General features: G+C 43.2%; 1 long non-coding RNA gene across 4 annotated transcripts; it reads left to right on the forward strand.

The window, feature by feature from the left end:
• The first annotated feature begins 7,716 nt into the window (after positions 1-7,716).
• LOC119437673 (uncharacterized) lies at positions 7,717-50,428 on the forward strand. Of its 4 annotated transcripts, none has more exons than XR_007465227.1 (8): positions 7,717-7,836; positions 13,924-13,966; positions 18,173-18,333; positions 29,314-29,519; positions 40,515-40,720; positions 44,718-44,926; positions 46,822-47,027; positions 49,376-50,428. It is a non-coding gene; the product is annotated as an uncharacterized LOC119437673 (long non-coding RNA). The 4 variants fall into 4 exon arrangements; XR_007465226.1 differs by lacking the exon at positions 7,717-7,836 and adding an exon at positions 12,006-12,049; XR_007465229.1 differs by lacking the exons at positions 7,717-7,836; positions 46,822-47,027 and adding an exon at positions 12,006-12,049.
• The last annotated feature ends 21,661 nt before the right edge of the window (positions 50,429-72,089 follow it).

Raw genomic sequence — 72,089 nt, forward strand, 5'->3', positions numbered from 1 at the left:
ATTCCTTTGTCTCATCAACTACTCGACTGTGATAATTACAGCTCAAGGTAATGAAACCTTTAAAGAATATACTACCAAGTGGATCTTTTGAATGCATGTCCTTTATTGTCATAGGTTGCATGATTGTAAAAAATTGTTCCTTCTGCAGTGTGCACGTGCCAGCTGCCATGTCCACGCAAGATGACGACACCGCACTGGGATATAGGCACACCTCAACAATGCCATGAGCAAAGAGCCGTTACACTGTGGCATCCATTGTGCTCCGCTATGTAGCAAAGACGCGGAATACTGTGGCATCCATTGTGCTCCGCAATGTAGCAAAGAGGCGGATTACTGTGGCATCCATTGAGCTCTGCAATGTAGCAAAGAGCCGGATTATTGTGGCATCCATGCGATTCATCGGGGAAAACAGACACTTTGACCTGATAAAGTCTGGGTTCAAGTACGTGACATCGTCATAATAGACGCAGTGAGAAGCCCACCAGGCCACACAGCCACGTATCAGGCCACTCGTATAGAACTGTCAAGAAAAATGGCCCACACCAACAACCCTGCACCGAAGCAGGCAGCGTGCCAACCAGATAGTGGTGGCATGACCAGTGGATATCCTGGCACAATCCAAGCTGTGAATTCACGCCATGCATTGATTATTCGGTCAGACCAATAAAGATTGTGCCGTCTTTTCTATTGATAACGTCGACAAATCCCTGCTTCAGCCAGAGAAGAGCTAGGGTCGGGGACAAGGTCCACTTTGATGCCCTGCCAAATCCAAAGCCGACGAACTACGCACTGAAGTTGTGGGCCACCAGTGTCAAAAAAGTGCAGTGTGCTGAACTTGCCTAGGCCAATGACAGCGGAGACTAGGCTTTTCTTTCCGACAACGATATCTCCAAGATCCTACTTGACCCAAAGGAGTTGTCTGCGCGGAAGAAGCTATCTGGCATCAAAGGCACATTCTTCCCAAACTCTGAATACGGGTCTCCTATCCAGCTATGAGCAGAACGTCATGGTCCAAGTCGTACTGCAACGGAAAAAAGGCCAGATGGTTCGGTGAGCTGTGCAAGAACTGCACTCCAAGACACAGTGGACAACTTTGTAGATGCAATTGAAGCGTAACGCGACATGTAGGTAGCGATGCTCATGGACAGGTGAATGGCCTCAGCACTGCCTCGTGGAGCAGAGCGAAAGCGCGTTTAACAACGCCCTCACTCTCGTCATGAGTGATAAAACCTTCTCGCCAATAAAACAAATTATGGGCAAAAAATTTTGTGAGAACTCTTTTACGTCTAAATTTTATAATTTTACGACATGCAGAGTAAACCATATGCCCTGCGACATTCTTACACTTGTCTCATGTATTTTCCCCTAAAGAGGGTCGTGGCTGTGGTGACGCTGTCTCCTGGGTTCACAATGTTGCCTTGTAGCAAGAGCGATATGTCATCTTCGCATCACTTTGAATGAGAGTGTTTATTCATCTTGCAATGCTTGTTTGAAGGAGCAACATAGCTAATCCATGGCACATATGCCCTCACTGCAACAATACTGAATTGTTCACTGCATTACGAAGTAAGATTTCACCCAGAGCGGACAAGCCATTGTGTGGTAAGGGCGCATGTGCAGACGGCACCTACACTATCTCGAATGACATTTTTTTCATTTTGCGCCAAGTGGGCAGGGATAGAAGGGGGAAATGCAGAGCTAGTGTCGGTAGCTGGTTGTACTGAAGTGTTCATTTGCAACTACTACAATGTGTACTGCTTCAGTTTTTGGAGCGCATCCCTTAGGCGCCCGTTCCTGCATTGAACGTCAGCGTAACCGAGTGAACGAGCACAGCGAAAGAGGAAAGAGCGAACGCGGAGCGCAGCGGGGGATGAAAGACGGCTTGAGCGAAGACAGCCCAAAGAGGAAAGTGGGGGAAGAGAGTATGGCGAAAGGGTGAGGGAGAAAGTGGAGTGCCGCACGCAAACGAAGTGCTGGCGTGGGCTTCCGGCCCACTGCGCATGCGCTACTTGGCCTGCGCCACCGCCGCTAAAGAATGCGCTTCGCAGGAGCCACGCGTTCCCATGTTTCCGCTGTCTTTCTAAAACAGGGATGCAACCGGTGGAAATGCTTCGTCTGCCGCTGCTGCTATACGAGCTGCACGAGCAGAGGCTGCGAAACGGCTGCTACACAAACGTGCACCCTCTGTTGGCGACTTTAATCACGAGGGCCATGCTTCTGAAGTGGTGGTCAGTGGGACAGTGAACAAGGCGCATGCGCATTGTTCATAGAACTGATGCAGTTTTTTAAACCTTTTTGTGCCCTCCCGATACAAAGGGAAAGGCCACAATGATCATCAGAACGGCACCTTGTACAGGCGTGCCTTCATAAACAAAGTCAACATGATCATTGCGTAACTTAGATTAACGGCTGATATGGGTGTGTGTTCCCCCTTGGGGAAGTGGTTGGATTTTTGTTGTAGCAACAACAAAATATAGCTACATTGCCTAATGTCAATCCACTAAGGAATTCTGCTCATTTTCTGTTGTCTTCTAGATGAATTGCTGTAAAAGATTGGCATCTGGAGTTGCCAATCAAGGCACTTGCAGTGAAGTACTTAAATTGGTGGCTCAGTTTTTCTCAAGAGCTAAAAAGTAATAATAAATGCGTTAAAGAAATCGTGTGTGTGACGTGAACGCTTCTGTCAAGACTACAAGTACGTGGCACATCGATATATTTTCCAGCGAGTTGTTTTACAATGAATTGTCCCACAGTCTGGAGAGCAAATACATATGCCCGGACTTTTTTTGTGACTACGTATGTACAAAAAAAGTGCGGCATTAATGTGTCCTATACATGGCGTCTGTTTCAAATGAAAGCCTAAAGTTATAAGGGTAATGAATATTCGTATTACATTACTTAATTTAACCATAATTTAAGTTTCGGTTTTGAAAGCGAAACCTGATACGCGCCGCAAAACACAATCAGCGTCATCGCTTCGCCACGATTGCACGCGCTTCGGTCGGAGCCTTGGTCCACGCGTCCCGTGCCGTAATCGCCGTAGTGTTCGAACGCCATCATTTCAGAGCTGTTTGCACAGCCGAGAGCAACTGTCATCTCTTCATTGGTAAGCTGCCCTTTGATTTCACGCGACTCGGGTATTTACAAGTGGTGTAGCTGTTAGCGGTATTCGTTTTATTTTTACCCCTCCATGAGCGTCATCGTCCAGGACGTTGTGCTGTTTGCGCAAAACTTCATTTTATGGAAGCAGTGATCGATTGCCGACGCCACGATAAGTATGATACAGATGATCGCCTTTGTCCTAAATTTATATATCTAGATGACGTTAATTAGTGAGCGTAATTGTTCGCGATCGTATATAAACTACCGGCGAATATGCGTGACCTCGTGGTGTCTCGGACGCCGAGGCCTTAGTGTGCGTTCGCCGTTAAAGCGTAAAATGTCCGCGAAACGTTTTAGTCGCTATTAGACGTGGCATCAATGCTTGGAAGGGTATTCGAAGGAAGCCCAAGACGTGTGGCGCTAAATCGCCACCGCGTTGGGGAAAAATATCCCAATATTGCTTGGTTAGCTTGACACTCGAAGGCGTTCCTCTAAAGATGGCGTACGCGCTTTTGAGCCCGAGAGTGAATTCTTTCTCGTAGTTTCCCGACCCTTGCGCGCATGCGCGAGAGAAACCTGGAGACCAAAATAGTATATTTCTGTTTTTTTTCGAGCGCGATAGGTATTCACGATCTCCATCGGGGCCTTAGCGCAAACTCGAGTCATTGCTATCGAGAAATTGGACCGTGCTTTGCGCAGACGCAGAACAGTTATCGCATATATAGGCATCTTAATTAGCATTTAGATGTACATTTTCTGGGGAAATAAAAAACGCGCGTATACGCGTGCATTTTGTAGTAGGGCAACTGTAAATAATAAATAGGGTGTATTTACGTGCCAAAACCACGATCTGGTTGAGGCATGCTGTAGTGGAATAATTTGGACCACCTGAATTTCTTTAACCCTTTGTGGGACAGTGGTACAAATATGTACCACTTTTTTACCTCGATTCAACCGCCTGTAACAAATAAACAGTTTGAATTGGCGCCACTATTACTAGTTCTGCCATCTTCCGAAGTATTTTAGAAGCTTGTTCTGTCTTTTTTCTTCACTACGCCATGTGGCGCGCATGCGGAGTCTTTTTTACGGCGCCTCGATGCCCAGCGCCGCTTTCAGGGTGGGGACACCCACGCTTTTCGGCGCCATCTTGGTTCTTTCCAATACGGAGGCGCTGGGCGTGTGGCGGCTGCAGATTAACCATTAGGCAGAAAGAAAGGGCGGCGGGCGTGCTAAGGGCGATACCGACGCGATGTAAATGCAGATTTTCTGCTTTACGATCTGATAAACAGTTCGCTTGCATAGAGTGTTCGTTTCAAAAGAGGTTGTTCGACACTTTTCGCGTGTATCGCAACCTGAAGGTGGCACGTACGATTTGTTTGCGAGGCTACCTCCTTCTTTATTTACTCATTTAACTGGTCAACGTCGCACACATATTATTGGAATTGTATACTCGAATGAACTTTTATGTTTGAAACTCTTTTAATAGTAATCTTGTTCTTATGGTTCTCCCGTCATATTTATGAAACTAAGAGAAAAATTTGGAGACGTCGCGTGAATAGGTCTGCTGCAGTTTATGTGCCTACTGAAGAAGAAAAATGCACAGAGAACAGTTTTCAGCACCCACACAGAATTTATTTACAAAAGTAAGCACTAAATAATTCACTTTATAAGCTCTCAGCAAAGTTATCTGGTTAAAATGTGGTTGCTCTACTGCACGCTCGTACCTGCTACAGTCTTGCTAACATAACACTCAGCTGCCTTTTCAGGAGTGTTAAGCCATCGCAGATGCGGAGATGTGTGGACACAAATCGCTCAAGAATTTTCCAATCACATCTTGGTGCTGACAACATGAGTTTTCTGGCAAGGTTACATTCTTTCCGATAATTTCCTTCAGTGCTTTCAATGATGTTTCTCAGACAGCTCAGATCTTGAAATTCAGCAAAAGACTTCAGAACACTGTCACATTAAAAAACAAAGTGCAGAATTTGTTAAAAGTGCAGAATAAATTAAAAATTTCCACCTTGGACATATTCATTTACATGAGTAAGGTGGTGTTCCTGTCCCTTCAGCCGCTAGCATGCACATGCACACAGAGCAGTGTTCCACAGTGCGGATAATCGGCTTTAACAAAAAGCCTGTACAAGTGGGTGAGCACATCTTCCTCAAGAGAAGAAACTTCCTTTAAGCCATGAATGAAGTCGCTTGTCTCATCACTCTCTTCCAACTGAGTGATGCTTTGTGCTTGTTTAATTTTTGCTGAGAAAAAACCGACCAGGTAGGTACTGTCATCGATCGCGTATCCTAGAAACGAGTTTACAAGTGTCCCAATACTTTTAGCTACAGAAAAGGTCAATTCACAAACGTATAGAATAAACCTACGCCATTGCAACAAGTCAAACACGGCGATCACACCATACCGCAGCCTTATCACTAGAAAAGGTACGCCAACATATAGAATTGCAACTTCTGTTAAAATGAAAAGGATTACAAAGGGACATTATTCTTAACAAAATCATGATCCTCACTCGCATATCCTCGTTGTGTCCGTCGGTACCTAGCTGTCACGTTTTACTAGCGCTGCCCATTTCTCCCTTCGTTCAACGCGGGCGTAACGAAATACCCGTGGCTCTTTTGCGGTCCATCCAGTGCACAGAGCCACAAAGCAGCCCGCCATGTTTCGTTAACAAGCACGAACATAACAAGGGACTACACAAAACACGAGCTCTCGCACCACAACGCCACAAAGAAAGCAAATGGAGCGCGCGTCCGTTCAGCTCGACAGCCGGCGCGAAAGAACCAACCTGGCGCCGAAAAGCCATAGCGGCGGCGCGGGGTGGTTCAAAGGATGTCGCCACCCTGTAAAGCGGTGCTGGGCAGCGAGGCACCCTAGTCTTTTTCGAATTGTCTTGTTGAATATTCACTACCCGGTGTTGTGGCCTCAAGGAAACTCTCGAGAACGCTGCGTACACATTCCTGGTAACTGTTTTATTGTACCGGCTTACTAAGTGAACCCTCGTGATTCGTTTTCAACCACAAACATACATTTTTGTTCCCCTATTTAGTTTGTGTTTTCAACGAACCTTTCTCAGGCTTGATTTGTTAGGCCTCACCGGGCGGGTATCGCACAGATCATGTCGCCCAGGTTGAGTTTACATGCTTGCCAACTCTCCCCAATTCTCCGGGAGACTCCCGATTGCTTACACACCCTCCCGATCGCACGGGCCCGGTTCGGTGGGTTATCGTTATCTCGACGAGCAACTTGTGATAACATCACACTGCAGCGCACTCACTTAGCTTCTCCGTCGTACAGCTGTGTCATGCGCTAAAGCGTGTCAAGTGTCGGAAGGGGCCACTTGCGATCACGGGTTATAGAAATTTTTTTCCTGCGTGCATGTGGGGTCAATTCCACAAGTGCACTATAATAAGGAGTACCGGTATGATATTCCATGTCCAGAACCTTTACTTCCAATCATACAGTGCCCTGTATGACGTGACGGCAGCCCTGAAAAGCAAGAAATAAAAACGTGCGCGAGTTTTAATTTTTGTGCATCTTTTTTCGCGTTAAATGCTTCGGACCATTTCACAAGTAAAGAGTAGAATTGATTTGTAAATATTATGCCAGTTGCACCTTCTTTTTTTATTGATACCGCCAGAGGACAACGGTACAAATGTGTACCACTTTTCATACCCTATAATAAAGACAGTGGTACATATATGTACCACTTTTTTTACGAGAACTGTTGGGCAGAATTTATAAAAATTGTGTCAAGCCATTGATTAAGTCATCCGCAGTGTTGTTTTGCAGGTTTTAAGTTAAGAAGTGCAAAATGAAAAAAAGCGCCTCACAAAGGGGTAAAGCTACAAATTAAAGCTCCTCAGAAATTCAGCTCCGCAGGGAAAGAAAAATTGCCCCGGGAAGATTTTAGTAAGGCTATATTTTGTACACCATGCTGTTTATTACTGGTTGAACCGTCCAATAATGGTGGCATCGGCTATACAGAGTGTTTAAATATATGACTCCTGGTCCAGTGATAAATCCGAGCACCATCACCTTGTTGATTCAGTCAGTCTTCTAAGTGAGCTAACAGCATGTTGCGCGATGGTAAAGAAACGAGACCTATATTGACAACTCTAAACGTGCGAACGTTAAATCTGCAAAAGTTCTGCGTTAATTGCAACAATGTAAGTTTCATGCTACGTTAGGGCAAATATAAGCTTTTCCGAGAATGAATCACGTTCCTTGAACACAATGTTGTCTTTTCAATGCAATTAGTCTCATACATCGAAATTCCTCACCCCGTGTGTCAGATTCTAGATCGCACAACTTGAGCAGTTTTCTTGAACTTCGCCTTAAAGGAAATGTGAACATTTATCTCAAGCCCCACGTGTCTTTGTTTTTGTTAACCAATATCACGAGTGGTTAAAAACAGTGGTAACAAGACGATGACGATTATAATTGGTAAACAGTGCTTTAAAAAGAAATGATGCCAAAGTGCGGCGTGTTTGGTCTCTCTTGTCTTTAATGCAGGAAAAAGACAACAAAAGACATTTGTGAAATGGTCGCCACATAGGTCAAGAAGTTAACGGAACTCTGGGTAGAAATAGGGATAAGCCACGAGCGAATGATCTGCCGTCTAGACGCAACTCAGGCGCTCATCGCCAACTTATCGGACCAAAAGTTCTCGGGAGAAGGCCAAAGAGCTGTCAGTGGAGCTCTCAGTTCCCAGCCCTGCGGTAAGTTCCTTGATACTTTCCTGTTTCATAGAGGAACACTATATATGAATACAATATAGGCTAGTGAAGCATCCTGTTCGTATGTCGATTTTAGTTCGTTTGGCGTAAAGAGTCTTCATTGCTAGTGGGAAAAATGAAGGCCCGTCTTTTACTGTCTATGTGATGCCCGAACTGCAGCACCAGCCTCATAAGGGTAAGATCATGGATTTCACAACGCTTCTTTGTATGTGGGCTGTTTTTTTGCTGACAAAAGAGGGCAAGCTTCTTTGGTTGAGAGTTTGCTTCAGTGAGAATAAAATAAAAAATGAATGAATAAACTAGGAAATGCATGTTTAATTTCACAGGATCGCCCAAAGCGTTATTGTGGCAAGGGGAAGAAAGGGAACGTCCCATCAATAAAATAAATATCGACCTCGAATGCCAGCTTGTACGACAAAGAACCACATTGCCATACATCTAGAAAATATTTTGTTTTCTCAACCAAATGTGGGGGGCTTTGAGAACGTTGCACTTCTCTCTATGGTTGCCCATTCAAAACATTTGTATTTCTGCTGAATAATATTGGCAAAAAATGTGGGATATTTTCGAAGCATAAGAAATAGGAATCGTTGAATGTTTTCTTCCGTTATAACGCAGCAGAACATGTTTGTTGTCACTGAATTGGACAGAAACCTATAGAAACCACCTTGCGCAGGATTCCAGCATTGCCTGAGGCATGCGATGTCTTGTTTTTTCGAAGAATGCCACTTTCACCTGAAACGTTTACACGCTCCTATACGATTTTGCGCCGGTCCCTTTGCTAACCAAAGCAAATACTACTTTCTCGACCCTTTTAAAGGATGTACATCTATGTATTTCACTCGTATGTGAACATTGGAGCATTCAAGAACTGACTGCATTGCATTTCTCGTGAACCTCGCAATGGAGCATAGTGCCGCTTCCATGCGCTGAGGGCTGTGCACACAAATTAGAATGTAGGTAGTCGAACCAAATCAAGAAATATCCTTTTATGTGTAAATACAGGAGGTCAATATATGGGACTAGGATATTTACAACCACCTCATATTGGCACAATTCACAAATCAATACAGTGATCGCTGAAGAATGTCGTGCTGTTTCTTTCGAGAAATATTGTGGGTTGATCCTCTTTTGTGAGGAGTGTGCAACGCAGAGGAAGTGGGATGTAACGGTCCGTTGGTATTCGCCGAAAAGGTGCTTAAAGCTACAAATTAAAGCTCCTCAGAAATGCAGCTCCACAGGGACCAAAAATTGTACCGGGAAGATAAGGCTGTATTTTGTACAACGTGGTGTTTATTACTGGTTGAACCGTCCAATAATGGCGGCATCGGCCATACGGAGTGTTTAAATATATGGCTCCTGGTCCGGTGATAAATGCGAGCACCATCGCCTTGTTGATTCAGTCAGTCTACTAAGTGAGCTAACAGCCTGTTGCGCGATGGTAGAGAAGAAAGGAGACCTATATTGACACAACTCCAAACGTGGAAACGTTAAATCTGCAAATGAGTTTTGCGTTAATTGCAAGAATGGAAGTTTCATGCTACGTTAGGGGAAATATAAGCTTTGCTGTGAATGAATCACGTTCCTTGAACACAATGTTGTCTTTTCAATGCAATTAGTCTCTTACATCGAAATTCCTCACCCCATGTGTCAGGTTCTAGATCGCACAACTTGAGCAGTTTTCTTGAACTTCGCCATAAAGTAAATGTGAACATTTATCTCAAGTCCTTCGTGGCCTTGTTTTTCTTCACCAATATCACGAGTGGTGAAAAAATAGTGGTAACAAGACGATGACGATATTAATTGGTAAACAGTGCTTTAAAAAGAAATGATGCCAAAGTGCGGCGTGTTTGGTCTCTCTTGTCTCTTTCTTAATGCAGGAAAAAGACAACAAAAGACATTTGTGAAATGGTCGCCACATAGGTCAAGAAGTTAACGGAACTCTGAGAAGAAATAGGGATAAGCCACGAGTGAATGATCAGCCGTCTAGACGCAACTTAGGCACTCATCGCCAACTTATCGGACCAAAAGTTCTCGGGCGAACGCCCCAGAGCTGTCAGTGGAGCTCTCAGTTCCCAGCCCTGCGGTAAGTTCCTAGATACTTTCCTGTTTCATAGAGGAACACTATATATGAATACAATATAGGCTAGTGAAGCATCCGTTCGTATGTCGATTTTAATTCCTTCGGCGTAAAGAGTCTTCATTGCTAGTGGGAAAAATGAAGGCCAGTCTTTTACTGTCTATGTGATGCCCGAACTGCAGCACCAGCCTCATAAGGGTAACATCACGGATTTCACAACACTTTTTTGTACGCGTGCTGTTTCTTTGCTGTCAAAAGAGGGCAAGCTTCCTTGGTTGAGAGTTTGCTTCAGTTAGAATAAAATAATCTAATGAATGAATAAACTAGCAAATGAATGTTTATTTCACAGGATCGCTCGAAGCGTTATTGGGGCACAGGGAAGAAAGGGAAGGTCCCATGAATAGGACAAATATCGACCTCGCATGCCAGCTTCTACGACAAAGATCCACATTGCCATACATCTAGAAAATATTTCGTTTTCTTAACCGAATGTGGGACGCTTTGAGAATGTTACACTTCTCTCTATGGTTGCCCATTCAAAACATTTGTATTTCTGCTGAATAATTTTGGTAAAACATGTGGGATAATTTCGAAGCATGAGAAATAGGAATCGTGGAATGTTTTCTTCCATTATAATGCAGCAGAACGTGTTTGTTGTCACTGAATTGGACAGCAACCTATAGAAACCACCTTGCGCAGGATTCGAGCATCGCCTGAGGCATGCGATGTCTTGTTTTTTCGAAGAATGCCACTTTCACTGAAACGTTTACACGCTCCTATACGATTTTGCGCCGGTCCCTTTGCTAACCAAAGCAAATACTACTTTCTCGACCCTTTAAAGGATGTACATCTATGTATTTCACTCGTATGTGAACATTGGAGCATTCAAGAACTGACTGCATTGCATTTCTCGTGAACCTCGCAATGGAGCATAGTGCCGCTTCCATGCGCTGAGGGCTGTGCACACAATTTAGAATGTAAGTAGTCAAACCAAAATAAGAAATAATCATTTTATATGTAAATACAGGAGTTCAATATACGGCCTAGGATGTTTACAATCACTTCATATTGGCACAATTCACAAATCACTTACAGTGATGGCTGAAGAATGTCGTGCTGTTTCTTTCAAGAAATGTCGTGGGTTGATCCTCTTTTGTGAGGAGTGTGCAACGCAGAGGAAGTGGGATGTAATGGTCCGTTAGTATTCACCGAAAAGGTGCTTAAAGCTACAAATTAAAGCTCCTCAGAAATGCAGCTCCACAGGGAAAAAAATTGTACCGGGCAGATATTAGTAAGGCTGCATTTTCTACGCCATGCTGTTTATTAGTGGTTGAACTGTCCAATAATGGCGGCATCGGCTACACGGAGTGTTTACATATATGGCTCCTGGTCCAGTGATAAATCTGAGCACCATCGCCTTCTTGATTCAGTCAGTCTATTAAGTGAGCTAACAGCCTGTTGCGCGATGGTCGAGAAGAAAGAAGACCTATATTGACAACTCCAAACTTAGAAACGGTAAATCTGCAAACGAGTTTTGCGTTAATTGCAAGAATGGAAATTTCATGCTACGTGAGGGCAAATATAAGCTTTTCCGTGAATGAATCACGTTCCTTGAACACAATGTTGTCTTTTCAATGCAATTAGTCTCTTACATCGAAATTCCTCACCCCATGTGTCAGGTTCTAGATCGCACAACTTGAGGAGTTTTTTTTGAACTTCGCCATAAAGTAAATGTGAACATTTATCTCAAGTCCCACGTTGCTCTGTTTTTGTTCACCAATATCACGAGTGGTGAAAAATAGTGGTAACAAGACGATGACGATATTAATTGGTAAACACTGCTTTAAAAAGAAATGATGCCAAAGTTCGGCGTGTTTGGTCTCTCTTGTCTCTTTCTGAATGCAGGAAAAAGACAACAAAAGACATTTGTGAAATGGTCGCCACATAGGTCAAGAAGTTAACGGAACTCTGGGTAGAAATAGGGATAAGCCACGAGTGAATGATCAGCCGTCTAGACGCAACTCAGGCGCTCATCGCCAACTTATCGGACCAAAAGTTCTCGGGAGAAGGCCAAAGAGCTGTCAGTAGAGCTCTCAGTTCCCAGCGCTGCGGCAAGTTCCTAGATACTTTCCTGTTTCATAGAGGAACACTATATTTAAATACGATATAGGCTAGTGAAGCATCCGTTCGTATGCCAATTTTAATTCCTTCGGCGTAAAGAGTCTTCATTGCTAGTGGGAAAAATGAAGGCCCGTCTTTTACCGTCTATGTGATGCCCGAACTGCAGCACCAGCCTCATCAGGGTAAGATCATGGATTTCACAACACTTCTTTGTACGCGGGCTGTTTTTTTGCTGACAAAAGAGGGCAAGCTTCTTTGGTTGAGAGTTTGCTTCAGTGACAATAAAATAAAATAATGAATGAATAAACTAGTAAATGAATGTTTAATTTCACAGGAATGCCCGAAGCGCTATTGGGGTACAGGGAAGAAAGGGAACATCCCATCAATAGGATAAATATCGACCTCGCATGCCAGCTTCTACGACAAAGATCCACATTGCCATACATCTAGAAAATATTTTGTTTTCTTAACCGAATGTGGGGGGCTTTGAGAACGTTGCACATCTCTCTATGGTTGCCTATTCAAAACATTTGTATTTCTGCTGAATAATATTGGAAAAAAATGTGGGATATTTTCGAAGCATAAGAAATAGGAATCGTTGAATGTTTTCTTCCGTTATAACGCAGCAGAACATGTTTGTTGTCACTGAATTGGACAGCAACCTATAGAAACCACCTTGCGCAGGATTCCAGCATTGCCTGAGGCATGCGATGTCTTGTTTTTTCGAAGAATGCCACTTTCACTGAAACGTGTACACGCTCCTATAAGATTTTGCGCCGGTCCCTTTGCTAACCAAAGCAAATACTACTTTCTCGACCCTTTAAAAGGATGCAAATTTATATATTTCACTCGTGTGTGAACATTGGAGCATTCAAGAACTGACTGGATTGCATTTCTCGTGAACCTCACAATGGAGCATAGTGCCGCTTCCATGCGCTGAGGGCTGTGCACACAATTTAGAATGTAGGTAATCGAACCAAAATAAGAAATATTCATTTTATGTGTAAATACAGGAGTTCAAAATACGGCCTAGGATATTTACAATCACCTCATATTGGCACAATTCACAAATCAAAACAGTGATGGCTGAAGAATGCCGTGCTGTTACTTTCGAGAAATATTGTGGGTTGATCCTCTTTTGTGAGGAGTGTGCAACGCAGAGGAAGTGGGATGTAACGGTCCGTTGGTATTCGCCGAAAAGGTGCTTAAAGCTACAAATTAAAGCTCCTCAGAAATGCAGCTCCACAGGGACCAAAAATTGTCCCGGGAAGATAAGGCTGTATTTTGTACAACGTGCTGTTTATTACTGGTGGAACCGTCCAATAATGGTGGAATCGGCCATACAGAGTGTTTAAGTATATGGCTCCCGAGCACCATCGCCTTGTTGATTCAGTCAGTCTACTAAATGAGCTAACAGCCTGTTGCGCGATGGTAGAGAAGAAAGGAGACCTCTATTGACAACTCCAAATGTGGGAAGGTTAAATCTGCAAACGAGTTCTACGTTAATTGCAAGAATGGAAGTTTCATGCTACGTTAGGGCAAATATAAGCTTTTCCGTGAATGAATCACGTTCCTTGAACAAAATGTTGTCTTTTAAATGCAATTAGTCTCTTAATTCGAAATTCCTCACCCCATGTGTCAGGTTCTAGATCGCACAACTTGAGCAGTTTTCTTGAACTTCGCCATAAAGTAAATGTGAACATTTATCTCAAGTCCCACGTGGCTCTGTTTTTGTTCACCAATATCACGAGTGGTGAAAAAATTTTGGTAACAAGACGATGACGATATTAATTGGTAAACAGTGCTTTAAAAAGAAATGATGCCAAAGTGCGGCGTGTTTGGTCTCTCTTGTCTCTTTCTTAATGCAGGAAAAAGACAACAAAAGACATTTGTGAAATGGTCGCCACATAGGTCAAGAAGTTAACAGAACTCTGGGAAGAAATAGGGATAAGCCGCGAGCGAATGATCAGCCGTCTAGACACAACTCAGGCGCTCATTGCCAACTTATCAGACCAAAAGTTCTCGGGAGAAGGCCAAAGAGCTTTCAGTGGAGCTCTCAGTTCCCAGCCCTGCGGTAAGTTCCTGGATACTTTCCTGTTTCATAGAGAACACTATATATGAATACAATATAGGCTAGTGAAGCATCCATTTGTATGTCGATTTTAATTCGCTCGGCGTAAAGAGTCTTCATTGCTAGTGGGAAAAATGAAGGCCCGTCTTTTACTGTCTATGTGATGCCTGAACTGCAGCACCAGCCTCATAAGGGTAAGATGATGGATTTCACAACGCTTCTTTGTATGTGGGCTGTTTTTTTGCTGACAAAAGAGGGCAAGCTTCTTTGGTTGAGAGTTTGCTTCAGTGAGAATAAAATAAAATAATGAATGAATAAACTAGTAAATGAATGTTTAATTTCACAGGATCGCCCGAAGCGCTATTGGGCACAGGGAAGAAAGGGAACGTCCCATCAATAAAATAAATATCGACCTCGAATGCCAGCTTGTACGACAAAGAACCACATTGCCATACATCTAGAAAATATTTTGTTTTCTCAACCGAATGTGGGGGGCTTTGAGAACGTTGCACTTCTCTCTATGGTTGCCCATTCAAAACATTTGTATTTCTGCTGAATAATATTGCCAAAAAATGTGGGATATTTTCGAAGCATAAGAAATAAGAATTGTTGAATGTTTTCTTTCGTTATAACGCAGCAGAACATGTTTGTTGTCACTGAATTGGACAGAAACCTATAGAAACCACCTTGCGCAGGATTCCAGCGTTGCCTCAGGCATGCGATGTCTTGTTTTTTTGAAGAATGCCACTTTCACCTAAACGTTGAAACGCTCCTATACGATTTTGCACCGGTCCCTTTACTAACCAATACAAATACTACTTTCTCGACCCTTTTAAAGGATGTACATCAATGTATTTCACTCGTATGTGAACATTGGAGCATTCAAGAACTGACTGCATTGCATTTCTCGTGAACCTCGCAATGGAGCATAGTGCCGCTTCCATTCGCTGAGGGCTGTGCACACAATTTAGAATGTAAGTAGTCAAACCAAAATAAGAAATAATCATTTTATATGTAAATACAGGAGTTCAATATACGGCCTAGGATGTTTACAATCACTTAATATTGGCACAATTCACAAATCAATTACAGTGATGGCTGAAGAATGTCGTGCTGTTTCTTTCGAGAAATATCGTGGGTTGATCCTCTTTTGTGAGGAGTGTGCAACGCAGAGGAAGTGGGATGTAATGGTCCGTTAGTATTCACCGAAAAGGTTCTTAAAGCTACAAATTAAAGCTCCTCAGAAATGCAGCCCCACAGGGACCAAAAATTGTCCCGGGAAGATAAGGCTGTATTTTGTACAACATGGTGTTTATTACTGGTTGAACCGTCCAATAATGGCGGCATCGGCCATACGGAGTGTTTAAATATATGGCTCCTGGTCCGGTGATAAATCCGAGCACCATCGCCTTGTTGATTCAGTCAGTCTACTAAGTGAGCTAACAGCCTGTTGCGCGATGGTAGAGAAGAAAGGAGACCTATATTGACACAACTCCAAACGTGGAAACGTTAAATCTGCAAATGAGTTTTGCGTTAATTGCAAGAATGGAAGTTTCATGCTACGTTAGGGGAAATATAAGCTTTGCTGTGAATGTATCACGTTCCTTGAACACAATTTTGTCTTTTCAATGCAATTAGTCTCTTACATCGAAATTCCTCACCCCATGTGTCAGGTACTAGATCGCACAACTTGAGCAGTTTTCTTGAACTTCGCCATAAAGTAAATGTGAACATTTATCTCAAGTCCTTCGTGGCTTTGTTTTTCTTCACCAATATCACGAGTGGTGAAAAAATAGTGGTAACAAGATGATGACGATATTAATTGGTAAACAGTGCTTTACAAAGAAATGATGTCAAAGTGTGGCGTGTTTGGCCTCTCTTGTCTCTTTCTGAATGCAGGAAAAAGAGAACAAAAGACATTTGTGAAATGGTCGCCACATCGGTCAAGAAGTTGACGGAACTCTGGGTAGAAATAGGGATAAGCCACGAGCGAATTATCAGCCGTCTTAACGGAACTCAGGCGCTCATCGCCAACTTATCGGACCAAATGCTCTCGGGAGATGACCCAAGAGCTGTCAGTGGAGCTCTCAGTTCCCAGCCCTGCGGTAAGTTCCTAGATACTTTTCCTGTTTCATAGAGGAACACTACGTATGAATACAATATAGGCTAGTGAAGCATCCGTTCGTATGTCGATTTTAATTCCTTCGGCGTAAACAGTCTTCATTGCTAGTGGGAAAAATGAAGGCCAGTCTTTTACTGTCTATGTGATGCCCGAACTGCAGCACCAGCCTCATAAGGGTAACATCACGGATTTCACAACACTTTTTTGTACGCATGCTGTTTCTTTGCTGACAAAAGAGGGCAAGCTTCCTTGGTTGAGAGTTTGCTTCAGTTAGAATAAAATAATCTAATGAATGAATAAACTAGCAAATGAACGTTTATTTCACAGGATCGCTCGAAGCGTTATTGGGGCACAGGGAAGAAAGGGAAGGTCCCATGAATAGGACAAATATCGACCTCGCATGCCAGCTTCTACGACAAAGATCCACATTGCCATACATCTAGAAAATATTTTGTTTTCTTAACCGAATGTGGGACGCTTTGAGAATGTTACACTTCTCTCTATGGTTGCCCATTCAAAACATTTGTATTTCTGCTGAATAATTTTGGTAAAACATGTGGGATAATTTCGAAGCATGAGAAATAGGAATCGTGGAATGTTTTCTTCCATTATAATGCAGCAGAACGTGTTTGTTGTCACTGAATTGGACAACAACCTATAGAAACCACCTTGCGCAGGATTCGAGCATCGCCTGAGGCATGTGATATCTTGTTTTTTCGAAGAATGCCACTTTCACTGAAACGTTTACACGATCCTATACGATTTTGCGCCGGTCTCTTTCCTAACCAAAGCAAATACTACTTTCTCGACTTTTTTAAAGGATGCACATCAATGTATTCCATTCGTATGTGAACATTGGAGCATTCAAGAACTGACTGCATTGCATTTCTCGTGAACCTCGCAATGGAGCATAGTGCCGCTTCCATGCGCTGAGGGCTGTGCGCACAATTTAGAATCTAGGAAGTCGAACCAAATTAAGAAATATTCGTTTTATGTGTAAATACAGGAGTTCAATATATGGCCTAGGATATTTACAATCATCTCATATTGGCACAATTCACAAATCAAAACAGTGATGGCTGAAGAATTTCGTGCTGTTTCTTTCGAGAAATATTGTGGGTTGATCCTCTTTTGTGAGGAGTGTGCAACACAGAGGAAGTGGGATGTAACAGTCCGTTGGTATTCGCCGAAAAGGTGCTTAAAGCTACAAATTAAAGCTCCTCAGAAATGCATCTCCACAGGGACCAAAAGTTGTCCCGAGAAGATAAGGCTGTATTTTGTACAACGTGGTGTTTATTACTGGTTGAACCGTCCAATAATGGCAGCATCGGCCATACGGAGTGTTTAAATATATGGCTCCTGGTCAAGTGATAAATCCGAGCACCATCGCCTTATTGATTCTACTATTGAGGCTACTATGTGAGCTAACAGGCTGTTGCACGATGGTAGAGAAGAAAGGAGACCTATATTGACAACTCCAAACGTGGAATCGTTAAATCTACAAACGAGTTTTGCGTTAATTGCAAGAATGGAAGTTTCATGCTACGTTAGGGGAAATATAAGCTTTGCTGTGAATGAATCACGTTCCTTGAACACAATGTTGTCTTTTCAATGCAATTAGTCTCTTACATCGAAATTCCTCACCCCATGTGTCAGGTTCTAGATCGCACAACTTGAGCAGTTTTCTTGAACTTCGCCATAAAGTAAATGTGAACATTTATCTCAAGTCGTTCGTGGCTTTGATTTCTTCACCAATATCACGAGTGGTGAAAAAATAGTGGTAACAAGACGATGACGATATTAATTGGTAAACAGTGCTTTAAAAAGAAATGATGCCAAAGTGCGGCGTGTTGGGTCTCTCTTGTCTCTTTCTGAATGCAGGAAAAAGACAACCAAAGACATTTGTGAAATGGTCGCCACATAGGTCAAGAAGTTAACGGAACTCTGGGTAGAAATAGGGATAAGCCACGAGCGAATGATCAGCCGTCTAGACGCAACTCAGGCGCTCATCGCCAACTTATCGGACCAAAAGTTCTCGGGAGAAGGCCAAAGAGCTGTCAGTGGAGCTCAGTTCCCAGCCCTGCGGTAAGTTCCTAGATACTTTCCTGTTTCATAGAGGGCCACTATATATGAATGCAATATAGGGTAGTGAAGCATCCGTTCGTATGTCGATTTTAATTCCTTTGGCGTAAACAGTCTTCATTGCTAGTGGGAAAAATGAAGGCCAGTCTTTTACTGTCTATGTGATGCCCGAACTGCAGCACCAGCCTCATAAGAGTAACATCACGGATTTCACAACACTTCTTGGTACGGATGCTGTTTTTAAAGCGAAGCTTTGTACCTCTACCAGCCAAGGGTTCTGTCGTGTCCGTCGTTGTAATAAAAAAACGATCCCAACGAACCGCTAACAATTGCAGGTATAGCAGTATAGCTTACTTGAATTCAGGCATTCAGTGCATAACTAAGCACTCGTTTTCGCAAGAAAAACCACAAAAACAAGCTTCAAAGTGATGAGCCAACATGATGGATGATAAGGGCTGCGGGCAAACAACGAAAACAGGCTTGGCGCGGTCCGTAAGATTAGATTGCAGCTGTTGCAAAGTTTTTGCAGCTGCTTGAAAGAGGGTTGACGTCATTCGAAACCCTTCCAGCCTGGTAACTGCTTCGGTTCATTTTCTAGACTACCCCACTATGGGTAGACCACGGAAAGTAAAGACGGCAGAAGAAGAGCGTGAATATAAGGCTCGGCGGAAAGAACAAAATCGTCTCGCTCAACAGCGTCGTAGGCAAAACCCAGCAGCTCTCGCACAAGATGCCGAACGTATGCGTCATGCCAGGCAGCAGGACCCAGCATATGCCGCTAGAGAAGCGGAACGTGTGCGTCAGGCCAGGCAGCAGGACCCAACATACGTCGTCAGAGACGCTGCAGTCACCGTGAGGGGGGCGTAAAAAGCTTTGCTTTCCAACCACCTTCACAGGGTGGATTGGCGGGCAATTTTTTTTTCTGACAAAAGAGGGCAAGCTTCTTTGGTTGAGTTTGCTTCAGTTGGAATAAAATAAAATAATGAATGAATAAACTAGTAAATGAAAGTTTAATTTCACAGGATTGCCCGAAGCGCTATTGGGGCACAGGAAAGAAAGGGACCGTCCCATCAATAAGATAAATATCGACCTCGCATGTCAGCTTCTACGACAAAGATCCACATTGCCATACATCTAGAAAATATTTTGTTTTCTCAGCCGAATGTGGGGGGCTTTGAGAACGTTGCACTTTTCCCTATGGTTGCCTATTCAAAACATTTGTATTTCTGCTGAATAATATTGGCAAAAAATGTGCGATAATTTCTAAGCATAAGAAATAGCACTCGTGGAATGTTTTCTTCTGTTATAACGCAGCAGAACGTGTTTGTTGTCACTGAATTGGACAGCAACCTATAGAAACCACCTTGCGCAGGATTCCAGCATCGCCTGAGGCATGCGATATCTTGTTTTTTCGAAGAATGCCACTTTCACTGAAACGTTTACACGATCCCATACGATTTTGCGCCGGTCTCTTTCCTAACAAGAGCAAATACTACTTTCTCGACCCTTTTAAAGGATGTACATCTATGTATTTCACTCGTATGTGAACATTGGAGCATTCAAGAACTGACTGCATTGCATTTCTCGTGAATCTCGCAATGGAGCATAGTGCCACTTCCATGCTCTGAGGGCTCTGCACACAATTTAGAATGTAAGTAGTCAAACCAAAATAAGAAATAATCGTTTTATATGTAAATACAGGAGTTCAATATATGGCCTAGGATGTTTACAATCACCTCATATTGGCACAATTCATAAAACACTTACAGTGATGGCTGAAGAATGTCGTGCTGTTTCTTTCGAGAAATATCATGGGTTGATCCTCTTTTGTGAGGAGTGTGCAACGCAGAGGAAGTGGGATGTAATGGTCCATTTGTATTCACCGAAAATGTGCTTAAAGCTACAAATTAAAGCTCCTCAGAAATGCAGCTCCACAGGGAAAAAAATTGTACCAGGCAGATTTTAGTAAGGCTGAATTTTGTACACCATGCTGTTTATTATTGGTTGAACCGTCCAATAATGGCAGCATCGGCTGTACGGAGTGTTTAAATATATGGCTCCTGGTCCAGTGATAAATCTGAGCACCATCGCCTTCTTGATTCAGTCAGTCTACTAAGTGAGCTAACAGCCTGTTGCGCGATGGTAGATAAGAAAGGAGACCTATATTGACAACTCCAAACGTGGGAACGTTAAGTCTGCAAACGAGTTCTACGTTAATTGCAAGAATGGAAGTTTGATGCTACCTTATGCTAGGGCAAATATAAGCTTTTCCGTGATTGAATCACGTTCCTTGAACACAATGTTGTCTTTTCAATGCAATTAGTCTCTTACATCGAAATTCCTCACCCCATGTGTCAGGTTCTAGATCGCACAACTTGAGCAGTGTTGTTGAACTTCGGCATAAGTTAATGTGAACATTTCTCTCTAGTCCCATGTGGCTTTGTTTTTGTTCACCAATATCACGAGTGGTGAAAAAATAGTGGTAAAAGACGAAGACGATATTAATTGGTAAACAGTGCTTTAAAAAGAAATGATGCGAAAGTGCGGCGTGTTTGGCCTCTCTTGTCTCTTTCTGAATGCAGGAAAAAGACAACAAAAGACATTTGTGAAATGGTCGCCACATAGGTCAAGAAGTTAACAGGAACTCTGGGTAAGAAATAGGGATAAGCCGCGAGCGAATGATCAGCCAGTCTAGACACAACTCAGGCGCTCATCGCCAACTTATCGGACCAAAAGTTCTCGGGAGAAGGTCAAAGAGCTGTCAGTGGAGCTCTCAGTTCCCAGCCCTGCGGTAAGTTCCTAGATACTTTCCTGTTTCATAGAGGAACACTATATATGAATACAATATAGGCTAGTGAAGCATCCGTTCGTATGTCGATTTTAGTTCGTTCGGCGTAAAGAGTCTTCATTGCTAGTGGGAAAAATGAAGGCCCGTCTTTTACTGTCTATGTGATGCCCTAACTGCAGCACCAGCCTCATAAGAGTAAGATCATGAATTTCACAACACTTCTTTGTACGTGGGCTGTTTTTTTGCTGACAAAAGAGGGCAAGCTTCTTTGGTTGAGCGTTTGCTTCAGTGAGAATAAAATAAAAAATGAATGAATAAACTAGGAAATGAATGTTTAATTTCACAGGATCGCCCGAAGCGCTATTGGGGCACAGGGAAGAAAGGGAATGTCCCATCAATAAAATAAATATCGACCTCGCATGCCAGCTTCTACGACAAAGATCCACATTGCCATACATCTAGAAAATATTTTGTTTTCTCAACCGAATGTGGGGGGCTTTGAGAACGTTGCACTTCTCTCTATGGTTGCCCATTCAAAACATTTGTATTTCTGCTGAATAATATTGGCAAAAAATGTGGGATATTTTCGAAGCATAAGAAATAAGAATCGTTGAATGTTTTCTTTCGTTATAACGCAGCAGAACATGTTTGTTGTCACTGAATTGGACAGCAACCTATAGAAACCACCTTGCGCAGGATTCCAGCATTGCCTGAGGCATGCGATGTCTTGTTTTTTCGAAGAATGCCACTTTCACTGAAACGTGTACACGCTCCTATAAGATTTTGCGCCGGTCCCTTTGCTAACCAAAGCAAATACTACTTTCTCGACCCTTTAAAAGGATGCAAATTTATATATTTCACTCGTGTGTGAACATTGGAGCATTCAAGAACTGACTGGATTGCATTTCTCGTGAACCTCACAATGGAGCATAGTGCCGCTTCCATGCGCTGAGGGCTGTGCACACAATTTAGAATGTAGGTAATCGAACCAAAATAAGAAATATTCATTTTATGTGTAAATACAGGAGTTCAAAATACGGCCTAGGATATTTACAATCACCTCATATTGGCACAATTCACAAATCAAAACAGTGATGGCTGAAGAATGCCGTGCTGTTACTTTCGAGAAATATTGTGGGTTGATCCTCTTTTGTGAGGAGTGTGCAACGCAGAGGAAGTGGGATGTAACGGTCCGTTGGTATTCGCCGAAAAGGTGCTTAAAGCTACAAATTAAAGCTCCTCAGAAATGCAGCTCCACAGGGACCAAAAATTGTCCCGGGAAGATAAGGCTGTATTTTGTACAACGTGCTATTTATTACTGGTGGAACCGTCCAATAATGGTGGAATCGGCCATACAGAGTGTTTAAGTATATGGCTCCCGAGCACCATCGCCTTGTTGATTCAGTCAGTCTACTAAATGAGCTAACAGCCTGTTGCGCGATGGTAGAGAAGAAAGGAGACCTCTATTGACAACTCCAAATGTGGGAACGTTAAATCTGCAAACGAGTTCTACGTTAATTGCAAGAATGGAAGTTTCATGCTACGTTAGGGCAAATATAAGCTTTTCCGTGAATGAATCACGTTCCTTGAACAAAATGTTGTCTTTTAAATGCAATTAGTCTCTTAATTCGAAATTCCTCACCCCATGTGTCAGGTTCTAGATCGCACAACTTGAGCAGTTTTCTTGAACTTCGCCATAAAGTAAATGTGAACATTTATCTCAAGTCCCACGTGGCTCTGTTTTTGTTCACCAATATCACGAGTGGTGAAAAAATAGTGGTAACAAGACGATGACGATATTAATTGGTAAACAGTGCTTTAAAAAGAAATGATGCCAAAGTGCGGCATGTTTGGCCTCTCTTGTCGCTTTTTGAATGCAGGAAAAAGACAACAAAAGACATTTGTGAAATGGTCGCCACATAGGTGAAGAAGTTAACGGAACTCTGGGTAGAAATAGGGATAAGCCTTGAGCGAATGATCAGCCGTCTAGACGCAACTCAGGCGCTCATCGCCAACTTATCGGACCAAAAGTTCTCGGGAGAAGGCCAAAGAGCTTTCAGTGGAGCTCTCAGTTCCCAGCCCTGCGGTGAGTTCCGAGATACTTTCCTGTTTCATAGAGGAACACTATATATGAATAAAATATAGGCTAGTGAAGCATCCTTTCTTATGTCGATTTTAATTCCTTCGGCGTAAAGAGTCTTCATTGCTAGTGGGAAAAATGAAGGCCCGTCTTTTACTGTCTATGTGATGCCCGAACTGCAGCACCAGCCTCATAAGGGTAAGATCATGGATTTCACAACACTTCTTTGTACGTGGGCTGTTTTTTTGCTTACAAAAGAGGGCAAGCTTCTTTGGTTGAGAGTTTGCTTCAGTTTTGAATAAAATAAAATAATGAATGAATAAACTAGTAAATGAATGTTTAATTTCATAGGATCGCGCGAAGCGCTATTGGGCACAGGGAAGAAAGGGAACGTCCCATCAATAAGATAAATATCGACCTCGCATGCCAGATTCTATGACAAAGATCCACATTGGCATACAACTAGAAAATATTTTGTTTTCTCAACCGAATGTGGGGGGCTTTGAGAACGTTGCACTTCTCTCTATGGTTGCCCATTCAAAACATTTGTATTTCTGCTGAATAATATTGGCAAAAAATGTGGGATATTTTCGAAGCATAAGAAATAGGAATCGTTGAATGTTTTCTTTCGTTATAACGCAGCAGAACATGTTTGTTGTCACTGAATTGGACAGAAACCTATAGAAACCACCTTGCGCAGGATTCCAGCGTTGCCTCAGGCATGCGATGTCTTGTTTTTTTGAAGAATGCCACTTTCACCTAAACGTTGAAACGCTCCTATACGATTTTGCACCGGTCCCTTTACTAACCAAAGCAAATACTACTTTCTCGACCCTTTTAAAGGATGTACATCAATGTATTTCACTCGTATGTGAACATTGGAGCATTCAAGAACTGACTGCATTGCATTTCTCGTGAACCTCGCAATGGAGCATAGTGCCGCTTCCATTCGCTGAGGGCTGTGCACACAATTTAGAATGTAGTAGTCTAACCAAAATAAGAAATAATCATTTTATATGTAAATACAGGAGTTCAATATACGGCCTAGGATATTTACAATCATCTCATATTGGCACAATTCACAAATCAAAACAGTGATGGCTGAAGAATGTCGTGCTGTTTCTTTCGAGAAATATCGTGGGTTGATCCTCTTTTGTGAGGAGTGTGCAACGCAGAGGAAGTGGGATGTAACGGTCTGTTAGTATTCACCGAAAAGGTTCTTAAAGCTACAAATTAAAGCTCCTCAGAAATGCAGCCCCACAGGGACCAAAAATTGTCCCGGGAAGATAAGGCTGTATTTTGTACAACATGGTGTTTATTACTGGTTGAACCGTCCAATAATGGCGGCATCGGCCATACGGAGTGTTTAAATATATGGCTCCTGGTCCGGTGATAAATCCGAGCACCATCGCCTTGTTGATTCAGTCAGTCTACTAAGTGAGCTAACAGCCTGTTGCGCGATGGTAGAGAAGAAAGGAGACCTATATTGACACAACTCCAAACGTGGAACCGTTAAATCTGCAAATGAGTTTTGCGTTAATTGCAAGAATGGAAGTTTCATGCTACGTTAGGGGAAATATAAGCTTTGCTGTGAATGAATAACGTTCCTTGAACACAATTTTGTCTTTTCAATGCAATTAGTCTCTTACATCGAAATTCCTCACCCCATGTGTCAGGTTCTAGATCGCACAACTTGAGCAGTTTTCTTGAACTTCGCCATAAAGTAAATGTGAACATTTATCTCAAGTCGTTCGTGGCTTTGTTTTTCTTCACCAATATTACGAGTGGTGAAAAAATAGTGGTAACAAGACGATGACGATATTAATTGGTAAACAGTGCTTTAAAAAGAAATGATGCCAAAGTCCGGCGTGTTTGGCCTCTCTTGTCTCTTTCTGAATGCAGGAAAAAGACAACAAAAGACATTTGTGAAATGGTCGCCACATAGGTCAAGAAGTTAACGGAACTCTGGGTAGAAATAGGGATAAGCCACGAGCGAATGATCAGCCGTCTAGACGCAACTCAGGCGCTCATCGCCAACTTATCGGACCAAAAGTTCTCGGGAGAAGGCCAAAGAGCTGTCAGTGGAGCTCTCAGTTCCCAGCCCTGCGGTAAGTTCCTAGATACTTTTCCTGTTTCATAGAGGAACACTACATATGAATATAATATAGGCTAGTGAAGCATCCGTTCTTATGTCGATTTTAATTCCTTCGGCGTAAAGAGTCTTCATTGCTAGTGGGAAAAATGAAGGCCCGTCTTTTACTGTCTATGTGATGCCCGAACTGCAGCACCAGCCTCATAAGAGTAAGATCATGAATTTCACAACACTTTTTTGTACGCATGCTGTTTTTTTGCTGACAAAAGAGGGCAAGCTTCTTGGTTGAGAGTTTGCTTCAGTTAGAATAAAATAAATAATGAATGAATAAACTAGTAAATGAATGTTTATTTCACAGGATCGCTCGAAGCGCTATTGGGGCACAGGGAAGAAAGGGAACGGTCCCATGAATAAGATAAATATCGACCTCGCATGCCAGCTTCTACGACAAAGATCCACATTGCCATACATCTAGAAAATATTTTGTTTTCTCAACCGAATGTGGGGACGCTTTGAGAACTGTTGCACTTCTCTCTATGGTTGCCCATTCAAAACATTTGTATTTCTGCTGAATAATATTGGTAAAACATGTGGGATAATTTCGAAGCATGAGAAATAGGAATCGTGGAATGTTTTCTTCCAGTTATAATGCAGCAGAACGTGTTTGTTGTCACTGAATTGGACAGCAACCTATAGAAACCACCTTGCGCAGGATTCCGAGCATCGCCTGAGGCATGCGATAGTCTTGTTTTTTCGAAGAATGCCACTTTCACTGAAACGTTTACACGATCCTATACGATTTTGCGCCGGTCCCTTTGCTAACCAAAGCATATACTACTTTCTCGACCCTTTTAAAGGATGCACATCAATGTATTTCATTCGTATGTGAACATTGGAGCATTCAAGAACTGACTGCATTGCATTTCTCGTGAACCTCGCAATGGAGCATAGTGCCGCTTCCATGCGCTGAGGGCTGTGCACACAATTTAGAATCTAGGTAGCCGAACCAAAATAAGAAATATTCGTTTTATGTGTAAATACAGGAGTTCAATATACGGCCTAGGATATTTACAATCATCTCATATATGCACAATTCACAAATCAAAACAGTGATCGCTGAAGAATGTCGTGCTGTTTCTTTCGAGAAATATCGTGGGTTGATCCTCTTTTGTGAGGAGTGTGCAACGCAGAGGAAGTGGGATGTAACAGGTCCGTTGGTATTCGCCGAAAAGGTGCTTAAAGCTACAAATTAAAGCTCCTCAGAAATGCAGCTCCACAGGGACCAAAAGTTGTCCCGGGAAGATAAGGCTGTATTTTGTACAACGTGGTGTTTATTACTGGTTGAACCGTCCAATAATGGCAGCATCGGCCATACGGAGTGTTTAAATATATGGCTCCTGGTCAGTGATAAATCCGAGCACCATCGCCTTATTGATTCTAGTCAGTCTACTAAGTGAGCTAACAGCCTGTTGCGCGATGGTAGAGAAGAAAGGAGACCTATATTGACAACTCCAAACGTGGAATCGTTAAATCTGCAAATGAGTTTTGCGTTAATTGCAAGAATGGAAGTTTCATGCTACGTTAGGGGAAATATAAGCTTTGCTGTGAATGAATCACGTTCCTTGAACACAATGTTGTCTTTTCAATGCAATTAGTCTCTTACATCGAAATTCCTCACCCCATGTGTCAGGTTCTAGATCGCACAACTTGAGCAGTTTTCTTGAACTTCGCCATAAAGTAAATGTGAACATTTATCTCAAGTCCTTCGTGGCTTTGTTTTCTTCACCAATATTACGAGTGGTGAAAAAATAGTGGTAACAAGACGATGACGATATTAATTGGTAAACAGTGCTTTAAAAAGAAATGATGCCAAAGTGCGGCGTGTTTGGTCTCTCTTGTCTCTTTCTGAATGCAGGAAAAAGACAACAAAAGACATTTGTGAAATGGTCGCCACATAGGTGAAGAAGTTAACGGAACTCTGGGTAGAAATATGGATAAGCCTTGAGCGAATGATCAGCCATCTAGACGCAACTCAGGCGCTCATCGCCAACTTATCGGACCAAAAGTTCTCGGGAGAAGGCCAAAGAGCTGTCAGTGGAGCTCTCAGTTCCCAGCCCTGCGGTAAGTTCCTAGATACTTTTCCTGTTTCATAGAGGAACACTACGTATGAATACAATATAGGCTAGTGAAGCATCTGTTCGTATGTCGATTTTAATTCCTTCGGCGTAAACAGTCTTCATTGCTAGTGGGAAAAATGAAGGCCAGTCTTTTACTGTCTATGTGATGCCCGAACTGCAGCACCAGCCTCATAAGGGTAACATCACGGATTTCACAACACTTTTTTGTATGCGTGCTGTTTCTTTGCTGACAAAAGAGGGCAAGCTTCCTTGGTTGAGAGTTTGCTTCAGTTAGAATAAAATAATCTAATGAATGAATAAACTAGCAAATGAATGTTTATTTCACAGGATCGCTCGAAGCGTTATTGGGGCACAGGGAAGAAAGGGAATGTCCCATCAATAAAATAAATATCGACCTCGCATGCCAGCTTCTACGACAAAGATCCACATTGCCATACATCTAGAAAATATTTTGTTTTCTTAACCGAATGTGGGACGCTTTGAGAACGTTGCACTTCTCTCTATGGTTGCCCTATTCAAAACATTTGTATTTCTGCTGAATAATATTGGCAAAAAATGTGGGATAATTTCGAAGCATAAGAAATAGGAATCGTGGAATGTTTTCTTCCGTTATAACGCAGCAGAACGTGTTTGTTGTCACTGAATTGGACAGCAACCTATAGAAACCACCTTGCGCAGGATTCGAGCATCGCCTGATGCATGCGATATCTTGTTTTTTCGAAGAATGCCACTTTCACTGAAACGTTTACACGATCCTATACGATTTTGCGCCGGTCTCTTTCCTAACCAAAGCAAATACTACTTTCTCGACCCTCTTAAAGGATGTACATCTATGTATTTCACTGGTATGTGAACATTGGAGCATTCAAGAACTGACTGCATTGCATTTCTCGTGAATCCTCGCAATGGAGCATAGTGCCGCTTCCATGCGCTGAGGGCTGTGCACACAATTTAGAATGTAAGGTAGTCAAACCAAAATAAGAAATAATCGTTTTATATGTAAATACAGGAGTTCAATATACGGCCTAGGATGTTTACAATCACCTCATATTGGCACAATTCATAAAACACTTACAGTGATGGCTGAAGAATGTCGTGCTGTTTCTTTCGAGAAATATCATGGGTTGATCCTCTTTTGTGAGGAGTGTGCAACGCAGAGGAAGTGGGATGTAATGGTCCATTTGTATTCACCGAAAATGTGCTTAAAGCTACAAATTAAAGCTCCTCAGAAATGCAGCTCCACAGGGAAAAAAATTGTACCGGGCAGATTTAGTAGGCTGAATTTTGTACACCATGCTGTTTATTATTGGTTGAACCGTCCAATAATGGCAGCATCGGCTGTACGGAGTGTTTAAATATATGGCTCCTGGTCCAGTGATAAATCTGAGCACCATCGCCTTCTTGATTCAGTCAGTCTACTAAGTGAGCTAACAGCCTGTTGCGCGATGGTAGATAAGAAAGGAGACCTATATTGACAACTCCAAACGTGGGAACGTTAAGTCTGCAAACGAGTTCTACGTTAATTGCAAGAATGGAAGTTTCATGCTACGTTAGGGCAAATATAAGCTTTTCCGTGAATGAATCACGTTCCTTGAACACAATGTTGTCTTTTCAATGCAATTAGTCTCTTACATCGAAATTCCTCACCCCATGTGTCAGGTTCTAGATCGCACAACTTGAGCAGTTTTCTTGAACTTCGCCATAAAGTAAATGTGAACATTTATCTCAAGTCCCACGTGGCTCTGTTTTTGTTCACCAATATCACGAGTGGTGAAAAAATAGTGGTAACAAGACGATGACGATATTAATTGGTAAACAGTGCTTTAAAAAGAAATGATGCCAAAGTGCGGCGTGTTTGGTCTCTCTTGTCTCTTTCTTAATGCAGGAAAAAGACAACAAAAGACATTTGTGAAATGGTCGCCACATAGGTCAAGAAGTTAACGGAACTCTGGGTAGAAATAGGGATAAGCCACGAGCGAATGATCAGCCGTCTAGACGCAACTCAGGCGCTCATCGCCAACTTATCGGACCAAAAGTTCTCGGGAGAAGGCCAAAGAGCTTTCAGTGGAGCTCTCAGTTCCCAGCCCTGCGGTAAGTTCCTAGATACTTTCCTGTTTCATAGAGGAACACTATATATGAATAAAATATAGGCTAGTGAAGCATCCGTTCTTATGTCGATTTTAATTCCTTCGGCGTAAAGAGTCTTCATTGCTAGTGGGAAAAATGAAGGCCCGTCTTTTAATGTCTATGTGATGCCCGAACTGCAGCACCAGCCTCATAAGGGTAAGATAATGGATTTCACAACACTTCTTTGTATGTGGGCTGTTTTTTTGCTGACAAAAGAGGGCAAGCTTCTTTGGTTGAGAGTTTGCTTCAGTGAGAATAAAATAAAATAATGAATGAATAAACTAGTAAATGAATGTTTAATTTCACAGGATCGCCCGAAGCGCTATTGGGGCACAGGGAAGAAAGGGAACGTCCCATGAATAAGATAAATATCGACCTCGCATGCCAGCTTCTACGACAATGATCCACATTGCCATACATCTATAAAATATTTTGTTTTCTCAACCGAATGTGGGGGCTTTGAGAACGTTGCACTTCTCTCTATGGTTGCCCATTCAAAACATTTGTATTTCTGCTGAATAATATTGGCAAAAAATGTGGGATATTTTCGAAGCATAAGAAATAGGAATCGTTGAATGTTTTCTTCAGTTATAATGCAGCAGAACATGTTTGTTGTCACTGAATTGGGCAGCAACCTATAGAAACCACCTTGCGCAGGATTCCACCATTGCCTGAGGCATGCGATGTCTTGTTTTTTTCGAAGAATGCCACTTTCACTGAAACGTTTACACGCTCCTAAACGATTTTGCGCCGGTCCCTTTGCTAACCAAAGCATATACTACTTTCTCGACCCTTTAAAAGATGTACATCTATGTATTTCACTCGTATGTGAACATTGGAGCATTCAAGAACTGACTGCATTGCATTACTCGTGAACCTCGCAATGGAGCATAGTGCCGCTTCCATGCGCTGAGGGCTGTGCACACAAATTAGAATGTAGGTAGTCGAACCAAAATAAGAAATATTTGTTTTATGTGTAAATACAGGAGTTCAATATACAGCCTAGGATATTTACAATCACCTCATATTGGCACAATTCACAAATCAAAACAGTGATGGCTGAAGAATGTCGTGCTGTTTCTTTCGAGAAATATTGTGGGTTGATCCTCTTTTGTGAGGAGTGTGCAACGCAGAGGAAGTGGGATGTAACGGTCTGTTGGTATTCGCCGAAAAGGTGCTTAAAGCTACAAATTAAAGCTCCTCAGAAATGCAGCCCCACAGGGACCAAAAATTGTCCCGGGAAGATAAGGCTGTATTTTGTATAACATGGTGTTTATTACTGGTTGAACCGTCCAATAATGGCGGCATCGGCCATACGGAGTGTTTAAATATATGGCTCCTGGTCCGGTGATAAATCCGAGCACCATCGCCTTGTTGATTCAGGCAGTCTACTAAGTGAGCTAACAGGCTGTTGCGCGATGGTAGAGAAGAAAGGAGACCTATATTGATAACTCCAAACCTGGGGAACGTTAAATTTGCAATTGAGTTCTACGTTAATTGCAAGAATGGAAGTTTCATGCTACGTTAGGGCAAATATAAGCTTTTCCGTGAATGAATCACGTTCCTTGAACACAATGTTGTCTTTTCAATGCAATTAGTCTCTTACATCGAAATTCCTCACCCCATGTGTCAGGTTCTAGATCGCACAACTTGAGCAGTTTTCTTGAACTTCGCCATAAAGTAAATGTGAACATTTATCTCAAGTCGTTCGTGGCTTTGTTTTTCTTCACCAATATCACGAGTGGTGAAAAAATAGTGGTAACAAGACGATGACGATATTAATTGGTAAACAGTGCTTTAAAAAGAAATGATGCCAAAGTGCGGCGTGTTTGGCCTCTCTTGTCTCTTTCTGAATGCAGGAAAAAGACAACAAAAGACATTTGTGAAATGGTCGCCACATAGGTCAAGAAGTTAACGGAACTCTGGGTAGAAATAGGGATAAGCCACGAGCGAATGATCAGCCATCTAGACGCAACTCAGGCGCTCATCGCCAACTTATCGGACCAAAAGTTCTCGGGAGAAGGTCAAAGAGCTGTCAGTGGAGCTCTCAGTTCCCAGCCCTGCGGTAAGTTCCTAGATACTTTCCTGTTTCATAGAGGAACACTATATATGAATACAATATAGGCTAGTGAAGCATCCGTTCGTATGTCGATTTTAGTTCCTTCGGCGTAAAGAGTCTTCATTGCTAGTGGGAAAAATGAAGGCCCGTCTTTTACTGTCTATGTGATGCCCGAACTGCAGCACCAGCCTCATAAGGGTAAGATCATGGATTTCACAACACTTCTTTGTACGTGGGCTGTTTTTTTGCTTACAAAAGAGGGCAAGCTTCTTTGGTTGAGAGTTTGCTTCAGTTTTGAATAAAATAAAATAATGAATGAATAAACTAGTAAATGAATGTTTAATTTCATAGGATCGCGCGAAGCGCTATTGGGCACAGGGAAGAAAGGGAACGTCCCATCAATAAGAGAAATATCGACGTCGCATGCCAGCTTCTACGACAATGATCCACATTGCCATACATCTATAAAATATTTTGTTTTCTCAACCGAATGTGGGGGGCTTTGAGAACGTTGCACTTCTTTTATGGTTGCCCATTCAAAACATTTGTATGTCTGCTGAATAATATTGGCAAAAAATGTGGGATATTTTCGAAGCATAAGAAATAGGAATCGTTGAATGTTTCCTTTCGTTATAATGCAGCAGAACATGTTTGTCACTGAATTGGACAGCAACCTGTAGAAACCACCTTTCGCAGGATTCCAGCATTGCCTGAGGCATGCAATGTCTTGTTTTTTTGAAGAATGCCACTTTCACCTAAATGTTGAAAAGCTCCTAAACGATTTTGCACCGGTCCCTTTGCTAACCAAAGCAAATACTACTTTCTCGACCTTTTTAAAGGATGCACGACAATGTATTTCATTCGTATGTGAACATTGGAGCATTCAAGAACTGACTGCATTGCATTTCTCGTGAACCTCGCAATGGAGCATAGTGCCGCTTCCATGCGCTGAGGGCTGTGCACACAATTTAGAATGTAGGTAGTCGAACCAAAATAAGAAATATTCGTTTTATGTGTAAATACAGGAGTTCAATATACGGCCTAGGATATTTACAATCACTCATATTGGCACAATTCACAAATCAAAACAGTGATGGCTGAAGAATGTCGTGCTGCGTTCTTTCGAGAAATATTGTGGGTTGATTCCTCTTTTGTGAGGAGTGTGCAACGCAGAGGAAGTGGGATGTAACGGTCTGTTGGTATTCGCCGAAAAGGTGCTTAAAGCTACAAATTAAAGCTCCTCAGAAATGCAGCCCCACAGGGACCAAAAATTGTCCCGGGAAGATAAGGCTGTACTTTGTACAACGTGGTGTTTATTACTGGTTGAACCGTCCAATAATGGCGGCATCGGCCATACGGAGTGTTTAAATATATGGCTCCTGGTCCGGTGATAAATCCGAGCACCATCGCCTTGTTGATTCAGTCAGTCTACTAAGTGAGCTAACAGCCTGTTGCGCGATGGTAGAGAAGAAAGGAGACCTATATTGACACAACTCCAAACGTGGAACCGTTAAATCTGCAAATGAGTTTTGCGTTAATTGCAAGAATGGAAGTTTCATGCTACGTTAGGGGAAATATAAGCTTTTCTGTGAATGAATCACGTTCCTTGAACACAATTTTGTCTTTTCAATGCAATTAGTCTCTTACATCGAAATTCCTCACCCCATGTGTCAGGTTCTAGATCGCACAACTTGAGCAGTTTTCTTGAACTTCGCCATAAAGTAAATGTGAACATTTATCTCAAGTCCTTCGTGGCTTTGTTTTTCTTCACCGATATCACGAGTGGTGAAAAAATAGTGGTAACAGGATGATGACGATATTAATTGGTAAACAGTGCTTTACAAAGAAATGATGTCAAAGTGCAGCGTGTTTGGCCTCTCTTGTCTCTTTCTGAATGCAGGAAAAAGACAACAAAAGACATTTGTGAAATGGTCGCCACATAGGTGAAGAAGTTAACGGAACTCTGGGTAGAAATATGGATAAGCCTTGAGCGAATGATCAGCCATCTAGACGCAACTCAGGCGCTCATCGCCAACTTATCGGACCAAAAGTTCTCGGGAGAAGGCCAAAGAGCTGTCAGTGGAGCTCTCAGTTCCCAGCCCTGCGGTAAGTTCCTAGATACTTTTCCTGTTTCATAGAGGAACACTACGTATGAATACAATATAGGCTAGTGAAGCATCTGTTCGTATGTCGATTTTAATTCCTTCGGCGTAAACAGTCTTCATTGCTAGTGGGAAAAATGAAGGCCCATTTTTTAATGTCTATGTGATGCCCGAACTGCAGCACCAGCCTCATAAGGGTAAGATCATGGATTTCACAACACTTCTTTGTACGCGGGCTGTTTCTTTGCTGACAAAAGAGGGCAAGCTTCCTTGGTTGAGAGTTTGCTTCAGTTAGAATAAAATAAAATAATGAATGAATAAACTAGTAAATGAATGTTTAATTTCATAGGATCGCGCGAAGCGTTATTGGGGCACAGGGAAGAAAGGGAAGGTCCCATGAATAGGACAAATATCGACCTCGCATGCCAGCTTCTACGACAAAGATCCACATTGCCATACATCTAGAAAATATTTTGTTTTCTTAACCGAATGTGGGACGCTTTGAGAATGTTACACTTCTCTCTATGGTTGCCCATTCAAAACATTTGTATTTCTGCTGAATAATTTTGGTAAAACATGTGGGATAATTTCGAAGCATGAGAAATAGGAATCGTGGAATGTTTTCTTCCATTATAATGCAGCAGAACGTGTTTGTTGTCACTGAATTGGACAGCAACCTATAGAAACCACCTTGCGCAGGATTCGAGCATCGCCTGAGGCATGCGATATCTTGTTTTTTCGAAGAATGCCACTTTCACTGAAACGTTTACACGATCCTATACGATTTTGCGCCGGTCTCTTTCCTAACCAAAGCAAATACTACTTTCTCGACCCTTTTAAAGGATGCACATCAATGTATTTCATTCGTATGTGAACATTGGAGCATTCAAGAACTGACTGCATTGCATTTCTCGTGAACCTCGCAATGGAGCATAGTGCCGCTTCCATGCGCTGAGGGCTGTGCACACAATTTAGAATCTAGGAAGTCGAACCAAATTAAGAAATATTCGTTTTATGTGTAAATACAGGAGTTCAATATACGGCCTAGGATATTTACAATCATCTCATATTGGCACAATTCACAAATCAAAACAGTGATGGCTGAAGAATGTCGTGCTGTTTCTTTCGAGAAATATTGTGGGTTGATCCTCTTTTGTGAGGAGTGTGCAACGCAGAGGAAGTGGGATGTAACGGTCCGTTGGTATTCGCCGAAAAGGTGCTTAAAGCTACAAATTAAAGCTCCTCAGAAATGCAGCTCCACAGGGACCAAAAGTTGTCCCGGGAAGATAAGGCTGTATTTTGTACAACGTGGTGTTTATTACTGGTTGAACCGTCCAATAATGGCAGCATCGGCCATACGGAGTGTTTAAATATATGGCTCCTGGTCCAGTGATAAATCCGAGCACCATCGCCTTATTGATTCTACTATTGAGTCTACTAAGTGAGCTAACAGCCTGTTGCGCGATGGTAGAGAAGAAAGGAGACCTATATTGATAACTCCAAACCTGGGAACGTTAAATTTGCAAACTGAGTTCTACGTTAATTGCAAGAATGGAAGTTTCATGCTACGTTAGGGCAAATATAAGCTTTTCCGTGAATGAATCACGTTCCTTGAACACAATGTTGTCTTTTCAATGCAATTAGTCTCTTACATCGAAATTCCTCACCCCATGTGTCAGGTTCTAGATCGCACAACTTGAGCAGTTTTCTTGAACTTCGCCATAAAGTAAATGTGAACATTTATCTCAAGTCGTTCGTGGCTTTGTTTTTCTTCACCAATATCACGAGTGGTGAAAAAATAGTGGTAACAAGACGATGACGATATTAATTGGTAAACAGTGCTTTAAAAAGAAATGATGCCAAAGTGCGGCGTGTTGGGTCTCTCTTGTCTCTTTCTGAATGCAGGAAAAAGACAACAAAAGACATTTGTGAAATGGTCGCCACATAGGTCAAGAAGTTAACGGAACTCTGGGTAGAAATAGGGATAAGCCACGAGCGAATGATCAGCCGTCTAGACGCAACTCAGGCGCTCATCGCCAACTTATCGGACCAAAAGTTCTCGGGAGAAGGCCAAAGAGCTGTCAGTGGAGCTCAGTTCCCAGCCCTGCGGTAAGTTCCTAGATACTTTCCTGTTTCATAGAGGGCCACTATATATGAATGCAATATAGGGTAGTGAAGCATCCGTTCGTATGTCGATTTTAATTCCTTTGGCGTAAACAGTCTTCATTGCTAGTGGGAAAAATGAAGGCCAGTCTTTTACTGTCTATGTGATGCCCGAACTGCAGCACCAGCCTCATAAGAGTAACATCACGGATTTCACAACACTTCTTGGTACGCATGCTGTTTTTAAAGCGAAGCTTTGTACCTCTACCAGCCAAGGGTTCTGTCGTGTCCGTCGTTGTAATCAAAAAACGATCCCAACGAACCGCTAACAATTGCAGGTATAGCAGTATAGCTTACTTGAATTCAGGCATTCAGTGCATAACTAAGCACTCGTTTTCGCAAGAAAAACCACAAAAACAAGCTTCAAAGTGATGAGCCAACATGATGGATGATAAGGGCTGCGGGCAAACAACGAAAACAGGCTTGGCGCGGTCCGTAAGATTAGATTGCAGCTGTTGCAAAGTTTTTGCAGCTGCTTGAAAGAGGGTTGACGTCATTCGAAACCCTTCCAGCCTGGTAACTGCTTCGGTTCATTTTCTAGACTACCCCACTATGGGTAGACCACGGAAAGTAAAGACGGCAGAAGAAGAGCGTGAATATAAGGCTCGGCGGAAAGAACAAAATCGTCTCGCTCAACAGCGTCGTAGGCAAAACCCAGCAGCTCTCGCACAAGATGCCGAATGTATGCGTCATGCCAGGCAGCAGGACCCAGCATATGCCGCTAGAGAAGCGGAACGTGTGCGTCAGGCCAGGCAGCTGGACCCAACATACGTCGTCAGAGACGCTGCAGTCACCGTGAGGGTGGCGTAAAAAGCTTCGCTTTCCAACCACCTTCACAGGGTGGATTGGCGGGCAATTTTTTTTTCTGACAAAAGAGGACAAGCTTCTTTGGTTGAGTTTGCTTCAGTTGGAATAAAATAAAATAATGAATGAATAAACTAGTAAATGAAAGTTTAATTTCACAGGATTGCCCGAAGCGCTATTGGGGCACAGGGAAGAAAGGGACCGTCCCATCAATAAGATAAATATCGACCTCGCATGTCAGCTTCTACGACAAAGATCCACATTGCCATACATCTAGAAAATATTTTGTTTTCTCAGCCGAATGTGGGGGGCTTTGAGAACGTTGCACTTTTCCCTATGGTTGCCTATTCAAAACATTTGTATTTCTGCTGAATAATATTGGCAAAAAATGTGCGATAATTTCTAAGCATAAGAAATAGCACTCGTGGAATGTTTTCTTCTGTTATAACGCAGCAGAACGTGTTTGTTGTCACTGAATTGGACAGCAACCTATAGAAACCACCTTGCGCAGGATTCCAGCATCGCCTGAGGCATGCGATATCTTGTTTTTTCGAAGAATGCCACTTTCACTGAAACGTTTACACGATCCCATACGATTTTGCGCCGGTCTCTTTCCTAACAAAAGCAAATACTACTTTCTCGACCCTTTTAAAGGATGTACATCTATGTATTTCACTCGTATGTGAACAAAATTGGAGCATTCAAGAACTGACTGCATTGCATTTCTCGTGAATCTCGCAATGGAGCATAGTGCCACTTTCATGCTCTGAGGGCTCTGCACACAATTTAGAATGTAAGTAGTCAAACCAAAATAAGAAATAATCGTTTTATATGTAAATACAGGAGTTCAATATATGGCCTAGGATGTTTACAATCACCTCATATTGGCACAATTCATAAAACACTTACAGTGATGGCTGAAGAATGTCGTGCTGTTTCTTTCGAGAAATATCATGGGTTGATCCTCTTTTGTGAGGAGTGTGCAACGCAGAGGAAGTGGGATGTAATGGTCCATTTGTATTCACCGAAAATGTGCTTAAAGCTACAAATTAAAGCTCCTCAGAAATGCAGCTCCACAGGGAAAAAAATTGTACCGGGCAGATTTTAGTAAGGCTGAATTTTGTACACCATGCTGTTTATTATTGGTTGAACCGTCCAATAATGGCAGCATCGGCTGTACGGAGTGTTTAAATATATGGCTCCTGGTCCAGTGATAAATCTGAGCACCATCGCCTTCTTGATTCAGTCAGTCTACTAAGTGAGCTAACAGCCTGTTGCGCGATGGTAGATAAGAAAGGAGACCTATATTGACAACTCCAAACGTGGGAACGTTAAGTCTGCAAACGAGTTCTACGTTAATTGCAAGAATGGAAGTTTCATGCTACTTCATGCTAGGGCAAATATAAGCTTTTCCGTGATTGAATCACGTTCCTTGAACACAATGTTGTCTTTTCAATGCAATTAGTCTCTTACATCGAAATTCCTCACCCCATGTGTCAGGTTCTAGATCGCACAACTTGAGCAGTGTTGTTGAACTTCGGCATAAGTTAATGTGAACATTTATCTCAAGTCCCACGTTGCTCTGTTTTTGTTCACCAATATCACGAGTGGTGAAAAATAGTGGTAACAAGACGATGACGATATTAATTGGTAAACAGTGCTTTAAAAAGAAATGATGCCAAAGTGCGGCGTGTTTGGTCTCTCTTGTCTCTTTCTGAATGCAGCAAAAAGACAACAAAAGACGTTTGTGAAATGGTCGCCACATAGGTCAAGAAGTTAACGGAACTCTGGGTAGAAATAGGGATAAGCCACGAGTGAATGATCAGCCGTCTAGACGCAACTCAGGCGCTCATTGCCAACTTATCGGACCAAAAGTTCTCGGGAGAAGGCTAAAGAGCTGTCAGTGGAGCTCTCAGTTCCCAGCCCTGCGGTAAGTTCCTAGATACTTTCCTGTTTCATAGAGGACCACTATATATGAATACAATATAGGCTAGTGAAGCATCCGTTCGTATGTCGATTTTAATTCCTTCAGCGTAAAGAGTCTTCATTGCTAGTGGGAAAAATGAAGGCCCGTCTTTTACTGTCTATGTGATGCCTGAACTGCAGCACCAGCCTCATAAGGGTAAGATCATGGATTTCACAATACTTCTTTGTACGCGGGCTGTTTTCTTGCTGACAAAAGAGGGCAAGCTTCCTTGGTTGAGAGTTTGCTTCAGTGAGAATAAAATAATCTAATGAATGAATAAACTAGCAAATGAATGTTTATTTCACAGGATCGCCCGAAGCATTATTGGGGCAAAGGGAAGAAAGGGAATGTCCCATCAATAAAATAAGTATCGACCTCGCATGCCAGCTTCTACGACAATGATCCACATTGCCATACATCTATAAAATATTTTGTTTTCTCAACCGAATGTGGGGGCTTTGAGAAAGTTGCACTTCTCTCTATGGTTGCCCATTCAGAACATTTGTATTTCTGCTAAATAATTGTGGCAAAAAATGTGCGATAATTTCGAAGCATAAGAAATAGAAATCGTTGAATGTTTTCTTCCATTATAACGCAGCAGAACGTGTTTGTTGTCACTGAATTGGACAGCAACCTATAGAAACCACCTTGCGCAGGATTCCAGCATTGCCTGAGGCATGCAATGTCTTCTTTTTTTGAAGAATGCCACTTTCACCTAAATGTTGAAAAGCTCCTAAACGATTTTGCACCGGTCCCTTTGCTAACCAAAGCAAATACTACTTTCTCGACCCTTTTAAAGGATGCACATCACTGTATTTCATTCGTATGTGAACATTGGAGCATTCAAGAACTGACTGCATTGTATTTCTCATGAACCTCGCAATGGAGCATAGTGCCGCTTCCATGCGCTGATGGCTGTGCACACAATTTAGAATCTAGGTAGTCGAACCAAAATAAGAAATATTCGTTTTATGTGTAAATACAGGAGTTCAATATACGGCCTAGGATATTTACAATCATCTCATATTGGCACAATTCACAAATCAAAACAGTGATGGCTGAAGAATGTCGTGCTGTTTCTTTCGAGAAATATTGTGGGTTGATCCTCTTTTGTGAGGAGTGTGCAACGCAGAGGAAGTGGGATGTAACGGTCCGTTGGTATTCGCCGAAAAGGTGCTTAAAGCTACAAATTAAAGCTCCTCAGAAATGCAGCTCCACAGGGACCAAAAGTTGTCCCGGGAAGATAAGGCTGTATTTTGTACAACGTGGTGTTTATTACTGGTTGAACCGTCCAATAATGGCAGCATCGGCCATACGGAGTGTTTAAATATATGGCTCCTGGTCCGGTGATAAATCCGAGCACCATCGCCTTATTGATTCTACTATTGAGTCTACTATGTGAGCTAACAGGCTGTTGCGCGATGGTAGAGAAGAAAGGAGACCTATATTGATAACTCCAAACGTGGAATCGTTAAATCTACAAACGAGTTTTGCGTTAATTGCAAGAATGGAAGTTTCATGCTACTTCATGCTAGGGCAAATATAAGCTTTTCCGTGATTGAATCACGTTCCTTGAACACAATGTTGTCTTTTCAATGCAATTAGTCTCTTACATCGAAATTCCTCACCCCATGTGTCAGGTTCTAGATCGCACAACTTGAGCAGTTTTTTTGAACTTCGCCATAAAGTAAATGTGAAAATTTATCTCAAGTCCCACGTGGCTCTGTTTTTGTTCACCAATATCACGAGTGGTGAAAAATAGCGGTAACAAGACGATGACGATAATAATTGGCAAACAGTGCTTTAAAAAGAAATGATGCCAATGTGCGGCGTGTTTGGTCTCTCTTGTCTCTTTCTGAATGCAGGAAAAAGACAACAAAAGACATTTGTGAAATGGTCGCCACATAGGTCAAGAAGTTAACGGAACTCTGGGTAGAAATAGGGATAAGCCACGAGTGAATGATCAGCCGTCTAGACGCAACTCAGGCGCTCATTGCCAACTTATCGGACCAAAAGTTCTCGGGAGAAGGCCAAAGAGCTGTCAGTGGAGCTCTCAGTTCCCAGCCCTGCGGTAAGTTCCTAGATACTTTCCTGTTTCATAGAGGACCACTATATATGAATACAATATAGGCTAGTGAAGCATCCGTTCTTATGTCGATTTTAATACCTTCGGCGTAAAGAGTCTTCATTGCTAGTGGGAAAAATGAAGGCCTGTCCTTTAGTGTCTGTGATGCCCGAACTGCAGCACCAGCCTCATAAGGGTAAGATCATGGATTTCACAACACTTCTTTGTACGCGGGCTGTTTTTTTGCCGACAAAAGAGGGCAAGCTTCTTTGGTTGAAAGTTTGCATCAGTTGGAATAAAATAAAATAATGAATGAATAAACTAGTAAATGAATGTTTAATTTCACAGGATCGCCCGAAGCGCATTATTGGGGCACAGGGAAGAAAGGGAACGTCCCATGAATAAGATAAATATCGACCTCGCATGCCAGCTTCTACGACAAAGATCCACATTGCCATACATCTAGAAAATATTTTGTTTTCTCAACTGAATATCGGGTGCTTTGAGAACGTTGCACTTCTCTCTATGGTTGCCCATTCAAAACATTTGTATTTCTGCTGAATAATATTGCCAAAAAATGTGGGATATTTTCGAAGCATATTAGGAATCGTTGAATGTTTTCTTCCGTTATAACGCAGAAGAACATGTTTGTTGTCACTGAATTGGACAGCAACCTATAGAAACCACCTTGCGCAGGATTCCAGCATTGTCTGAGGCATGCAATGTCTTGTTTTTTTGAAGAATGCCACTTTCACCTAAATGTTGAAAAGCTCCTAAACGATTTTGCACCGGTCCCTTTGCTAACCAAAGCAAATACTACTTTCTCGACCCTTTTAAAGGATGCACATCACTGTATTTCGTTCGTATGTGAACATTGGAGCATTCAAGAACTGACTGCATTGCATTTCTCGTGAACCTTGCAATGGAGCATAGTGCCGCTTCCATGCGCTGAGGGCTGTGCACACAATTTAGAATCTAGGTAGTCGAACCAAAATAAGAAATATTCGTTTTATGTGTAAATACAGGAGTTCAATATACGGCCTAGGATATTTACAATCATCTCATATTGGCACAATTCACAAATCAAAACAGTGATGGCTGAAGAATGTCGTGCTGTTTCTTTCGAGAAATATTGTGGGTTGATCCTCTTTTGTGAGGAGTGTGCAACGCAGAGGAAGTGGGATGTAACGGTCCGTTGGTATTCGCCGAAAAGGTGCTTAAAGCTACAAATTAAAGCTCCTCAGAAATGCAGCTCCACAGGGACCAAAAGTTGTCCCGGGAAGATAAGGCTGTATTTTGTACAACGTGGTGTTTATTACTGGTTGAACCGTCCAATAATGGCAGCATCGGCCATACGGAGTGTTTAAATATATGGCTGCTGGTCCGGTGATAAATCCGAGCACCATCGCCTTATTGATTCTACTATTGAGTCTACTATGTGAGCTAACAGGCTGTTGCGCGATGGTAGAGAAGAAAGGAGACCTATATTGACAACTCCAAACGTGGAATCGTTAAATCTACAAACGAGTTTTGCGTTAATTGCAAGAATGGAAGTTTCATGCTACGTTAGGGGAAATATAAGCTTTGCTGTGAATGAATCACGTTCCTTGAACACAATGTTGTCTTTTCAATGCAATTAGTGTCTTACATCGAAATTCCTCACCCCATGTGTCAGGTTCTAGATCGCACAACTTGAGCAGTTTTTTTGAACTTCGCCATAAAGTAAATGTGAACATTTATCTCAAGTCCCACGTGGCTCTATTTTTGTTCACCAATATCACGAGTGGTGAAAAATAGTGGTAACAAGACGATGACGATAATAATTGGTAAACAGTGCTTTAAAAAGAAATGATGCCAAAGTGCGGCGTGTTTGGTCTCTCTTGTCTCTTTCTGAATGCAGGAAAAAGACAACAAAAGACATTTGTGAAATGGTCGCCACATAGGTCAAGAAGTTAACGGAACTCTGGGTAGAAATAGGGATAAGCCACGAGTGAATGATCAGCCGTCTAGACGCAACTCAGGCGCTCATTGCCAACTTATCGGACCAAAAGTTCTCGGGAGAAGGCCAAAGAGCTGTCAGTGGAGCTCTCAGTTCCCAGCCCTGTGGTAAGTTCCTAGATACTTTCCTGTTTCATAGAGGACCACTATATATGAATACAATATAGGCTAGTGAAGCATCCGTTCGTATGTCGATTTTAATTCCTTCAGCGTAAAGAGTCTTCATTGCTAGTGGGAAAAATGAAGGCCCGTCTTTTACTGTCTATGTGATGCCTGAACTGCAGCACCAGCCTCATAAGGATAAGATCATGGATTTCACAACACTTCTTTGTACGCGGGCTGTTTTCTTGCTGACAAAAGAGGGCAAGCTTCCTTGGTTGAGAGTTTGCTTCAGTTAGAATAAAATAATCTAATGAATGAATAAACTAGCAAATGAATGTTTATTTCACAGGATCGCCCGAAGCATTATTGGGGCAAAGGGAAGAAAGGGAATGTCCCATCAATAAAATAAATATCGACCTCGCATGCCAGCTTCTACGACAATGATCCACATTGCCATACATCTATAAAATATTTTGTTTTCTCAACCGAATGTGGGGGCTTTGAGAAAGTTGCACTTCTCTATATGGTTGCCCATTCAGAACATTTGTATTTCTGCTAAATAATTGTGGCAAAAAATGTGCGATAATTTCGAAGCATAAGAAATAGGAATCGTTGAATGTTTTCTTCCGTTATAACGCAGCAGAACATGTTTGTTGTCACTGAATTGGACAGAAACCTATAGAAACCACCTTGCGCAGGATTCCAGCATTGCCTGAGGCATGCAATGTCTTGTTTTTTTGAAGAATGCCACTTTCACCTAAACGTTGAAAAGCTCCTATACGATTTTGCACCGATCCCTTTGGTAACCAAAGCAAATACTACTTTCTTGACCCTTTTAAAGGATGCACATCAATGTATTTCATTCGTATGTGAACATTGGAGCATTCAAGAACTGACTGCATTGCATTTCTCGTGAACCTCGCAATGGAGCATAGTGCTGCTTCCATGCGCTGAGGGCTGTGCACACAATTTAGAATCTAGGTAGTCGAACCAAAATAAGAAATATTAGTTTTATGTGTAAATACAGGAGTTCAATATATGGCCTAGGATATTTACAATCATCTCATATTGGCACAATTCACAAATCAAAACAGTGATGGCTGAAGAATGTCGTGCTGTTTCTTTCGAGAAATATTGTGGGTTGATCCTCTTTTGTGAGGAGTGTGCAACGCAGAGGAAGTGGGATGTAACGGTCCGTTGGTATTCGCCGAAAAGGTGCTTAAAGCTACAAATTAAAGCTCCTCAGAAATGCAGCTCCACAGGGACCAAAAGTTGTCCCGGGAAGATAAGGCTGTACTTTGTACAACGTGGTGTTTATTACTGGTTGAACCGTCCAATAATGGCAGCATCGGCCATACGGAGTGTTTAAATATATGGCTCATGGTCCGGTGATAAATCCGAGCACCATCGCCTTATTGATTCTACTATTGAGTCTACTATGTGAGCTAACAGGCTGTTGCGCGATGGTAGAGAAGAAAGGAGACCTATATTGACAACTCCAAACGTGGAATCGTTAAATCTACAAACGAGTTTTGCGTTAATTGCAAGAATGGAAGTTTCATGCTATGTTAGGGCAAATATAAGCTTTTCCGTGAATGAATCACGTTCCTTGAACAAAATGTTCTCTTTTCAATGCAATTAGTCTCTTACATCGAAATTCCTCACCCCTTGTGTCAGGTTCTAGATCGCACAACTTGAGCAGTTTTCTTGAACTTCGCCATAAAGTAAATGTGAACATTTATCTCAAGTCGTTCGTGGCTGTGTTTTTCTTCACCAATATTACGAGTGGTGAAAAAATAGTGGTAACAAGACGATGACGATATGAATTGGTAAACAGTGCTTTAAAAACAAATGATGCCAAAGTGCGGCATGTTTGGTCTCTCTTGTCTCTTTCTGAATGCAGGAAAAAGACAACAAAAGACATTTGTGAAATGGTCGCCACATAGGTCATTCAGTTAACGGAACTCTGGGTAGAAATAGGGATAAGCCACGAGTGAAGAATGATCAGCCATCTAGACGCAACTCAGGCGCTCATCGCCAACTTATCGGACCAAAAGTTCTCGGGAGAAGGCCAAAGAGCTGTCAGTGGAGCTCTCAGTTCCCAGCCCTGCGGTAAGTTCCTAGATACCTTTCCTGTTTCATAGAGGAACACTACGTATGAATACAATATAGGCTAGTGAAGCATCCGTTCTTATGTCGATTTTAATTCCTTCGGCGTAAAGAGTCTTCATTGCTAGTGGGAAAAATGAAGGCCCGTCCTTTAGTGTCTATGTGATGCCCGAACTGCAGCACCAGCCTCATAAGGGTAAGATTTATGGATTTCACAACACTTCTTTGTACGCAGGCTGTTTTTTTGCTGACAAAAGAGGGCAAGCTTCTTTGGTTGAGAGTTTGCATCAGTTGGAATAAAATAAAATAATGAATGAATAAACTAGTAAATGAATGTTTAATTTCACAGGATCGCCCGAAGCGCAATTGGGGCACAGGGAAGAAAGGGAACGTGTCATGAATAAGATAAATATCGACCTCGCATGCCAGCTTCTACGACAAAGATCCACATTGGCATACGTCTAGAAAATATTTTGTTTTCTCAACTGAATATGGGGTGCTTTGAGAACGTTGCACTTCTCTCTATGGTTGCCCATTCAAAACATTTGTATTTCTGCTGAATAATATTGGCAAAAACTGTGGGATATTTTCGAAGCATAATAGGAATCGTTGAATGTTTTCTTCCGTTATAACGCAGCAGAACATGTTTGTTGTCACTGAATTGGACAGAAACCTATAGAAACCACCTTGCGCAGGATTCCAGCATTGCCTGAGGCATGCAATGTCTTGTTTTTTTGAAGAATGCCACTTTCACCTAAATGTTGAAAAGCTCCTAAACGATTTTGCACCGGTCCCTTTGCTAACCAAAGCAAATACTACTTTCTCGACCCTTTTAAAAGATGTAGATCTATGTATTTCACTCGTATGTGAACATTGGAGCATTCAAGAACTGACTGCATTGCATTACTCGTGAACCTCGCAATGGAGCATAGTGCCGCTTCCATGCGCTGAGGGCTGTGCACACAAATTAGAATGTAGGTAGTCGAACCAAAATAAGAAATATTTGTTTTATGTGTAAATACAGGAGTTCAATATACAGCCTAGGATATTTACAATCACCTCATATTGGCACCATTCACAAATCAAAACAGTGATGGCTGAAGAATGTCGTGCTGCGTCTTTCGAGAAATATTGTGGGTTGATTCTCTTTTGTGAGGAGTGTGCAACGCAGAGGAAGTGGGTCGTAACGGTCTGTTGGTATTCGCCGAAAAGGTGCTTAAAGCTACAAATTAAAGCTCCTCAGAAATGCAGCCCCACAGGGACCAAAAATTATCCCGGGAAGATAAGGCTGTATTTTGTACAACGTGGTGTTTATTACTGGTTGAACCGTCCAATAATGGCGGCATCGGCCATACGGAGTGTTTAAATATATGGCTCCTGGTCCGGTGATAAATCCAAGCACCATCGCCTTGTTGATTCAGTCAGTCTACTAAGTGAGCTAACAGCCTGTTGCGCGATGGTAGAGAAGAAAGGAGACCTATATTGACACAACTCCAAACGTGGAAACGTTAAATCTGCAAATGAGTTTTGCGTTAATTGCAAGAATGGAAGTTTCATGCTACGTTAGGGGAAATATAAGCTTTGCTGTGAATGAATCACGTTCCTTGAAGACAATGTTGTCTTTTCAATGCAATTAGTCTCTTACATCAAAATTCCTCACCCCATGTGTCAGGTTCTAGATCGCACAACTTGAGCAGTTTTCTTGAACTTCGCCATAAAGTAAATGTGAACATTTATCTCAAGTCCTTTGTGGCTTTGTTTTTCTTCACCAATATCACGAGTGGTGAAAAAATAGTGGTAACAAGACGATGACGATATTAATTGGTAAACAGTGCTTTACAAAGAAATGATGTCAAAGTGCGGCGTGTTTGGCTTCTCTTGTCTCTTTCTGAATGCAGGAAAAAGAGAACAAAAGACATTTGTGAAATGGTCGCCACATCGGTCAAGAAGTTGACGGAACTCTGGGTAGAAATAGGGATAAGCCACGAGCGAATGATCAGCCGTCTAGATGCAACTCAGGAGCTCATCGCCAACTTATCGGACCAAATGTTCTTGGGAGAAGGCCAAAGAGCTGTCAGTGGAGCTCTCAATTCCCAGCCCTGCGGTAAGTTCCTAGATACTTTTCCTGTGTCATAGAGGAACATTACATATGAATATAATATAGGCTAGTGAAGCATCCATTCTTATGTCGATTTTAATTCCTGCGGCGTAAAGAGTCTTCATTGCTAGTGGGAAAAATGAAGGCCCGTCTTTTACTGTCTATGTGATGCCCGAACTGCAGCACCAGCCTCATAAGGGTAAGATCATGGATTTCACAACACTTCTTTGTACGCGGCCTGTTTTTTTGCTGACAAAAGAGGGCAAGCTTTTTTGGTTGAGAGTTTGCATCAGTTGGAATAAAATAAAATAATGAATGAATAAACTAGTAAAGGAATGTTTAATTTCACAGGATCGCCCGAAGCGCTATTGGGGCACAGGGAAGAAAGGCAACGTCCCATGAATAAGATAAATATCGACCTCGCATGCCAGCTTCTACGACAAAGAACCACATTGCCATACATCTAGAAAATATTTTGTTTTCTCAACCGAATGTGGGGGGCTTTGAGAACGTTGCACTTCTCTCAAGGGTGCCCATTCAAAACATTTGTATGTCTGCTGAATAATTTTGGTAAAAAATGTGGGATAATTTCGAAGCATAAGAATGGGATCGTGGAATGTTTTCTTCCATTATAACACAGCAGAACGTGTTTGTTGTCACTCAATTGAACAGGAACTTATAGAAACCACCTTGCGCAGGATTCCAGCATTGCCTGAGGCATGCGATGTCTTGTTTTTTCGAAGAATGCCTCTTTCACTGAAACGTTTACACGCTCCTATACGATTTTCCGCCGGTCCCTTTGCTAACCAAAGCAAATACTACTTTCTCGACTCTTTTAAAGCATGTGCATCTATCTATTTCACTCATATGTGAACATTGGAGCACTCAAGAACTGACTGCATTGCATTTCTCGTGAACCTCGTAATGGAGCATAGTGCCACTTCGATGCGCTGAGGGCTGTGCGCACAATTTAGAATGTAGGTAGTTGAACCAAAATAAGAAATATTCGTTTTATGTGTAAATACAGGAGTTAAATATACGGCCTCGGATATTTACAATCACCTCATATTGGCACAATTCACAAATCAATTACAGTGATGGCTGAAGAATGTCGTGCTGTTTCTTTCGAAAAATATCGTGGGGTGATCCTCTTTTGTGAGGAATGTGCAACACAGAGAAATTGGAATGTAACGATCCGTTCGTATTCGCCGAAAAGGTGCCGAATAAAGTGCACCTAAAATCCAAGTACGCGGGTGTTTTCGCATTTCGCGCCCATAGAAATGAGGCTGCCGAGGCCGGGATTTAAGTGATCCCGCGAGTTTGGGCAACTGTAGTTGAAGCCTAAATTGGTTCTCTAAAATTACCTTACCTAAACCCCATTGGATTCGTTTATGATCATAGGAAGTGCTTGGTTCAGAATTATTAATCTGTGTTATGTATAATTTCTCCGTGTGAACGCCTCCCACTCCCAGCAGTCGGCCTTTGGCACAGTAGCAGAAGCAATTTGTAGCATAAGGTTATGAATGCCGACTCATCTAATTTGCTATCAGGTCCTACATGATTATTTCATATTTAACCACCCTGGGGCTCCCATATGTGTGTAATATGGCTGTGCGTTTAATGGATGTATTTCTTGTGAAGTTACTTGGATCATTTGTTGCTATAAGCACACCTCTTTGGTTGTCACGTGTAGAGTTGAAAAAGAAATTACCATATTTTCTCGATTGTAACGAGCCTTTGATTATAATATGCACCTTAGTTTTCAGACTGGAATTGAAGGTGTAGTGTGCTCTTGATTGTAACGTGCACACACTTTCATATACTATAAAGAATGAGATGTAATACCCTTATATTGTTCCCTCACATTAGAATTTCATGGTGAGAGAGAAGTTGCGAGTTGTTTGCACTCAAAACACGGACATCTTTCCTGAGACGTCACACGAGTCTCGCAGTGTTTGGCCTGCTGCTGAAGGCCAGAGCAATGCAGCAAAACGTCCCTGCAGTACCTGGCAAGCTTAGCGCATTGTCGTATAAAAGGTATAAGGAAAGGTATAAGGCTTTGCTCAAACCATGTTTCTAATGCCGCCTAAATTTTTCAATGTGAATCTAGTCTATACTTTCACGAACCGTGACTGAATACTAAGGATAAAACAAACAAATAAAAAAATACTATTCCTTGAAATGCTATTCCTTTAAAAATATTCCTTCGTCTCATCAACTACTCGACTGTGATAATTACAGCTCAAGGTAATGAAACCTTTAAAGAATATACTACCAAGTGGATCTTTTGAATGCATGTCCTTTATTGTTGGCATAGGTCGCATGATTTTTAAAAAAAAATTTTCCTTCTGCAGTGTGCACCTGCCAGCTGCCATGTCCATGCAAAATGACAACACCGCACTGGGATATAGGCACACCTCAACAATGCCATGAGCAAAGAGCCGTTACACTGTGGCATCCATTGTGCTCCACAATGTGGCAAAGAGGCGGAATACTGTGGCATCCATTGTGCTCCGCAATGTAGCAAAGAGGCGGAATACTGTGGCATCCATTGAGCTCCGCAATGTAGCAAAGCGCCGGAATACTGTGGCATCCATGCGGTTCATCGAGGAAAACAGGCACTTTGACCTGATAAAGTCTGGGTTCAAGTACGTGACATGGTCATATTAGACGCAGTGAGAAGCCCACCAGACCACACAGCCACATATCAGGCCACTCGTATAGAACTGTCAAGGAAAATGGCCCACACCAACAACCCTGCACCGAAGCAGGCATCGTGCCAACCAGATAGTGGTGGCATGAACAGTGGATATCCTGGCACAATCCAAGCTGTGAATCCAAACCATGCATTCAGATTATTCGGTCAGAGCAATAAAGATCGTTCCGACTTTTCTATTGATAACGTTGACAAATCCCTGCTTCAGCCAGAAAAGGGCTAGCGTCGGGGACAAGGTCCACTTTGATGCCCTGCCAAATCCAAAGCCGACCTACTACGCACAGAAGTGGTGGGCCACCAATGTCAAAAAAGTGCAGTGTGCTCAACTTGCCTAGGCCAATGACAGCGGAGACAAGGCTTTTCTTTCCGACAACGATATCGCCAAGATCCTACTTGACCCAAAGGAGTTGTCTGTGTGGAGGAAGCTATCTGGCATCAAAGGCACATTCTTCCCAACCTCTGAATACAGGTCTCCTATCCAGCTATGAGCAGAACGTCATGGTTCAAGTCATACTGCAATGGAAAAAAGGCCCGATGGTTCGGTGAGCTGTGAGAGAACTGCACTCTCCAAGACACAGTGGACAACTTTGTAGATGCAATCGAAGCATAACGCGACATGTAGGTAGCGATGCTCGTGGACAGGTGAATGGCCTCAGCACTGCCTCATGGAGCAGAGCGAAAGCGCGTTTTACAATGCTCTCACTCTCGCCATGAGTGATAAAACCTTCTTCGCCAATAAAACAAATAGGCAAAAAATTTTGTGAGAATTCTTTTACGTCTAAATTTTATAGTTTTACGACATGCAGAGTAAACTATATGCCCTGCGACATTCTTACACTCATCTCATGTATTTTCGCCTAAAGATGGTCATCATGTGGCTGTGGTGATGCTGTCTCCTGGGTTCACAATGTTGCCTTGTAGCAAGAGTGATATGTCATCTTCCCATCACTTTGAATGAGGTTGTTTATTCATCTTGCAATGCTTGTTTCAAGCAGCAACATAGCTAATCCACGGCACACATGCCTGCACTGCAACAATACTTAATTGTTCACTGCATTACGATGCAGATTTCACCCAGAGCGGACAAGCCATTGTGTGGTAAGGGCGCATGTGAGGACAGCACCTACACTATCTCGAATTACATTATTTTCATTTTGCGGCAAGTGGGCAGGGATAGAAGGGGGGGGGGGAAATGCAGAGCTAGTGTCAGTAGCTGGTTGTACTGAAGTGTTCATTTGCAACTACTACAATGTGTACTGTTTCAGTTTTTGGAGCGCATCCGTTAGGCATCCGTTCCTGCATGTAGTGTCAGCGTAACCGAGCGAACGAGCACAGCAAAAAAGGAAAGAGCGAACGTGGAGCGCAGCGGGGTTGAAAGACTGCTTGAGCGAAGACAGCGCAAAGAGGAAAGCAGAGGAAGAGAGTATGGCAAAAGGGTGAGGGGGAAAGCGGAGTGCCGCACACAAACGAAGCACTGGCGTGTGCTTCCGACCCACTGTGCATGCACAACTTGGCCTGCGCCGCCGCCGCTAGAGATTGCGGTTCGCACGAGCCATGCGTTCCCATGTTCCCGCTGTCTCTAAAGCAGTGAGGGATGCAACTGGTGCAAATGCTTCCTCTGCCGCTGCTGCTGTACGAGCTGCCCGAGCAGAGGATATATGCCACTGCCGAGAGAGGGTGATGGTTCCTAGTTTGACTTTCGGCAATGGGGTCCTGTGCATGAGATCAGAGGATCGAGCAAGGTTGGAAATTAAGCAGTGCGGAGTAGGTAGGCTTGCTTTGGGAGCACACAGAAATACACCAAATCGGGGGGTACAGGGTGACATGGGATGGACATCATTCGAGGGCAGGGAAGCTAGCAGCAAAATAGAATTTGAGGAGCGATTGAGAGAAATTGCAGAAAAGCGGTGGGCAAGGAGAGTTTTGAGTTATTTGTACATGAGGAGTGTTGACACAAAATGGAGGAAGCTGACCAGAAAATTGTCAATCAAATATTTGCACTGCAGGAGGGGTGCAAATGAGGAAACAGAACGTTAAGAAAAAGGGTAAAGAAATAGAGAGGGGTCTATGGAAAACAGGGATGCAGATGAAATCAGCACAGTGCTTATTAATTTCATTTGTAATAGAATTTGCAAGTGCATCTGCACTCGTGGTAAGCTTCATTGCATAGCAATTTTTTGTAGTAATATGGTTCACAACGTTGCAAATTCACATCACTGTGAATCTTACTAAAGCACATTCGCCATTCTGGAACAATTATTCACCTTGAATGCAGGAGCACAATGCCAATTCATACACATGCTGTTTATGAACTGATTCGTTGTTCATTAGTGCACAGGTACTTACTCTGAATTGGAGGGCTGAAGTTGACATGAAAGCAAAAATTTTATTAAGGGGACAAGAGGTTGCCAAGATATTTACGGCACAGCTTCTTTTTTTCCACGCACCTGTTCTGCTTGATGCTTCCATTGAAGTGTTTCAAGCCTGTTTGAGCCAGCACATGGTATATATAAAAAGCAGACACCGATTGAGCTTGGAAACATCACCTATGCTCTGTGCAGTAAGCTGTGCACAGAAGTTCCTGCCAGTCTATAGCATAAAAATATAGCACAACCAGACAAAAGGAAAAGTGTGGGCGGCAGCAATACTAAGTGTTAAATGGTGCTTTATCCTTTCCCTTGTGTTTTCTGTTTTAGTACTTATTTTTATTATGCTTGCTGCACAATAACCGCACGAGTGTTGCACTTGCACTTGTTGGTATCAGATCCCATGGTTGTTCCTAACAGAACAGAATGAAAAACGAATAAGGGCTCGGAGGTATGGAGTGACCTTGCTTGTAGTCTCATGGTGTTACTGCATGAAAACGCCATGAGCCTCCACACCAACTAGGAAGGGAGGTTTGTTACAATTGCTTCTGAACTGTATTGCCACCAGTGCTATCAATGACAACTTTTGAGAGGCAGAAGGCTTGCACCCAGCAAAGGCTAAGGAGAAAGCATTCAAGATGTGCGAAGAAGTGGGTTTTTTGAAGCTGGCAGCATCACCAAAGGGGATTTGCCTGTCTGCCCTCTTTATGGATGCACAGAAGGGATTCCCCCTTTGAGGGGATTGTTTCAGAGGTTGCTACCTTGCAACAGTGTTATGTGTTTAGTAGCAGAGAAGCTTGTCTTTGCCCACTCTCTGCAATCTGTTCCTTTTGTTTTGGGACGCATTGTGCTTTCTATGCATGCATGCATTTTCAGCTCGTAGACTTCTACAGCCGAACCGGTAACAACGAACCCACATATAAAAATTATTGTGTATATAAAACAGCAGTAAAATCCCCTTGAAAGTTTCTGTATAAAATATTTATTTTATATATCGAATTACTTATATATCAAACTTTTTTGTGATCACCTTCAGATTCCATATATCCGGGTTCGACTGTATTACCCCTTACCTCAAGCTGGTCCTCGCTGATGTCACCCAAGAAGGCATCGGGGAGTATGGCGATGCACACTTGCAAAAACACTGTTGATACCAGTTTCATGGAGCTGCTGTTTTTTTGTTTTTTAGGTCCACTCCATCCTTGTCAGTTCCAATGAGCAGTTCTTTGTACTAAGACCTGTTACCTTGTTATGACAGAGTGCTGCCTGATTACCTTAGCATGGCGTCTGTATGTCAAAACCTTCTTATGTGTTGATGACTTCCTTCTCTTGTTTCACACTTCACCTGATGAAGCCAGCAAGAGTAAACTGGATGTTAAACAGGCTTACCATTAGTTTCCCCAGCCTCTCCTTCACCAAGGTGCTGCTCATAGATGGCAACACCTGCTGTTCAATAATGGCAGCATCTGCTGAACCTATAACGTTTGATGAAAGATGTTGCTCCAAATTCGTTACATGTGCTACGAGGCCTTGAGGGACACCCTCCTTTATTTACGTCTCCGTCATACTATATGAAGCTTCACTTTGTAAGTGCAGCGATTAACATCTGGTTTTCCAGAGTTATTCCCGTACGACTTGCTGGAAGCTATCTTGAGTGAGTTTCAGAAGCAAAAGACCGCTGCTTGACAAGAAGCACATAAAGCAAAGGTGACTATAACCGCATATGTTACACAAAGTGAAGAAGACCACTGAGTGTACAGGTGTTTCACTTCGTATCCAACAGGCTTGGTTCTCCCTTTGCAAGTGAGTAAACTCAACTTGCCCCGAAGACATGGCCTGTGACAAACTACGTGCCAGATGCTGTGTCTTCTGTAAAACCGGAAGTTGTGCACGAGATTCTGACGTCCTGCGGCAGCTTCTACACTGAGCAAACAGGCTACTGTAAAAACGACTGCCCGTACTAACATGCTAATAAGATTAGCATGAAAATGGGCAGCAATTTGGCTATTAATTGGCCCCAACTGCAGGTGCAAACCACTCTTCCACTATACAAGTGTTGTTCACAGAAACTGGAGCTCTACAAATTCAGATAAGAGCAATGATGTGTGCAAGTGTCTTTAGAGTATAACTACATTCTGCACAAGCAGTGCTACTTGCAGTGCTGGTACCTCATGGCCACAATTCAAGGCTGTGCCAGCATGCAAAGAGGCACTAGTCTGAAATTGTCAACTTATATTATTATATTTATCCTGACCATGTATAATAAGTACAGCTGCAGCGAAAAAAGATGAGCACAAGTGACCGATGACTGGAGCACGGAAATTGCCGTAAGCGGCACTCTTGTTCCCGTGCACAATGGTATCTAAAGTGCCAGATAATTCTTGTAAAGAGCCTGGCACTCGCTTCAGGCGTACTAGGGAAGAACAGCATCACGTACAGCAATTTATGTGCTCGGGTAATCGGTCACTTGTGCTAATCTTTTTCGCTGTAGTTGTACATATCCATATTGTGTGCAAAATGGTTAAATGATGTCAAACATGATAGCCATTATTAATGTGAAATGCAAAAAAGAGCAAAAATAGCTAACAAATTGTAAGGCAAAAAGATGAAGACAAGCAGTGCACAGGATAAGTGATTGACTTTCTTTTATTGAAAAAATGTCAAGAGCGCGAGTACCTCACCAGCAGTGGGTAGTAAACTTTCAAGCTTAGGTGACAGAGGCAAAACTTGACAAAATGCCACAATGACATTCAATTGCAAAACGGCCTTGAACACAAAATACCGACATTATAGCGTACAGAATGAAAGGGCGAGACTCCATCCAAGAACACACTATGGAAGCACATACTTGACATGGTGTAAAAGACACACAACAGGAACATCCCCATAAAAAAAGCTGCAACAAACACAAACGCATAAAACATGTGAGACATGACTTAAAATGCAATGTGCTGATTCCAAAACCAAGAACAAACAATCCAAAAAGGTTTCGCCAAGTTTTACAATGATTAAAATTGTCAAACACTCTCGTCACATCTCACATAATGAACCTGCAGAGCTGAACAGGAAAGAAAGCCCGATAGCAGGGCTGCAGAAAATGGCATTAAATAAACATACCTTGCTTACTAAGGATACCTCTGGTTTAGTTGTGCTCTGATCTTGCATAATAATGGTGTATAAGCTTCTCTTACTTAAAATGGTTTAACAGACAGAAAAAAATGGCCATCACAACAGCTAGCAGGTGTACACAAATTCTACACACAAAAAACCACTGCTTTCTTACTTTATTTTTTATTCTCTACTGCTTTTCATGAGTATTTAAGCAGCTTAACAGTACTGCTGCAAACATCCTACTGCAAAACAAAATTGGGCAAGTTGTGGTTTACACAAAAATTGCAGTTTCACTTGTAATGCGCAACAGTGATTCAGTGAGCTGGTGAAATTTAATGTGCTTATTAAGTAAGCCTGCCTCATACGGTGAGGGACACTAAAGAGAAACAGGAAGTTCAGCTGGAATAAAAGAGGGACCTTCAGGAATGCATGCAGTTTTTGTTGGGTGCAAAAATATGAGTTATTAGCGGAGAAATTCGTAAACGAAGACCCAAATATCTCTTCCTCAATTTCTCTCACCCCAGATTTGGCGCTGAAGCAGTGTCGTCACAGATTGCATTGCTCTCAGCGAATCAGAATGCACCATGATACGTCACCGCTTGCGTAAACGGCCGAGGTGCTGGATGCATCATGGCTGCATGCATGGTCGCTGCGTTTGCGTTCGCCGCGATAGATACCGTTGCTGCCGCTGAACCTTGCAACGAAGAGCTCACCAGGGAAGCAGGACTGCATTTCAGCGATATTCAGTTTAACGGAGCGCGAAATGAACCTCCGTGCTCGAGCGGTAGGTGTTTCCGCGTGCGATGGCGGTGCGCCGCCGGCCGCGCCGGCGGAAAGCAGAGCTTCGTTTTCGTCGACGGAAGGCGAAGCGTCCGGTCCGCCAGGCGACGATGTTCCCGACAGAACAGGCGTAGAAAGTTGCGCACGTACTCGGTATGGTTATTTCGTGGCTTTATTAAATGACATTCATCACTCACCGAGCTGCCAGTTTGCTGCTGCAGGGGCACCTGTGGGGGTTTTGATGAAGGCCGCATTGAGGGAACAGCTGCTCGAGAAAGGACTGGCCTCTGGGGCACGCCAAGATACTTTCCGAATGCAAGATTATACACATAATCCCAGGGCGAGAAATCTAGAGAGCACACCATTGGTTTCTCTGGCTCTCTTGCCGTTTTATCATCTGCAGAGCACTGAGCCATTGCGAACGCCGGGGAGCCGGGGCTCTCCGCGTAACACCACATGAAAGGACACAATCGAGTAAACACTGCCGCTGCCCCTGATCAAGCGCCTTGGGCCATTTATACAGCCTTCAACACTACACACACGAGGGATTTTCTGGCTGTTTCCCGCGAAGTCAACGCTTTTCGAGCCACGCAACACGCAACCAAACACCGTAGAGCGGAACAGGCGCACGCGACAATGCATTGCCCAAAAACGAAACTACGAAACTATCACGGCCGCATGTAACGCCATGCAATTTTTTCTTATTTATTTAATTTTGTGCTAAACTTGTACTTCCTCGCTTGAAACGGTTTAAAAAGTTGGAAAATGCTGTTTATGTACGTTTAAAGTGTATTTCATTTTGCGTTTTATTAACAGCGATAAATCGCTCTCGACCAATCGCGACCGGCCTGCATTTGTAATCTCCGACGTCACGAACGTGTAGTGCGGGAATTTCGAAGGGGCGTCAGCACCTATCCTTCAGTTTTTCGCTATTTTCTTGCTTATTAAACATCTGTTTGCAGTAAGAATGGTATGGCTGTGACCATGAAAGGATAATCTACCATTTAAGCTCAACTTCCGGTTTCTCTTTAGTGTCCCTTTAAAGTGAATACTTGCCGAAGCAAGTGAGTAATCTCCTTTCAAAGTAAAAGAAGTGCGAGTAATATTTGTTTGTGGAAGTTGTGCCTCCTAGTGATGAGGTGAAAAGGCTCGGCTTTTCTTCCCCCTCTTTCATATCCAGATTTAGCCACTGGTCTCTACCAAAAGAACCCTTTAGATTCTTACTGCTGAATTCGTTTGGGTTCTCTCAAATCTATATTTGGGCTACCGGGTTACTGGGCCTCATGCTGTCCTTGAGGAGAACCAGACATCAGCAGCCCCGTCCAGTAAACATGAGAAGCCAAGCACTAGAAGAAAATTAATGAAGAAGAAGCAGACGCACCTGATCATTGTCATTACGTGTAAGAAGAAAATTTAACATAGGACTGCCTCCACAAGTGGGAAGGTGACGTGCCAGAACCTGAAGGCATGAATACCAGCTCTATATACAGTATACAGATATTGAGCAGGTGTTAGCCAATCATGGCACCTGTTGGCTAGATTGCGCTCTCCAGGATCAGCATTCGCCGTGGCTATAGCTTCAGCAGTGTGGCTGTAATAAACAACTGTGGACTGCCAGTCTTTTGGTTGCAAGTTCGAATCCTCATGGCACAATGAGAATTTTTTTGTTTGCAATTTTTTCGAAAGAAATTTAGAAACTCCAGCGACAACACCAGTAGACATGTTGTTCTGCTAGTGCTCCATTACTGTTGTGCTACTGTTACTAATCTCAAATGAGGTCAAGGAGCAAGAATTTACCCCAGAGCAAAAATAAGGCTGAACAGCTGTATCTAGTATAATTTTGCCTATGCAGCTTTATACAACCCTGTGCATGAGTGGCAGATAAAAAAAATGTTGAGCTTTTGATATTGGTTAATGAGAAAATGCACTTGTTTTGGCCTAACTGGTACATACATAGTGCACGTACATGAACTTGGTATACTTTATTAGCAACTGTTAAGTCACCTTGCCTCTGCAGAAAATCAGTCCTGCAATCAAGTGTGCTGGTCTGTGCTTTACATGCATTTCCGCCTGTGCAGTTGGTAGAGGTCTTTGGCTGTTTACTGCCACGTCATATTTCAAACTTCTGGTTGGATAAGAATGCTTTGACAACACTGGCACCCCTAATAGCTTGGTAGGCTTCACGAATGGCCATCAGTACTGCTTCGTTGCAAACTATGTTGAACATCCTTCTTGGCTTAACTGACTAGGATCCCGAGTATCTTTCCTCCCCAGCGACTGGTATTGGCGATGCTTTGATGTAGAAAGAGGCTATTGTCGCACATGTCAAAGTTGGGTCAGAAACCAATCTGGCGCAGGTGGAAATAGCCTTGTCTTTTTCATATGGTAGTTCAGCCCCCCTCACGAGTCACACTCGTTGAAACAATTTGCATGCTGTTGATGTGAGTGAGATTGGCCAAAGGTCGGCTATGGGGTCTGGTTTCTTGCCTGGTTTCGGTAGTGGCACCACTACCGAGTGTTTCCACTCTGTGGGGAATTGACCAATATTCTAAATTTCATTGATTACAAGTAGTAGTGCTTGCTTTCTCATTTCGGGAAGATTCCTCAACATCTGCCAAGTGACTCGATCTTTGCCAGGTGCGTTTCAAGTGTCGACATACTCGGGAGCAGCGATAGGTTCTGCCATATAAGTTCGGTAATGGTTGGTCGCTTTGAGGAAGATGGGGAAAATGTCTGCTGCTTGTTGCTCAAGTTCCTCAGACGTGCAATGAAGATCGAGCAGTGTTTCAATAGTATATAAGCTTTTGGTGCATCCTGTTATAGCTGAGAATGTGTGCCACAGTCCATCCACTGGCCTGTGGAGTTGCTTAGCATTAAATCTCGTCTGCTCAGTCTTGTGCAGCACATTAATCAGGGCTTGTTGCGTGCGGCCACAATTTAACTATGTGGTATGCAGGTTGGCTTGCTCACCCCAAAGTTGCAGCAGGTACTTGTCGGGGCTTGCTGTGCCCCTAGTTCGCATGTCGCTCCTCGCACTGTGTAAAGAATATGTGTTGCTAGCGATTCTTCAACACCTTCACATTCTGCAGGCTCAAGTGCGTCACGGAAAAGCTCCCAGCCTGTAACTGTGACTTTGTGAATGTGGCACATTCTCACCCAGACATCAATCGTTATCTAGATAAGATAACGATCGCTGCCTCTTGGGTCAGAGTCACACTAACACTCTGGACGAAGGCCGCAGTCACCCAGGTAAGGTCAGTGTACTGTCCTTCTGGTTTGAGTGGCGGGTGTGGCAGTTGGGATAGTTGGTGTCGTTTGCTAATATAAGATCTGTGGTGTCTGATTAGTCAAGGTAGCATCCACTTGGTCATGCATCTTCGTATCCCCAATGTGTGTGATGTGCATAAAAGTCACCTCCACTTAGTATTCTGTGTTGTGGAAAGCGAATTTGCAGATGTCGAAGCCAAGTGAACTCACCTCGAGTGCAGTGGTTGGTTTTAGGACAGAGGTAGACCGATTCCAAAATGGCTTCTTTCCACTGCCTTAGCCTGCAGCACACTGCCACAACTTTCTGACAAGAGGTGCAGTACAGAATAATGTTCAGTTATATATGCAGAGCGTCTGCACAAACAAGGATGGCTATCATAAGCCTGCCCAAATTGGTGCCACTACTCCCAGTTCCTGATGCTTTATAGTCACTTGGAGTTAGCTGTTGTACCCTTGTATGTTTGGCGTTCTGCCTCAGTTTTCATGGAGCAGCAGGACGACGGGTTGGCTCTTTTGCCGCAATAGCCGACCTAATTCGGTCGCACTACCGCTCAACGAAAAATCTTAGGAGTAACGTTAAGAGACAGGAAGAGAGCGGTGTGGATCAGAGAACAAACGGGGGTAGACGATATTCTAGTTGACATTAAGCGGAAGAAATGGAGCTGGGCAGGCCATGTAATGCGTAGGATGGATAACCGGTGGACCATTAGGGTTACAGAATGGATACCAAGAGAAGGGAAGCACAGTCGAGGACGGCAGAAAGTCAGGTGGGATGATGAGGTTAGGAAATTTGCAGGCGCAAGTTGGAATACGCTAGCGCAAGACAGGGGTAATTGGAGACCGCAGGGAGAGGCCTTCGTCCTGCAGTGGACATAAATATAGGCTGATGATGATATGATGGTGATGATGATGATGACCGCTCAAGCTGTAGCTTCCGTTGCACACGGTCTGAAGTAGCGGCCGCATGGAACGATTGAAGGAAGCTAGCAGTAGGGGCTTGTTGGGGTTGTGGATTTCGCAGTCTTTCAAAATCTCACAAAAATTTCTTGAGCAAAGAGGACTACGATTATTATGTGAGAATTTGGAGGAGCTTGCCATGCTGGTACATGTACACTGCCACCGTCTGTTGTTGCTGCTGGCATTGCTACTAGTGTTGAATGTGAAGAACGTGCTGTTGAATGCGAAGTTTTAGCTATTTTGCCTTATTCTATGACAACCTGTTCGAGCCTGGCACACAAAAGTGACATGGCTTCTTTAATGGTCATTTCCTTGTGCACAATTTGACTCCAGGGAGCCCAGCCCTCCGTGGATGGTAGCTGTTGGCAGTGTTTCACTTTTTGGGGGCACCGAATAAGCAGACTTGCAGGCACTGCCTGATTTCCCCACCTCCTCTGGCTTTCTTCTGCAGCTTGTGGTCCACTAAGAATCTTCCCATGCTGGTCATCTTCAAGCGCAAGGAGTTGAGCAGCGAGCAGCTTGTCCAGCTGCTCCGTTTGACACAGTATGTCAGCTACGGTCTATCTTAGTTCTTTGACAGATTCCGTCATCGTTTCAGTGCGACGTTTCAATGTACTGCGGTGGCCACGTTTCCATTTTGATTATCTAGGCATCGCTTGCATATAGCTCTCCATTGTTGTTGCAAAGGTTTGCAAAGGATTCCGCAGCATAATCACTTGACTCTTGTCCGGCGTATTCGCATTTGTGGAAGCTGGAGAACGGCTTTTCTGTGATCAACTACACGGCCGCTGCTTCGTGTGCTTCTTCAGTTGTTTTTTTGCGACAAACCTTTTCGGGGCATTTTTTGTCCGTTGCAAGGTGTCCATCTTCACTGTAAACACACAACGAGGAGCCATGGTGGGGCAGTCTTCTGGTTCGTGTTCCGCGCTCCACTTTGTGCAGACAGGTGGGCGCATGCTTGTTTATAACTAGTACCATGGCATCTAAAGCACACAAACATTCTGGGTACATACGGTGACACACGCGTCAGTAAAGCAAGCATTGCGATTAGGCTCTCGCTCACTGGGGATGCTGCTAGTATCGTGGCTCCTTCCGAGTTCAATGTTTTTACTAGTGATTCAGCCGTTCTACTTGCATATTAGGCACTACGCCTCCAGACATGCCTTTGCTGGTACGCATTGACTTCAAGAGAATTATACAAACAAATACAATCAAAGTTGTAAGAGTTGGCGCATGCAAATAGCTCGTTGCCGGTTGTAAGTGGTTATGTTAAGTGTTGGAAGATTCATTAGGTCAGGTTGGGCTGCGTGAGCTGCAATCATCATGTAGAGTCTGTAAAAAAATATGTTCGACATGGCCTGCCTGGCTCTTGGCAGTAGAGAGAGCATGTATTCTTCTAGCTTTCATTGTTCTTGCAGGTTGGTTTGACATCCAGAGGCCTTTGTCTAATGCAGTTGGGTTGCATGCAGACCAGCTGGCTTGAACGCCATGCAGAACAATGTTGTCTTTGTGCTGGGGAGGATCTTTTGCACGTCTGTTTTTTGCTGTTACTGTAGACATCATGCGCCACTGTCACCCCCCTTGCACCAGGGTATGTCGTTGACTTTCATTGGCCTTGGCATGGTGCTCTCTGAAGTCTGATTGATTTGCAAAATTCAAGCAATATTTCATGCACTGATCACACACAAGCCATTGTTCTCCACTCAGTTCTAGGCATTGTCACACAGCATTGAAAGTGCGCAAAGCAAATGGAAAACAAGATAGTGTGCCCAATTGATCTAATGTTAGAGTTACTGTACATGCTCCTGGCGGAAGCACACTTGCATAGAGATTTGCCATCTTGTACTTGAAGCATAACTACGAAGGAAAGCCATTCGCCCTACTTGCAAGAGCTAGAATGAGTGCAACACCAGCAACAAGTGCATGTCCGCCCAACTTTTTCTGGGGCACTTGACGATTACCTGATTACAACATAAACACATTTGAATAATTGTGCCAGGGGTAGCTTTTCTTAGAAAACCTTGCTGTAGAGAGTACACTAAGGGCACCTAACAAAACTTGTATTAAACATGAATGAGAGAGGAAAAGCTTTTGTCAAATATTCCATAGAAATGACAGTACCAAGTTCAGAAACACTTATGTGTACACTCGTCCACACACAGAAGCTGCCAAGCTGTGGTGATGCAGTGCAGGGCGCGCTGTTATCAACATATTTATCTGCACTAGCCTCTTCATCCGTGCCTTAGTGACAGCTTCCTCGCATTGCATGAGTTTTGCCACGTGACCGCACTCGGCAAATAAAGGACCGAGCGACACATAAAATACCGATATACACTTGCTGCCTTTGGAAAAAGTAACTATGGCCAATTCTGCCTTGCAGACAAGCCACCCGCTTTGTTGCAGCACATCAAAATACGATACAAGGCGGCGCTGTATGCGCTCGACTGCAGCCAGCACTCAATAGCATGTATAGCGCCACTTTGACCAGTCGGTGACGACAGTACTTTGCAGTGCAGGGCATGTGGGGATGACGAGGACATTGAACAAATTGTGCTCCGATGTGATGTCTTGTGCCCTCGTCAACCAGAAGGCACCACACTTCCCGATGCATTTGGTTTTGTGGAAGCGCGAAATGGCTGCTACACAAACGTGCACCCTCTGTCGGCAATTTCCTTCACGAGGGCCAGGCTTCTGAAGTGGCGGCCAGTGGGACAGTGAACAAGGCGCATGCGCATTGTTCATAGAACTGTGAAAAAAAAACTGATGCAGTTTTTTTTAAACTTTTTGTGCCCACTCGATACAAAGCGAAAGGCCACAACGATCATCACAATGGCACCTTGTACAGGCATTCCTTCATAAACAAAGTCAACATGAACATTGCGTAACTTAGATTAACGGCTGATATGGGTGTGTGGGCCCCCTTAGGAAAGTGGTTGGATTTTTGTTGTAGCAACAACAAAATATAGCTACATTGCCTAATACCAATCCATAAGGAGGAATTCTGCTCTTTTTCTGTTGCCTTCTAGATGAATTGCTGTAAAATATTGGCATCTGGAGTTGCCAATTAAGGCACTTCCAGAAAAATACTTAAATTGGTGGCTCAGTTTTTCGCAAGAGCTAAACAGTAATAATAAATGTGTTAAATAAATCGTGTGTGTGACGTGAACGCTTTTGTCAAGACTGCAAGTACGTGGCACATCGATATATTTGCCAGCAAGTTGTTTTAGAATGAATGGGCCCACAGTCTGGAGAGCAAATACATGATATGCCGGGACTTTTTTTTGTCTACATATGTACAAAAAAGTGCGGCATTAATGTGTCCTGTACATGGCGTCTGTTTCAAATGAAAGCCTAAAATTATAAGAGTAATGAATATTCGTATTACGTTACTTAATTTAACTATAATTTAGGTTTCGGTTTTGAAATCGAAACCTGATACGCGCCGCAAATAACCAATCAGCATCATCGCTTCGCCACGATTGCACGCGCTTTGGTCGGAACCTGGGTCCACGCGTCCCGTGCCGTAATCGCCTTAGTGTTCGAACGCCATCATTTCAGAGCTGTGTGCACAGCCGAGAGCAGCCGTCATCTCTTCATTGGTAAGCTGCCCTTTGATTTCACGCGACTCGCGTATTTACAAGTGGTGTAGCTGTTAGCGGTATGCGTTTTATTTTTACTCCTCCATGAGCGCCATCGTCCAGGACGTTGTGCTGTTTGCGCAAAACTTCATTTTATGGAATCAGTGATCGATTGCCGACGCCACTATAAGTATGATACAGATGATCGCCTTTGCCCTAAATTTATATATCTAGATGACGTTAATTAGTGAGCGTAATTGTTCGCGATCGTATATAAACTACCGGCGAATATGCGTGACTTCGTGGTGTCTCGGACGCCGAGGCCTTAGTGTGCGTTCGCCGTTAAAGCGTAAAATGTCCGCAGAAACGTTTTAGTCGCTATTAGACGTGGCATCAATGCTCGGAAGGGTTTTCGAAGGAAGCCCAAGACGTGTGGCGCTAAATCGTCACCGCGTTGGGGAAAAAAATATCCCAATATTGCTTGGTTAGCGTAACACTCGAACGCGTTCCTCTAAAGATGGCGTACGCGCTTTTGAGCCCGAGAGCGAATTCTTTCTCGTAGTTGCCCGACCCTTGCGCGCATGCGCGAGAGAAAGCTGGAGACCAAAATAGTATATTCTGTCTTTTTTCATCTTGCGCGATAGGTACTCGCGATCTCCATCGAGGCCTTAGTGCAAACTCGACCCATTGCTATCGAGAAATTGGACCGTGCTTTGCGCAGACGCAGAACAGTTATCCAATATATAGGCATCTTAATTAGCATTTAGATGCACATTTTCTGGGGAAATAAAAAAGCGCGTGGACGCCTGCATTATATAGTAGGGCAACTGTAAATAATAAATTATGGTGTATTTACGTGCCAAAACCACGATCTGATTGAGGCACGCCGTAGTGGAATAATTTGGACCACCTGGGGTTCTTTAATAAAGTGCACCTAAAATCCAAGTACTCGGGTGTTTTCGCATTTCGCGCCCATAGAAATGAGGATGCCGAGACCGGGATTTAAATTATCCCGCGAGTTTGGGCAAGTGTAGTTGAAACCTAAATTGGTTCTCTAAAATTACCTTACCTAAACCCCATTGGATTCGTTTAGGATCATAGGAAGTGCTTGGTTCAGAATTATTTGTCTGTGATGTTATGTATAGCTTCTCTGTGTGAACGCCTCCCACTCCCAGCAGTCGGCCTTTGGGGCTTTTCACTAAGACATATCCCAATTTGTAGCAGAATGTTATGAATGCCGACTCATCTAATTTGCTATCAGGTCCTACATGATTATTTCATATTATCCGCCCTGGGGCTCCCATGTCTGTGTAATATGGCTGTGCGTTAAATGGATGTATTTCTTGTGAATTTGCTTGGATCATTTGTTGCATTAAGCACACCTCTTTGTTTGCGACATGTAGAGTTGAAAAAAGGAATTACCATATTTACTCGATTGTAACGAGCCTTTAATATAATATGCACCTTAGTTTTCAGACTGGAATTGAAGGTGTAGTGTGCTCTTGATTGTAACGTGCACACACTTTCATATACTATAAAGAACGAGAAGTAATACCCTTATATTGTTCCCTCACAATAGAATTTCATGGTAAGAGAGAAGTAGCAATTTCTTTGGACTCAAAACACAGACATCTTTCCTGAGACGCCACACGAGTCTCGCAGTGTTTGACCTGCTGCTGAAGGCCAGGGCAATGCAGCAAAACGTCCCTGCAGTACCTGGCAAGGTTAGCGCATTGTCGTATAAAAGGTATAAGGAAAGGTTTGCTCAGGGGAAAGGCTTTGTTCCAACCGTGTTTCTAATGCTGCCTAAATTTTACAAAGTCAATCTAGTCGATACTTTCACGAACTGTGACTGAATACCAAGGATAAAACAAATTAAAAAAATACTATGCCTTGAAATGCTATTCCTTTAAAAAATATTCCTTTGTCTCATCAACTACTCGACTGTGATAATTACAGCTCAAGGTAATGAAACCTTTAAAGAATATACTACCAAGTGGATCTTTTGAATGCATGTCCTTTATTGTCATAGGTTGCATGATTGTAAAAAATTGTTCCTTCTGCAGTGCGCACGTGCCAGCTGCCATGTCCACGCAAGATGACGACACCGCACTGGGATATAGGCACACCTCAACAATGCCATGAGCAAAGAGCCGTTACACTGTGGCATCCATTGTGCTCCGCTATGTAGCAAAGACGCGGAATACTGTGGCATCCATTGTGCTCCGCAATGTAGCAAAGAGGCGGAATACTGTGGCATCCATTGAGCTCTGCAATGTAGCAAAGAGCCGGATTATTGTGGCATCCATGCGATTCATCGGGGAAAACAGGCACTTTGACCTGATAAAGTCTGGGTTCAAGTACGTGACATCGTCATAATAGACGCAGTGAGAAGCCCACCAGGCCACACAGCCACGTATCAGGCCACTCGTATAGAACTGTCAAGAAAAATGGCCCACACCAACAACCCTGCACCGAAGCAGGCAGCGTGCCAACCAGATAGTGGTGGCATGACCAGTGGATATCCTGGCACAATCCAAGCTGTGAATCCAAGCCATGCATTGATTATTCGGTCAGACCAATAAAGATTGTGCCGTCTTTTCTATTGATAACGTCGACAAATCCCTGCTTCAGCCAGAGAAGAGCTAGGGTCGGGGACAAGGTCCACTTTGATGCCCTGCTAAATCCAAAGCCGACTAACTACGCACTGAAGTTGTGGGCCACCTAGTGTCAAAAAAGTGCAGTGTGCTGAACTTGCCTAGGCCAATGACAGCGGAGACTAGGCTTTTCTTTCCGACAACGATATCGCCAAGATCCTACTTGACCCAAAGGAGTTGTCTGCGCGGAAGAAGCTATCTGGCATCAAAGGCACATTCTTCCCAAACTCTGAATACGGGTCTCCTATCCAGCTATGAGCAGAACGTCATGGTCCAAGTCGTACTGCAACGGAAAAAAGGCCAGATGGTTCGGTGAGCTGTGCAAGAACTGCACTCCAAGACACAGTGGACAACTTTGTAGATGCAATTGAAGCGTAACGCGACATGTAGGTAGCGATGCTCATGGACAGGTGAATGGCCTCAGCACTGCCTCGTGGAGCAGAGCGAAAGCGCGTTTAACAACGCCCTCTCTCTCGTCATGAGTGATAAAACCTTCTCGCCAATAAAACAAATTATGGGCAAAAAATTTTGTGAGAACTCTTTTACGTCTAAATTTTATAATTTTACGACATGCAGAGTAAACCATATGCCCTGCGACATTCTTACACTTGTCTCATGTATTTTCCCCTAAAGAGGGTCGTGGCTGTGGTGACGCTGTCTCCTGGGTTCACAATGTTGCCTTGTAGCAAGAGCGATATGTCATCTTCCCATCACTTTGAATGAGAGTGTTTATTCATCTTGCTAATGCTTGTTTGAAGGAGCAGCATAGCTAATCCATGGCACACATGCCCGCACTGCAACAATACTGAATTGTTCACTGCATTACGAAGTAAGATTTCACCCAGAGCGGACAAGCCATTGTGTGGTAAGGACGCATGTGCAGACGGCACCTACACTATCTCGAATGACATTTTTTTCATTTTGTGCCAAGTGGGCAGGGATAGAAGGGGGGAAATGCAGAGCTAATGTCGGTAGCTGGTTGTACTGAAGTGTTCATTTGCAACTACTACAATGTGTACTGCTTCAGTTTTTGGAGCGCATCCCTTAGGCGCCCGTTCCTGCATTGCACGTCAGCGTAACCGAGTGTACGAGCACAGCGAAAGAGGAAAGAGCGAACGCGGAGCGCAGCGGGGGATGAAAGACGGCTTGAGCGAAGACAGCCCAAACAGGAAAGCGGGGAAGAGAGTATGGCGAAAGGGTGAGGGGGAAAGCGGAGTGCCGCACGCAAACGAAGCGCTGGCGTGGGCTTCCGACCCACTGCGCATGCGCTGCTTGGCCTGCGCCGCCGCCGCTAGAGAATGCGCTTCGCAGGAGCCACGCGTTCCCATGTTTCCGCTGTTTTTCTAAAACAAAGGGATGCAACCGGTGGAAATGCTTCGTCTGCCGCTGCTGCTATACGAGCTGCACGAGCAGAGGCTGCGAAACGGCTGCTACACAAACGTGCACCCTCTGTTGGCGACTTCAATCACGAGGGCCATGCTTCTGAAGTGGTGGTCAGTGGGACAGTGAACAAGGCGCATGCGCATTGTTCATAGAACTGATGCAGTTTTTTTAAACCTTTTTGTGCCCACCCGATACAAAGGGAAAGACCACAACGATAATCAGAACGGCACCTTGTACAGGCGTGCCTTCATAAACAAAGTCAACATGATCATTGCGTAACTTAGATTAACAGCTGATATGGGTGTGTGTTCCCCCTTGTGGAAGTGGTTGGATTCTTGTTGTAGCAACAACAAAATATAGCTACATTGCCTAATGTCAATCCACTAAGGAATTCTGCTCATTTTCTGTTGTCTTCTAGATGAATTGCTGTAAAAGATTGTCATCTGGAGTTGCCAATCAAGGCACTTCCAGAAAAATACTTAAATTGGTGGCTGAGTTTTTCGCAAGAGCTAAACAGTAATAATAAATGTGTTAAAGAAATCGTGTGTGTGACGTGAACGCTTTTGTCAAGACTGCAAGTACGTGGCACATCGATATATTTTCCAGCGAGTTGTTTTAGAATGAATGGGCCCACAGTATGGAGAGCAAATACATATGCCCAGACTTTTTTTGTGACTACGTATGTACAAAAAAAGTGCGGCATTAATGTGTCCTATACATGGCGTCTGTTTCAAATGAAAGCCTAAAATTATAAGGGTAATGAATATTCGTATTACGTTACATAATTTAACTATAATTTAGGTTTCGGTTTTGAAATCGAAACCTGATACGCGCCGCAAATGACGAATCAGCGTCATCGCTTCGCCACGATTGCACGCGCTTCGGTCGGAGCCTGGGTCCACGCGTCCCGTGCCGTAATCGCCGTAGTGTTCGAACGCCATCATTTCAGAGCTGTTTGCACAGCCGAGAGCAACTGTCATCTCTTCATTGGTAAGCTGCCCTTTGATTTCACGCGACTCGGGTATTTACAAGTGGTGTAGCTGTTAGCGGTATTCGTTTTATTTTTACCCCTCCATGAGCGTCATCGTCCAGGACGTTGTGCTGTTTGCGCAAAACTTCATTTTATGGAAGCAGTGATCGATTGCCGACGCCACGATAAGTATGATACAGATGATCGCCTTTGCCCTAAATTTATATATCTAGATTACGTTAATTAGTGAGCGTAATTGTTCGCGATCGTATATAAACTACCGGCGAATATGCGTGACCTCGTGGTGTCTCGGACGCCGAGGCCTTAGTGTGCGTTCGCCGTTAAAGCGTAAAATGTCCGCGAAACGTTTTAGTCGCTATTAGACGTGGCATCAATGCTCGGAAGGGTATTCGAAGGAAGCCCAAGACGTGTGGCGCTAAATCGCCACCGCGTTGGGGAAAAAATATCCCAATATTGCTTGGTTAGCGTAACACTCGAAAGCGTTCCTGTAAAGACGGCGTACGCGCTTTTGAGCCCGAGAGCGAATTCTTTCTCGTAGTTTCCCGACCCTTGCGCGCATGCGCGAGTGAAACCTGGAGACCAAAATAGTATATTCTCTGTCTTTTTTCATCTTGCGCGATAGGTACTCGCGATCTCCATCGAGGCCTTAGTGCAAACTCGAGCCATTGCTATCGAGAAATTGGACCGTGCTTTGCGCAGACGCAGAACAGTTATCGCATATATAGGCATCTTAATTAGCATTTAGATGCACATTTTCTGGGGAAATAAAAAAAAAGTGCGTGGACGCCTGCATTATATAGTAGGGCAACTGTAAATAATAAATTATGGTGTATTTACGTGCCAAAACCACGATCTGATTGAGGCACGCCGTAGTGGAATAATTTGGACCACCTGGGGTTCTTTAATAAAGTGCACCTAAAATCCAAGTACTCGGGTGTTTTCGCATTTCGCGCCCATAGAAATGAGGATGCCGAGACCGGGATTTAAATTATCCCGCGAGTTTGGGCAAGTGTAGTTGAAACCTAAATTGGTTCTCTAAAATTACCTTACCTAAACCCCATTGGATTCGTTTAGGATCATAGGAAGTGCTTGGTTCAGAATTATTTGTCTGTGATGTTATGTATAACTTCTCCGTGTGAATGCCTCCCACTCCCAGCAGTCGGCCTTTGGGGCTTTTCACTAAGACGTATCCCAATTTGTAGCAGAAGGTTATGAATGCCGACTCATCTAATTTGCTATCAGGTCCTACATGATTATTTCATATTTATCCGCCCTGGGCCTCCCATGTCTGTGTAATATGGCTGTGCGTTAAATGGATGTATTTCTTGTGAATTTGCTTGGATCATTTGTTGCATTAAGCACACCTCTTTGTTTGCGACATGTAGAGTTGAAAAAGAAATTACCATATTTACTCGATTGTAACGAGCCTTTAAATATAATATGCACCTTAGTTTTCAGACTGGAATTGAAGGTGTAGTGTGCTCTTGATTGTAACGTGCACACACTTTCATATACTATAAAGAACGAGAAGTAATACCCTTATATTGTTCCCTCACAATAGAATTTCATGGTAAGAGAGAAGTAGCAATTTCTTTGGACTCAAAACACAGACATCTTTCCTGAGACGCCACACGAGTCTCGCAGTGTTTGACCTGCTGCTGAAGGCCAGGGCAATGCAGCAAAACGTCCCTGCAGTACCTGGCAAGGTTAGCGCATTGTCGTATAAAAGGTATAAGGAAAGGTTTGCTCAGGGGAAAGGCTTTGTTCCAACCGTGTTTCTAATGCTGCCTAAATTTTACAAAGTCAATCTAGTCGATACTTTCACGAACTGTGACTGAATACCAAGGATAAAACAAATTAAAAAATACTATGCCTTGAAATGCTATTCCTTTAAAAAATATTCCTTTGTCTCATCAACTACTCGACTGTGATAATTACAGCTCAAGGTAATGAAACCTTTAAAGAATATACTACCAAGTGGATCTTTTGAATGCATGTCCTTTATTGTCATAGGTTGCATGATTGTAAAAAATTGTTCCTTCTGCAGTGTGCACGTGCCAGCTGCCATGTCCACGCAAGATGACGACACCGCACTGGGATATAGGCACACCTCAACAATGCCATGAGCAAAGAGCCGTTACACTGTGGCATCCATTGTGCTCCGCTATGTAGCAAAGACGCGGAATACTGTGGCATCCATTGTGCTCCGCAATGTAGCAAAGAGGCGGAATACTGTGGCATCCATTGAGCTCTGCAATGTAGCAAAGAGCCGGATTATTGTGGCATCCATGCGATTCATCGGGGAAAACAGACACTTTGACCTGATAAAGTCTGGGTTCAAGTACGTGACATCGTCATAATAGACGCAGTGAGAAGCCCACCAGGCCACACAGCCACGTATCAGGCCACTCGTATAGAACTGTCAAGAAAAATGGCCCACACCAACAACCCTGCACCGAAGCAGGCAGCGTGCCAACCAGATAGTGGTGGCATGACCAGTGGATATCCTGGCACAATCCAAGCTGTGAATCCACGCCATGCATTGATTATTCGGTCAGACCAATAAAGATTGTGCCGTCTTTTCTATTGATAACGTCGACAAATCCCTGCTTCAGCCAGAGAAGAGCTAGGGTCGGGGACAAGGTCCACTTTGATGCCCTGCCAAATCCAAAGCCGACGAACTACGCACTGAAGTTGTGGGCCACCAGTGTCAAAAAAGTGCAGTGTGCTGAACTTGCCTAGGCCAATGACAGCGGAGACTAGGCTTTTCTTTCCGACAACGATATCTCCAAGATCCTACTTGACCCAAAGGAGTTGTCTGCGCGGAAGAAGCTATCTGGCATCAAAGGCACATTCTTCCCAAACTCTGAATACGGGTCTCCTATCCAGCTATGAGCAGAACGTCATGGTCCAAGTCGTACTGCAACGGAAAAAAGGCCAGATGGTTCGGTGAGCTGTGCAAGAACTGCACTCCAAGACACAGTGGACAACTTTGTAGATGCAATTGAAGCGTAACGCGACATGTAGGTAGCGATGCTCATGGACAGGTGAATGGCCTCAGCACTGCCTCGTGGAGCAGAGCGAAAGCGCGTTTAACAACGCCCTCACTCTCGTCATGAGTGATAAAACCTTCTCGCCAATAAAACAAATTATGGGCAAAAAATTTTGTGAGAACTCTTTTACGTCTAAATTTTATAATTTTACGACATGCAGAGTAAACCATATGCCCTGCGACATTCTTACACTTGTCTCATGTATTTTC

This window comes from Dermacentor silvarum, chromosome 1, assembly GCF_013339745.2.
Source record: "Dermacentor silvarum isolate Dsil-2018 chromosome 1, BIME_Dsil_1.4, whole genome shotgun sequence".
Lineage (NCBI taxonomy): Eukaryota > Metazoa > Arthropoda > Arachnida > Ixodida > Ixodidae > Dermacentor > Dermacentor silvarum.